The sequence below is a fragment of the Elaeis guineensis genome, chromosome 6 (assembly GCF_000442705.2).
Source record: "Elaeis guineensis isolate ETL-2024a chromosome 6, EG11, whole genome shotgun sequence".
Taxonomy (NCBI): domain Eukaryota; kingdom Viridiplantae; phylum Streptophyta; class Magnoliopsida; order Arecales; family Arecaceae; genus Elaeis; species Elaeis guineensis.
In genome coordinates, this window is record NC_025998.2 from 11,229,194 (window position 1) to 11,284,104 (window position 54,911).

The 54,911-nt window shown below is 34.9% G+C and overlaps 3 protein-coding genes across 5 annotated transcripts; 1 reads left to right on the top strand and 2 right to left on the bottom strand.

The window, feature by feature from the left end:
* Positions 1-2,035: 2,035 nt before the first annotated feature.
* LOC105047268 (3-deoxy-manno-octulosonate cytidylyltransferase, mitochondrial) lies at positions 2,036-9,548 on the bottom strand. Its single transcript, XM_010926125.4, has 8 exons — positions 9,134-9,548; positions 8,350-8,395; positions 7,469-7,555; positions 7,267-7,391; positions 4,673-4,812; positions 4,519-4,570; positions 4,246-4,356; positions 2,036-2,370 (listed from the first exon to the last, which is right to left on the bottom strand). The coding sequence occupies exons 1-8, from the start codon at positions 9,371-9,373 to the stop codon at positions 2,278-2,280; spliced, it is 894 nt and encodes a 297-aa protein (XP_010924427.1). The 5' UTR covers positions 9,374-9,548; the 3' UTR covers positions 2,036-2,277.
* A 16,500-nt stretch (positions 9,549-26,048) lies between these two features.
* On the top strand, positions 26,049-31,678 carry LOC105047267 (uncharacterized). Its single transcript, XM_010926123.4, has 3 exons — positions 26,049-26,348; positions 27,012-27,287; positions 30,303-31,678. Exons 1-3 carry the CDS (start codon positions 26,208-26,210, stop codon positions 31,437-31,439), a joined length of 1,554 nt encoding a protein of 517 aa, XP_010924425.1. The 5' UTR covers positions 26,049-26,207; the 3' UTR covers positions 31,440-31,678.
* A 939-nt stretch (positions 31,679-32,617) lies between these two features.
* On the bottom strand, positions 32,618-50,724 carry LOC105047266 (uncharacterized). Of its 3 annotated transcripts, none has more exons than XM_073259168.1 (14): positions 50,062-50,724; positions 46,411-46,523; positions 46,248-46,304; positions 44,350-44,445; positions 44,102-44,172; positions 41,071-41,113; positions 39,687-39,767; positions 39,519-39,578; positions 38,945-39,004; positions 37,938-38,003; positions 35,242-35,339; positions 34,759-34,807; positions 34,620-34,664; positions 32,618-33,355 (listed from the first exon to the last, which is right to left on the bottom strand). In XM_073259168.1, the coding sequence occupies exons 1-14, from the start codon at positions 50,372-50,374 to the stop codon at positions 32,879-32,881; spliced, it is 1,629 nt and encodes a 542-aa protein (XP_073115269.1). In that variant the 5' UTR covers positions 50,375-50,724; the 3' UTR covers positions 32,618-32,878. The 3 variants fall into 3 exon arrangements, with proteins under 3 accessions (XP_073115269.1, XP_073115270.1, XP_019706880.1); XM_073259169.1 differs by having other exon boundaries at positions 46,244-46,304; positions 50,062-50,336; XM_019851321.3 differs by lacking the exon at positions 37,938-38,003 and having other exon boundaries at positions 50,062-50,722.
* Between the last annotated feature and the right edge of the window lie 4,187 nt (positions 50,725-54,911).

Below are 54,911 nucleotides of genomic sequence, written 5' to 3' on the forward strand. Positions count from 1 at the left end.
TTCAGTAGAAGAGATTGATGTCCAGTCTTTAATTAGAGTGGTGGCCCATTTTGCAAGCTCTGTACAGACTAATGCTTCAAACCTAAAGATGTGACAGTTGCGCTCCTTCCATATTTTTGTATTCATCTTCTAATTTTTAAAATTTATGTATCCATTGCTAAAGTATATTTTCTTTAGAATTTAGATGTATAATGTATTAGTCTTCCTGTTTGCCTTCTTTAATCTGATTTCTATATCCTTGTTTGTCTTTTAAGAGAGAAATATAAAATTTAAATATTTTTAAATTATATTTATTATTATATTCACATGGTATAAGGGGATTAGTGTATACATGGTGAGCTGATTAATTATGAAATTATCAAATCAGCACTTGTAGGTCCAATATTTTTTTTTTTAATGCATAAAAGACCATAAGATATCAAGTATTTGTCCTTGGAGATGAGATGCCAACTAAATATGCTAATAATTGCTGGCATACATAAATAAATTACCAAATATAAAAATGGAATGGCATGGAAAAGTGAAAGCTTTTCTTTTGCCTAATTTTATTCCTTCGATAAAAACTCCTTTAACTTGGTAATAGTTTCTATATTTTAATCCATCCAGAGACGAAATTAGCTCCAAACAGAAAACACAAAATGTAGATCTTAGCTATGTGCAGTGTGATTGGAGATTGGTCCGAGGTAAATGCCCAAACAAAACGTAGATACGTAGCATTCACAACACACCTCCTCTATAAGAGCGCATAACATCAACCTATACGGAAGAAAAGTCTCCATCCATATATTAAGCATACTACATAATTAAAATGGTACGGCTTTCTGGCCCCTAAATCCTGTCTTCTAAATCTATCTTTATTACCATCATCTTGTCACAATCATCGTTGCTTACTTAAAGATCACTATAATTTCTTCGCTCAATGCCTAGCTAGTTTGAAACAAAAAGAACAAAACAAAAAGGTAGTTGAAAGTGTAAAATTTGATCTTCTGTTTCATTGAAACAATTCAGTCTTCCTATGTAGAAGAAGTTATGGTTGTTCCTAGTTATTAAATATTCAAGAAGAAATAATCGGAGGAAAAAAAAAAGCTTAAGATAGTGTGGAACAAATCTCTTCTATTTTTCCATGCTTGTAAAATTAATTTGTCCTCATAGCTGAGCCTATGAGGTACCTTTGCATCCAATAAGGCATGGAGGGGCCAATGGCACCCGTATGCTTGTAAGCTTGTGGTGGATTTCCCTAGTTACTTGCACCTATTTCTAGCTTTAACCAGTGTAGAGGAAAAAATTGAGGAATAATAATCAGTCGTAGTAGTTAAGAACACTTCCAAGGAAAAGAAGCTAAAGATTGATCATTAATTAGAACAAAATAAAGCTTCAAATCATTGGAATGGTATTGAATGATTGGTTGTTCTTGACTGAAATTGGCAACAACAGATAGATATAGCCACCAAAATTATCGAAGTTTATGGGAGTCACAGAAAAACAGGGCTTTGCAGTGGAAATGGATATAAGCTTCACGGGGCCTGCATGCTTGCTCGAGGACCGTATGCAAATCACTTTGCTTTCCAAGTTGCAATGCGGGTGACCTTAGTTGCAATGGTGATGAACTTAACCAAGCATGGAGTCCAATTATTTCGCGACATTGGATCCAAAATAATGCTGCAATAAGAACATCTAAGGAGCTATAAAATCTAATCACATTAGACAGAGCTTCAAATCATTGAAATGTAGTTGACTAATAGTAGGTTGGTTGATCATTAACACAAAAAAGGTCCCACAGATAGCAACAGCTATCAGAAGTATTATCAATTATCGAAGGAGCACAAAAGAGATTACCGGGTAGGTGATAGCTGCTAATTTCTGGACCAGTTAACCAGTTAACATGAGAATGCGTTTGGAAAAGATACTTATTGCAGAAACCACCAGGGCTTTTTTAGATCCCCTGGCGCTCTCTTGGTCCTCTATATAATTCCAACATCTCCAATGACACCATTTCCTTAATGAGCTCATAACATTTGCAGCATTTCGCACAAGCTAAGAGGGAAATCACCAATTTTTTATTGCCTTGGAATTGTTGTTGAAATGCCAATCACGGTAAATATGACCATATACTAAAAGCTAAATAAACAACATCTGCTGAGAATAAAATACAGGGAACTGAGGGAAGCTGAAAACTAAATGAAAAATGATGTCAATCCACTTTGGAAAATGCTGCAAATAAGGCTTTATTTCTGATGTATGCATCATATTTTTTTTTCTCCATACATGATTTCTCTTCTATGAAATGTTTCTCTCTCGCATGAGTGCTTCTATTTTTTCAACATCTTCAGGGGTGTCTACACCATGGGCATCATGGTCAACCTTGATTACCTGCAACAAAGCAAGATGACATAGGAGAGTACGTTATTTACTAAAAGTGAGGCATGAGAAGACCCATCATGTATAATGACAGCAAAACCGCTTGTTTTTGATGACCTGATCCTCATGCACCACCCCCAAAGACTTGTGGATAGCCAGGGGAGTTTAAACAATGAAACTTTTGTTTATAATATTCAACAGAAAACTGGATACAACACTATATGTCATTGAACTAGCAAAAAATTTGTCTTATTGTGGAGATCAAGTGCCAAGGATAGAAATTTCACATTTGATGCACATTTTGGCTAGCTCTAAATCATTTCTGGAGAAACCATTCCATTGGTTGACAGGCCAGCTCTGGCAGTTTAGGTGGCTCGTATCAGTATTGAACTGTTTCTCAATTTATCTTTTTGGTTGTAGATATTATCTGACTCAAAATTTTGGAGGAAAGTGGACTTGAGGAACAGTGTACGTGTGGGTGGTGAAGTGGGAGGAAGGGAGGGAGGGGAGAGGTGTTTTTATAAAACAGGTAATTAGACTAAGATGACTTGCTTCGAGTATGGGCAATATACATGTCAACACAAGGAGGTGGTTCCAGTACAGAAATTAACGTCAGAAAGTTCCTAGCTCACATTTGTTGCAAGTATGTTGCAAGTGGGTGGTACATGAATGTGATCTCTTGCATTGCTACGATGGTATAGCATTTATGGAAGAGCAAGTGTAATGGTATATTTTTGGAACATAGGAAGCATACCATACAGCTGATATGTTTTGACCTGAGTACAAGGGTTTCCGGAGGCTACAGGTAACTTCAGATGAAGACTCAGCTATGATACAACAAGTAATTAGGGGGTCATGGTCCAGTGTCCACCACAGCAGGCTACAAACCACAAATGGATGGCACCAGGAGTTCTGAAACTATATGCCAGATAACAATGATGACAACAAAAATTATAATAATAAACTCTCAAGTAGTGTTAAAGACCATATTTCACTTCAGATTAATTAGCAGAGTCTTGTTGTTAAATGTGAATTGTGTTGCTCGTTTGAAATACTAGATGTTGAGACTTGAGAGCATTTGTCATTCCACTCCATTATGCCAAACTCCCTGAGACACAAACCTAATTGCTACTAACATGATCTTGTCAAAATACCTAATCAAATCACATCCTCATTATGTATTTTCCTGGTGTTCATTATTTTGAAGTATAAAATTATAATATGCTTTTCATTTTCAAAAAATTAATAAACAATAAAAATGTCATCATAAAATACCATGACGAGGGAAAAAAAAAAACATCCCACAGAAAATCCCATCTTGCTCTTTTGTGGTTTTCTGGTTCATTGTTGGCATATTTCTGAGTCATTTTGATTATGTAGCTTCAAGCAGCTCTGAAGTGCTGAGCTGATTCTGAGATACATCACATCTTGCACCCAGTTGACAAGACAATGATAACAGAGATTTAACACCTTGATATGACACATGCATGAGTAAGTTTCACTAGAACTTGTTAGAATGTATATGATGAAATAATAATAAAATAAAAGAATGTCAAAAAATTTTTTTAGAAAAAAAGGCAATCTAGAACATAATACCATTTTCGGCCAAGTGGAACAAGATTTGAAACCTTAGCAGGCCTACGTCTTGCATGTTAAGTATTGTTAAAACTTGATAGAGGACTGTTATGCTTAATTAACACAAAATAAGGGCCCAAAGAAGTCAATATGGAACTTATATGTCAAATTGATGCTAGCAACAAGTCCATACGGTATTCACAAACAGGGCTTACAGGAAACACACTCATCTCAATGATATCAAAGAGAAGAAATGCCCTTTGCCTACATTATTCCTAAAAGGAAATATCAATCTGGATATCTTAGAATTACCTTCATCTTGTATCCATTTTCAAGAACTTTAAGTTGTTCAAGGTCTTCCTCTAGCTGCAGGGGAGTGGGTGGAAGCTGCGGATAGATCCTTAAAAACTTTGAATCAAAGCTCTGGCAAGACACAGGAACACTAATATTAGCAAACACTGCAAGACATCAATATGTACTTGATATTGACATACAATAGAATAAATGCTAACTATAAACACTATCAGATAAAAACATCCTGATGCAAATTTGATAGCATACAAATATCCTGAGTAGAACACAAACCTGAATGCCCAAATGAAGTAGATAGGGAAATTGTGGGTTGACTTTTCCTGACCTGAAATTTGTGCAGACAAATTAAAAATAGAAATGATGAATCAGGATATACCCATGATATCTCATGACAGAACATGTAAAATGAAATACATGAATAACTCACTTGTTAAATGGGATCAAACCCCTTGAGAAGTAAATTGCATATCCATGATTATCCACCACACACTTTACTCTGTTCGGGTCAAGTCCATCTTCAGGTTTCAAGGACGTGACAGCAGTACTGAAAACTGCATCAGGAGCTCCCTGCTTACCACAACGTACTTCAGTTAAATGATGAATAGAAACTTATAAAATTAAAAAAAAAAAAAAAAACAATGTGGAGTAACGCATATTATTCCTAAACTAAAATAGATAGAACTTCTATCCGCATGATGGTGCAGCAGCCAATGAATCCTTACTGCTTATCATTTAATTGAGACTTGGAAAAGAGTAGGTACAGATTTTGACCATATGAAATTAGCTCAACAGTCTTTTAACTAAACACACCTAACTGCAAGTATAGGTTGATTCATCTATATTAAGATGCTTCCTTAAACTGGATAACATAAAGTTTAAAATCTAGTAAGTCGTAACACTAATGGTGGGCTGTAATATGCTTTTCAGATAGTCAAAAAGTATACGCCATGGTTCAGCAAGAACTAATTACCGTGATTGCAAGGACGGTTAACCACTTAATCAAGAGGACAGATAACAAACTCTCAGATTTCTTACAACCAGGAAGATTACTCAAAAATAAGCAGCTTTCCTGTAACAGAAAAACATACACACAAAAAAAATTTGCCACCCAGAACATGCAGCAATTATCATAAATAACAACTTTGTTCTATACCCAGAATGATGATAACTCATACCATCACAATTGTCATATCTGGCACAATTCTTAGTTGGGCTAAGATATATAAATTATGTCATTTACCAACCTTTTATTTTCCAATTGCCAATTACCAGTCCTTTTCCCCTTTTTTTGATCTTTCTTCTTTTCCTTTTCCTTTTTTTTTAAAAAAAAAAAGCATAACTTTTAGTTTCTTTTTCACTAGAAACAATAAGACTAAAGATGCCTGTCCAAGCCCAGATGGAAATATAAGATGGCAAAACCCTACTTCTTAGAAGTGTTAATGCATAATGAGATTGAGAAAGATCAAAAGTGCAGAAGGCAAGAAAAAAACCCTACACAAGATTCTTAAAATAAACTTTTCTCAGTTCAAGAGAAACCAAATGTAGCCTTAACTTAATTAAACAACTAAAAACAATGAAATATATACAAGGAAGAAACAAAACTTGTAACGACCCAAGACCTCACCCAAAAAGCTAGTCGGAAGGTATTATTTGAATTCATTGGGGCCTATATAAATACCCAAGATCTTTCTAGTGAATAATCGATGTGGGACTAAATACATATCTGTACACATTCTCACATATTCCCTCTATTTAAGCCCTGGCATGCTCGTCAAGCTAAGAGTCCAGATCTATATATCCATTCATAAACACTATGATTGGCCCATAGTTAGCCCCAATAAACTCATACTACAGTATCCCTTAGTCCACATAGGTTATGAACAGAGTCCACTCCAATACCATTTGTAATAACTCAGGATCTCATCCAAAAAATCTAGCCGAAAGATATTATTTGGATTTCTTAATCCTGTATATGTACCCAAATTTTTCCCAACGCATAACCGATGTGGGACTTAATACATGTTTGCACGGATCCTTATAAAACCTAATAAAAGATCATCGAGTATCTGCTCACAGCCATGGCAGCTAGAAACAATGATTGAGAACTCAAGTTAAATTCCATCAAATTTATGATTTCATATCATGTCTTTTGTTTCAAATAAGAAATTATCAAAGACTCAAGCTGTAATTTATATCAGCACATGCATGAGAGAGAGAAAGAGACCTAAAACAGGAACAGCAAAAGAGGGAGCCCCAAGTGCAGAAGGTAGCAACCAGATCATATAAACAAAATGAAACAGCACACTAAATCCTATAAGTAAACAAGAAGTAAAGTTGATCCACAGAAAATTTGGCAACCATGATAATGAGGACATTATGAAGGTACCTAAAGTTTACTAAACTCAAATTTCATTTTAAAAAACAGAATATGGATAAATCCAAGTTCACTTAAATGAAAGGGAGGAAAAGAAAGACATTATCCATCGCTTAACTATGTATGGGTATTTTATGCAGTTGGTTTAAAGATCGAACGCAAATGTTGCTTACTTTTATTTCCAACCTATTTTCAAGGTTGGTTTCAGGGTTGGATTCCAGAAAATTTTGGAAAGGTTCAATAGCTCTTCTACACTAGGATTTCTAAAATCATGATACCATGCATTCGTGTTGTTTTTACAAGAAAAATTGGATGCTTTACTCAATTCCTAGGATTCTTTCTAAATTCCAAGGTTCGGAAAAAACTATATGAGAATAATAACTTTGGGTTAAACATGTTTTCTTCATCATGAGAGCTGTTAACATTATATAGATTATAGAGGCAATGTGTCCTGTCCTTATGTGTTTTTGTGAAATAGGTAAATCCGATAAATGTTGTTGAAAGTTGGCCAGCATAGGAAGCACAGGAGAAGTTGATACAACTCCTCTATTCTGCAATGTAATGGCTCATAAAAATTCAGAAATATCTAATACAAGCTATATATAAGTAAAGACAAGAAACTCAACAAGCAATGTGCAAGTAACAACCTGCAAAGCTCTAACAACACCATCTATTATGTCCGGTTCAATAAGAGGCTCATCTCCTTGGATATTGACAACAACATCATAATTTTTTCCAAGCTTCTGAAGTGCTTCGTTACAACGTTCAGTCCCTGCAGATGAAACAAAGCACATGATAATATATAAGTAGGTTTAGGCACTTGGAAAAATAGAGAAAACAAGAAGGTACCATTTTTGCATGATTCTGATGTCATTATCACATCAGCTCCAAATTCTCTACAACATTCTGCAATCTTTTCACTGTCTGTTGCCACAACTAGTGCCAAAGAAGGGAGATCCACTTAGTGTAAAATGAACAAGGTAAAGCATCAAAGTGAGAGAGATGTTCAGATACTGCATTACCATGACAGCCACCACAAGACTCTGAAATAGAACACCATGTCCTTGCAGAAATTGTTGTTTTGCATAGCCCAATAGAGCCAGCCAAGCTCATTAATTATAGCCGAGGCTTTTTCCTAGTTATGTATGCCATGATTAGCATGCGATGACACAAAATATAAATTTTATCTCCTTTAATTGATTACTTACTGACTCTGTACACAAAATTTCAATGCCTTAAATCCTCATCCTTCCAATCTCCAGTTATTTTATCTATGAGGGCAAGTTTCAATGCTGCTATGTCCATAATCCCAAGTTTCACATGAGTTTCTTTATATGTCTCAAGACAGATGTAGGATAATTTAAAACAGCATGCAGTTAACAATTTAGACTTCATATAACAATCATTTTCGTCAAAGGAATAGCAACTTCTATGATCAAATTTTTTTTCAGCTCTTCCATTTTGTTATCAACAAAGTTTTGTTTCCTTTTAATCAAACTATAATGCCGTTTACTATTAAATAATAATATTAACCTGCTGAGCCTATGATCTCAGTATGTTGATTAAAAATATGAACTTTGTTATCATCTATAAGTTGGTCCATCCAGCAGCTTAATCTAGTTTTCTAGAAAGGTCCTCAAGAGATAAAAATTGCACCACACAGAGCATAATCCTATTATTGGCATCATACGAACTGAAAACAGAAAATGCAAATAAATAATCACACGTACCAACATGGTCCAAAGTAGAAGCCAACTTTGCTCTCTCCCATGTTCTCTATAAAGTCATTATGAAGAGTCAGTGGAACAGAACAGTCACACAACATTCAGTAGAAGCCATCAGAAAATACAAATGAAGGTGAAGGCTCAAATTATATATCACCAACAAGGCACTACAGTATTATTGTAATTGTGGAATCTCCAACAACTCCACGAATCATGATAGAACTATGCAATGACACACAGATCTGTCAATCATATAAATAAGTGGAATGTAATCATTCCAAAACCCTCATGTTCATGTTACTGTACCTAATCAATAAAATAACAATTCTGAATAATAAACATAAGTCATTTACAACATTTATTCATTCATTTTTATATCAGATTATTAGATAAAAGGAGATATATTTTCCCATTTTAGCTTTTTTCTCTACACAATTAGTTTGTGTCTAGAAAAGCATTAACTGTGTGTGCAGTAAACCAATCATAATTATTCACATCAGTGTAACGAAACGTCAGCAAAGATGAAGGCATACGAAGCTCGCACCATAACCTCAAATTCCAAAAAAAAACACACACACACACACAACAAAATCTTTCCAGCTAAGATGCTTGTAGCTCTATTTCCCTATTTAGGGTAAGCAAGCTCACGCCCTTTTTCCTTTTTCACACAGTAAAATTAAAACAGCAAGCATTCAACAACCCAAAAAAAAAAAAAAAAAACTCTGTAATCTTAAAAAGGACGAGAATTTTAACCAAAACACTGTATGAAACCCTAGATTGGACCTCAAACCTGGATCATGGGTTTCCCGAGGATCCGGACCAGGGGTTTCCCCTCGAAGCGCGAGGAGGCAAACCGGGCTGGGATGATCCCCACCACCCGGCTCCGATCCTTCCTGAACCACTTGAAGTACACCGCGGCGTGGGCGCCAACCGCTGCCACCACTGCCGCTCCGACGACCAGCGCGTGGACAACCCAGGCCCTGCCGCTCGTCGCCGACGAGGACTCCGACGAGGGAGAGCAAATCGCCATCGATCCCTTCACTGTACTGAGAAGACTCGAATTTTGACAGACAGGGAAGTCGGAATTGGTGAGAAGAAATAGCAGAAGAGATTGGTGGAGAAAATCTCCACGGATCCAACATCACGTGCAGGCTGGACGTCGGTTTCCCAGCGGCGGCATTCCATTATTGACGTCTCCTGCTAAGAAAATGATATTTTTTTTCTTCCCGTCTGTGAAGCCGTGGAATATGAATAATTGAGCCAGAATAAATTAGCGGGGATTCTCCTCATTTTGGAGTGGAATGCTTGGTGATTGAATTAAATTTCTTTTATCCAAGAGACTCCGTCGATCGCGTCAGATAAGATACAGGTCAGATTGTACATAAAATAAATTAAAAATCTAGATCCAAATCTAATCATTTTATTAGATACGTAATCTAAATCGATTCTATAATGGACTGCATCAAGTTGAACGAGTTGAGCGATTAAGCCATTGTCCCCCCTACTTTTATTTGTCCATCCATCTGTTTTGTAGAATGCGCTACATCTGCTTGTTCGTTACTATTTTAGGGTGCATGAACGATGAATTATGTATAAAACTAGATCTTTCTAGTTGAGACCCAAAATAGAGGATTTGAGCTCATGTGAATTTATTGCTCATTTTTGCGTTGATGTGGTGAATTTTGATTGCACTTTGGATGCCAAGATGTTGGACTCAACAATCAAACTAAAGTTTTCTCTGAGACTAATCTGTGGGGCCAAATTTTATGTGCCGGGTCAAGATTGAAGGGGTGAGAATTGGGCACTAGTGTGCGGTCATCAGAAATAAAGACTAGTTTACATAGTTTATGTGTGGCGTGTTTGAATTTAGTTATGCAAATAGAAAGATTTATTTTGATTTGCATCAAGCAGCAAAACCAGCTCAATGCCACCATAGCTACCACTTGAGCTATGTATTCCCTCGTTTGATTGGTCGATAGAAGAAGCACCTGAAAAGGATCGTGGGCCTACAATTTTTCTGTGTCTGGATGCTTAAAATATATCCTTCCAAATTCATGGGATGCTGATGATATATTTAAACTTTATCCTCTGTTGGTAAAATTTTATTGGAGCTAGCAAACTTCCACTATTGTATTTGAATCCTCGAAGGATGGATAACATTAGGTAATCAAGCTAACCAACCAAACACCACTTAAAAATAATAAAAAATTTTATTTAGATAACGAGTGAAAAAAAATTGATACTTAACATCTTGATTTGGAGTTTGGAGAAGAAAAAAAAGTAAAAAAAATATATTAGTAAAAAAAAAGAAAAAAAAAAGAAAGTATATTTTTTATTCTTGGTTGAGAGTTTAAAGAAAGAAAAAAATAATTTTTTTTTATTGGTTGGAAGCAAAGAAGAAATGAAAAAAAAAAAATATTACAACCTTCTTTTACCATTATACCTTTGAAAAGAATCCCATAAACCTATTAAAGGTATCAAGAAAAGATCTTATCTTTTAATTTTTTCTATCTTTTCTTTTATTTTCGTTGATTTTTCCGTCCATAGGAGTCTCAATCGGATGGGAGACTTAGATAGGAAGCTTGAAATAAGCATTAGGATTGAAATTTAATATTAATTTTATTTTTTATTATTAAAAAATAAGATGGAAATTATAAAAGATTCATTAACTTTCAATTCCTTTCTTTCCAAATCTGTTTGATTTAAAGGAGAAAAAAATTATAAATTTAAGAGAATTTGTATTCTCTTTATTTCTCTTCTTTCCTTTCTTCTCTTTTATAAAAAAATCACAATCAAGAGAAAATGTTAACTTTTTCTTCCATTTTTTTTTCTTCTCTCTTATTATTCTCTCTCAACCAAGATGTTAGAGTTAAGATCATTTTTGATGTAACTACACTTTATCCGTCTATGGTAACATCAGACTTCATTTAGCTCATATATGATCTAGAAAATGGCATTTAATCTATTTGGGCTCAATACCACACTGCTATGTTGCCCATCTATGTAAAGTAATAATTTCTTCATTGATTCAAGTGTTTATTTTTTATATAATTTTCATATTTTTTTTTCTCTCCAAATCAATAAGTCAAAGCTTTTTCCATCCAATCAAAGCCTCTTTCCACCAAACCGAAGGAAAAAAACAAGCAACAAAATGATAAATAGATATGTTGCAATTTTTTTGATGTTAGATTTTATGAGATGATTTTTTTTAAAATTTTTCAAGAATAAATATTTAGAGATTGAGATTCCAAAAAAAAAAAATATCAATTGTGAAGAGGAACATTAGATTATTAATATTAAAAATCATAATATTGATATTTTGGAATATAGATAGCACAATTCTTTTCTTCTTTTCCAGATTTTTTAAAATACAATATAATAATACAATTTTTTTATAAAAAAATAAATTAAATTATTAATTTTTTGCAAAGATAGATCATTCATACAAATCTTGTGTGAATACATCTAAAAAGGTCAGAAAGTAAAATATCTCTAAATTCTCCAGGGGCCACCCCCAAGGTAGTCCACAACAGATCCCTCCACAACATAGGCTGCCACCTAATCTGCTATAGTATTTACCTCTTTGAAGACATATCTGACTATGGGTACAGGACATACGGAGAGCAAAATGGATATATCCTGCAAAAGAGGGTGGTTAGCCGCTCCCTGTATACGCTCCTGAATCCAGGGCACCACAACAACTGAGTTGCCCTCAATAGCTATATGGTCCACTCCGAATGTCCTTCATATATATACAACTGCTATCCAGGCTATACGAAGCTTTACTCCAGGAACTATTGGCCCAAATAGGTAATGGACCCCCATCGCTACTAGATTGGAGTCAGGCCCTCAAATGACAAAGCCAGTGCCACCACTCTGTCCCTAATGCTCTCATCAAAATTAACCTTCAGGCATCCTAGAGGTGGGGGCTCTCAAACGATGGACACCCGTCGATCACTACATGAAAGTTCCAGATCTCCGAAGGCCTAGAGGTTACATCAATCAACTCATGCACCAAGATCAGGGCTCTTTCGAAGATGAACCTTGCCAAACACCTTCTGGACTCGAAAACTATACTATTCCTGACTAACCAGATATGCAGGATGATATAGGAAGCTCGAATAGCAGCCTCTCTAGATGTATCACTACCAGCCCTCTACCTCAAAAAATCAATAAAGGTCCCAATCGAATCCTTTGCTCGAACAATCCAGTGATGCAGACCCATCAAAAACCAAACCCGTCTAGCTGAAGGGCATAAAAAAAGTGTGTGCCCCACCGTCTCCTCCTCCACTTCATAGTTGGGATAGATAATTTGAATATCCATATGTCTCTCTCTCTCTCTCTCAGAATAATCCTAGTTGGAAGCCTTCCCTAGATGACCTTCTAAAGGAAGAGGCTCACTCTTGGATGCACCCCCAGCCTCCAAATCTATCTACCATCTAGATGCCTAGTGGCCTCCGATTGGTACAGTCGGTAAAGATCAACAATGATAGATCTCACTATATTGGAGGATCTCCACACTCTAATATCTAGATATTAGTGAAAAAGAATTACCAAGGACATCGCACGCCCACCCAATAGCTCTCCAAAGAGGTGAGCCACCATAGCTGGGTTCCAGCCTGTACCGTCAATGTTGAGAAGATCACGTATCCTCATCGAGTCAGTCCTAACAAAGGTCGGCCATTGGGTCAAAGGCATATCCAAAATTTAGAAGCCATGGAGAATACTAATAGAGCGACTATCTCCAATCATCCATTTCATCTTGGAAATGACATTAGGGGCCCGTGCACAAATCTCCCTTCATAAAGTAGAGGCTCTCCGACTGGCCTGGATCTCACCGTCAATTAGCTAAGAATCATACCTAGCCCTCATCATAGTGCTTCACATGTTAGGAAATGCCATTACATGGCGATCTGTTATGCATGCAAAGATTTTAAAAATTTTAAACACACAGTGGAAGAAAATTTTAAAAATTTTTCAATATCATTTTAGAACAACCATACAATATAACGACCCTTGTTATGCCAGGACAACTTTATATTAGAACGATATTAAAATAAATCTCTAATTAGATCTAATCTAATCAAACATGCATATAGAGATCATACCTCAACATAACCCAGGTATTATCATATGTACAAGATCAAGATATAAGCAAAAATAAAAATTTAATTTTTTGATGATCTGTGGATATTTTCATGATCTGTTGAAGCCGTGATCTGATGATCTATGGATGTCTTCAAGATCCTTTGAAAGCTGCACATGTGTCCGGCCTCTACAGGTATCCATACAAAACTGATCTGATCAGGAGATCTCGATCTCATCAGGGTGCTAGCTCCCTAAGCTTGCAAAGATCGCTCTTTGGATTATCAAATCTTTGATCTCTTTTGATTTTTTTTTAAGAAAATCAAAGATATCCATAGGAGAATCAAAAAATCAGATCTAATCTGATTTTTTTTTTCGTTCTCTTCTTAAAAAAAAGAAGAAGATCTTGAAAAGAAGAAGAACAAGAGATCCAATCTTTTTTCTTTTCTTTTTCCATCCAACTCTTGGACTGACCATGGAGAAAAAATCATATCCAACTCTTAAACATCTATGGAGGAGAAGATATTTCCAACTCTTAGATATCTATGGAGAAGAAGGAAGAGAGAAAACTATGTCCAACTCTTGGACAAAGAGGGTGAGAGAGAAAGAGACCTTAACAATCAATCTTTGGTTGTAAGAAAGAAAGGATGAGGCTGCCAACTATCTTAGTGCCAATCCCCTTGTGCCACCCCCTTTCTCTCTATTTTTCTCATGCCATAAAGCTCCTTTTTCACCGTGTCATCTCCTAAGAAGGCGGCCCATGTTATCCCTTACAAATAGGGATTATTTAGTTAGGATTTGTTAGGAGTCCTATCTATAGAAGGACTCCTCTTATTGCCTTCTAACATCTTTGTGCACCATCTCCTTTTGCACCTCAATTTTTTATGCTCAAACCTGATGGGGCATCCCATATGAGGTGCAGATAAAGAGAGAGAGTCCCAGTCTAGTGGGACTCTGATTTTCTAACTTAATTTTAATCCGATTTGAATCTAGTTTGAGTCCAACTCAATTAGAAATTAAGTCCAAATCCTATTTGGACTAGAAAACTCAAATTAAATCAAATCCAATCTGATCCAATCTGATTTAATTCAATCTATATTTGATCAAATCAAATAATTAACAATATTTATAAATTAGTCCTCCTATAACTTACTAACTCTTAGCAAGTTCTTCATATAACTTTTACATGTTAGTCCAATCATCAATTAAATTGATAATTGAATCTTATTGTGATTTGAAATCATTATTCGATATTTCGATCAGTTAGGATCTCTTTTATGTATGATCCTCTATATTTTATTCTGTCTGGTAGTGAGATATATTTTAATCTCTATTAAAATATCATTGAAACTTCTTTCAATGGATTGGAATAATTCTAACTCTATCCATTAAGGATCATCGATCATCAAGACAATGCTCGACGTGTCTCACGATCTACCAATAACATCTAGCAGTATGTAGTGACAATCCAGCAGAATAAAAATAATAAATTTTTAGGTGTAGTTATCATGTAATTTAGTTCTTTTATCATGAGTCTCGACAAGATGAAAGTTACGAAAAATTCGTCAAACTCTATCATCTGTCATATGCAAAATTGGATCGACTCGAGTTCGTTTGTAAATTTTTATGAAAATTTTTTTTCAGTATTTACATTTACTTTAGCCAAAGACTTTCTAAACTCAGTCTCGTGAATCACATAGATTTTTTTTTCTACTAAAATCGATATATCCCATCTAGATGCACATCTTATTTCTACAATGAACCCACTGCAGCCAACATATACCTCAAGACTTCGTATGACAAGAAGATCACTGCAGCCAACATATACCTCAAGTCTTCGTATGACAAGAAGATCGAGTTATGATGTATCAAACTACACCAATCTCATTGTGAACAGCCAAGGCATCGCAGGTCAAAGAATCATTCACACTACTACAGCATTGAGAAAGTCACTAATGAGTGAGTAGACATCCAAGTAATTTTTTTTGTTGGTCATGCTCAGCATCTTTATTCTCTAACAAGTGCCCGTACTATCATTCAGTATCCCCACACTGTAGCTTGAGACTCGTTTATCCATAAGAAATAATTCATGCACTAATCTATTTGGATTGATCACCGTCTCTATAACGATTCTACGGTCGAAAGTAGTTTATGAATTAACCATCAATGATACATATCTCAAATTCTAAACTCTTGAGAATATATGTCATCATCTTATTAATTCATTGGGCGATTCATGGACACATACACTATATGAATGGTGATTAACTATCCTAAATAATTAGGTCAAGTACGAAATTATATCTTAAAAAGAATTAATGTGTCAGTCTGATTGGCTTTTAAGGCATATATCCAATAATTTTTCACTTACACTAAAGTCAATTGCCATAGACTTAAGCCCTATCTTCTCAAGATGTACTTTGATCCTCTACTGGTAAGATGGTTTATATATGAGTCCGCCATATTTTTATAGGGTCTACTCTGATTCTCGAAGTCTGACTTCTAAAAACAGTCGCGAATAATTATTGCTCTTATATACTAAAAATTCTGGTAAGATCTAGGCTCTTTAGCGAAAGCAATAGTGCCTCTGTTATCGCAATATAGTATTGTGCCATCTGATAACATCACACGAGTTCTGTAACTAATCATTTTTAACCATAAGGCTTTCCTAGCTTCCTCGTAAGCAATGACAAGCATGACTTCTGAAATTTGTAATAATCGATTATTTGAAACTCTTTCAATTTATCAAATCTACATTGCATAAGGAAATACTTTTTCTGATGCAGACTCTCTACTATCAATATTAGACATAAAATATGATTCATTGTATTCTTTTATCTTCAACTTTGATTCTCCTCAAAGACCATTTACATATCTCAAGTGCTTCTCAAGTACTTAAAAATATTTTCACAGCTATGCAATAATCTCAATCTGCATTTAATCGATATTTGCTTGTGATACGCACAGTAAAGATATATCAGGTCATATACATAGTATACTTAAGGTTCCCACTAGCTGAAGTATAAAAGATCTAGCTCATATACTGTATCTCAATAGATGTGTCCCACACATTTTCTCAGAGAAATTAATCCTATGTACAAGGGGTAGAAACTCTTTTAAGATTTTTTATGCTAAACCCCTTCAGCACTTCTTCTATGTATATTTTCTATGAAACTAGCATCTTAATAGATCTATCTCATCGACTTATATCGGATATTTTTCAAAGTTCTATTATGGAGAATTTTTTTAGATAACTATATTCTAACCATAGTCAGTATGGAAACAGCATTCCCGATTCGAAGGATGAAATCCACCATACAATATGAGGAATATAACATCACTGCTACTGACCCCTTTTAGAAACACATGTTTCCTCCTTTTCTTGATGAGATCAAACTATTTGATCGCATTAACTATCCCTCTTTCGAGATGCTTGCTTTAAAGGTCTCAACCTTTACAGCTCTTCCTTTTGTAGATCTATTTGAATCTAATAGGTAATATACCTATTGGTGAATCTACTAAGGATCAGATTTGGTTAGAATACATCAAGTCAACTTTTAACTTCATTGCATTCAAGCACTTCTCAAAATTAATGTCTAACATTGACTCGTAGTAGTTTTAGGATCATCTTCATATTTTTTTATCTCTCATAAGAAATATTTCTTCTACATTCTCTGTTAGAATATCTAAATATCTTTCAGTAGGATGAGAGATATTACTTGACCTATGAGCTGGAGGAGGTAGTACATGTACTAACTCAATTATAAATAAGTTCTTATAGGTTCTATGATTTGTTGCTATTCAGAGATTTTTCTTTGAGCTCAATTTTCTTTCTACTATCTCCATCTTGGATAAACTATTTCTCCAAAAATATAGCATGTCAGGTCACAATCATATTGTGATCTTTTGGAAAGTAAAAGTAGTATTCTCCAAACTCTTTAGAATATCTGAGAAACGAGCTCTCATAAATCTAAACTCTAACTTGTCTGCCTATTGTCGTTTGACATAGGTCAGACATTCTTATAATGCCACATCTCATACAGTGTAATAGGAATAAACTTGGAGGGAACTATTCAGTAGTAATGCTTATTCCTAAAGATATAAGGGAAGATCAATGATGTTCATAATAGATTAGACTATATCAAATAGGATCCTATTCTTCCTTTTCGGCACTCCTTTTATTGAGGTGCACCAAGAAGAGTCCATTGTAAAACTATACCATTTTTCTTGATAAATTAGAAACTCTCATGAAGGTATACATTTTTTCGATCTTATCGAAGAATCTTAAGGGTTTTCTAGTTTATTTCTTTACCTCATATCTGAATTCTTTAAATTTTTCAAATACCTTAAATTTGTCTCACATATGTACCTATATCATGAAAAATTATCGATAAAAGTATCGAAGTAAAGATAACCATCCCTGACTTGCACATCAAATATGCTACACACATCAGTGTATACCAGATCAAGTATCTCAGTGGTCCTCATCCTGTGTCTCACAAGGGATATTTTGGCCATTTATCCCTGAAGGTAGAATTTACAAATCAAAAATGACTCGAGAGTCGATGAGCTTAAAAGCTCATACTATTTCTTTTTATTTTTTCTGTCCCCTCCAATATGACTAAACCTAAGGTTCCACATATACTTCGGATTCATCTCATTTCTGGATCTCTCAAACCCTACGATACTCACTATTTGCTTCGATACTGATATCGAGCAGACCCAACATACCTTCTGAAAGTATGTTCCTTTTCTTTTCTTTAGACTTTTCAGGTATATAGGACAATTCATTCTTTGGCTTTCTCTCAATCTTATGTTTCTTCACAGACTTCTTCTTCTTCCAAGTAGACCTTCTCTTAGAAGTAGAAGCCCGCTCCATAGCGAAAACTCTGTCTCTTGAACTCTTTAAAATCTCTTCGGTAGTCACCAACATATTCAATATTTTAACCAAGTGTAATCGATTTAATTCATATGACAGTTTACTATGCACTATCTATATGAATCGATAAGGGATTGCAGGATCAAATTCATTCGAAATTCTTTGTACTTGATCGAGCTTCTGAAGCTCATCCAAATCTTCAATTATTGTCAAACAATGACCATGAACTGATTATCTTTTAGTCAATGATCAGACGGTTTGGTAACATAAAGATATTCTGGACATGATATAAGCTTAACCCTTCGGAACCTAAAACTATTTTAGATTTTTGAGTCAGTTTTTATAACTTATTTGGCTAGTCAATTGGATTCTACTATGTGAGCTAAAGAATTTGAAGTTGATATTTTATTCTATCACAGAGTAGAGATTTTAGTTAGATTTTCATACTTGATTTTAATATTTATTCTAAAATATTTTAAAATAAATATACCTTCCATTATTTTTTCGAATCTCATACACTCCTTAGAGAAATGAAAACCTTTCATGACTAGAGTTTCAAGTAGGTACTGCGGTCCCACCAATTGACATACCACCTCATCTAATAGTTATTGAAGATGTGTCAATCAATGAGTAGACAACTTTTATCCTATGCTTCTCAAGCAAATTGCAGTGGTCACCAGTCTTTAATTCTTGAAGCCTCACCTAACAGTTATTGACCTCATTTTTTAGTTAAGTTGACCATTTACCATCGGATGTAAAACCATCATTGAGTCCTACATCTAACAGTTATTGGATCCAACCTCATCTTTACCTCGGAGCATCTCATAATATAGAGTGGTTGCATCTTCCTTAATACAATTGAATCACTGTATCCAGCCGAAAAAAATCAACATTCAGAAGAACCCGCACTTCTACAATGGTGGAAGACCACTCGACTTAATATTTTATGAGAAGATTTAATTTAGATCTTCTTGGATTTTAATTGTTTCGTTATATCGTATGTAAATCTACAATTACATTGGATCTACTAGTGAGATCGTGTCTTGACTCATTAAGACCAGACTCATGATGCAATACAATCACGGTGAACTCAACATGAAGCATCTCAAATCAAAATTTGATCAATCAAATTAATCAGATAAGTGATGATCGATCGGAGGCTCTCCGTTGCTAATGCAATGGTCCTAATTAAGTAACTATCTTTCAAAGCACTTATCTTACACACCAATAGGTCAACCTATTCCAAATTAAATTTGACTTTTGGTTCCTCACCACAAATTGAGATTGCAACCATCTAAAATATATTCATGATACAACCCTACTTTTAGGATTTGCAGTGATTTATGGAGATCACTATATGTATCTATGAAAAATACATGCGTAACTATCACATAGTCCTTATATTCATACTAATTTTTTATGATGTTTTATGTATCAATCTCTTTTCATCCTAGGACAACCATACTACATAACGACCCTCGTTATATCGGGGCAACCTTATATCAGGATAATCTAAGACTAATTTATAAAATCTATGTTCAATCAAATTACTCTAATTTGAAAACATCCATATCATCAAAGGTCATATCAAGATGAATCTCTATTTATTAACATCATCTCATACATGAACATATAATAAAGATAAATTTAGATCTAACAGGATTCACATCATATAAAAATTAGATATCGAATTTATGGATGCATGAACATAAAAAATCAAATTTTTAGATTTTAAAATAATTTTTAGATTTTGAAATCAATGTATGAACATAAAACAATCTAAATTTCAGATCTAAAAATAGATTTTCAGATCACGAACTCCATCACATAAATTTCAATCATTCAGATTTTCAGATCTAAAAATAAATTTTTAGATCTAGAACTCCATCTTCAATCCATAATCATTCATAATTTCATATTTGAAAATAATTTTCAGATCTGAAAGCTAATCTTAATCTTACAATATGAGATGGCTCTGATACCACTGTTAAAAAATACCATCACATGGCAATCCGGTGTGCATGCGAAGATTTCAAAAATTTTAAATACGTGATGGAAGAAAATTTCAAAAATTTTTCAATATCGTTCTAAGCCAACCATACAATATAACGACCCTCATTATACTAAGATAATCTTATATCAAAATGATGTTAAAATAAATCTATAATTAGGTCTAATCTAATCAAGCATGCATATAGAGATCATATCTCAATATAACGCAGACATCATCATATGTACAAGATCAAGTTATAAGTAAAAATAAAAATCTAATATTTACCTTTGCACGAATAGATCTTCACCACGATCTGATGATCTATGGATATCTTTATGGTCTATTGAGATTATGATATGATGATCTATAGATATCTTCAAGATTTTTTTGAAGCTGTACATATGTTTGGCCTCTACAGATATCCATATGAGGTTGATCTGATTAGGAGATTCTGATCTCACCGAAGTACCAGCTTCCTTACAGAGATCGCTTTTTGGATTATCAAATCTTTGATCTCTTTTGATTTTTTTCTCAAAAAAATTAAAGAAATCTTTAGGAGGATCAAGAAATCAGATCTAATCTGATTTCTTTATCCTTTTTCTTCTTAAGAAAAAGAAGAAGATCTTTGAAAGAAGAAGAATAAGAGATCCAATCTTTTTTCTTCTCTTTTTTCGTCCAACTCTTAGACTAATCATGAAGAAAAAATCATGTCCAACTCTTGGATACACTACAATAATTTATACATTTAGCCATAAAAAAAATTTATTGCTAAAAAATAAATTTCACACATAAAATATTTTGTGATGAAAAAAATTTTGGTGCTAGGTTCATAGCTAATGCCCCATCATTAAAAGTCATTAATGATGAAAATAGTAATTCATCACAAGATATTAAATATTTTATGATAAAATAAATTTTATCTCGAATATATATAAAATTTTTGATAAAATAATTCATCATAAGTAAGCAAACAATGTTGCCTAAACACCTATTTTATTGCAAAAAATCAGTTCTAAAGGTCGCGTGCATTATCTTTTGCTACAAAACTATTTTTTTCATAATAAAAGTATTTTCGTTATAAAATATTTTGGTGATAAAATTTTTTGTATTATAAAATGATGGCTATTAGCAATAATATTATTTCATCACTAAAAATCAGGTATTGGAGATAAAAATATTTTTATTATAAATTAAGATTAAAAATAATAAAATATTTAATCAAATTTATTTTTATAATCAGTATCCTATCGGATTCAAATGGACATCATTCTCTAATCTAATCGGATTCACATATCCTAAGACAAAATTATTTTATAGTGAATAACTATATATATATATATATATATATATATATATATATATCCTAAGATGAAATTATTTTATAGTGAATAACTATATATATATATATAGAGAGAGAGAGATATATATATATATATACATACATATACATATACATATACATATACAAAGATTTGAACCTAAGGCCTCTTAGTTTATAACCTACTACTTAACCATTATGAAAATATTAGCTTATAATTTAAAAAAAAATACTTTATTATACTTATTTAAATATGTTTGCATTATAAGATATACTTAATTCAAATATATTATGATATTTTATATTTTATAATTAATTACTTTTATAAAAAGTTCAATCATCTTTTTTTTGATAAAAATAAAATATAAAACTATATATATTATCAATAAATATATATTTAATGATGAAGCACTATCATCGCTAAATTATATAAATAATTTGTAACAAAAATTATTCCATTACAAAAGCTATATAATGATATATAGGTGATAAAATCTATTTCATCATTAAATAGTTAGTATTTTACAATAAAACTATATATGTTGTCAATAAAAATATATTTAACTATAAAATATTATCATTACTAAAAATTAATTAGATAATTAGTAACAAAAAATTTATGTTGTAAATTTATATATTAAAAATATATGATGAAATACTTTTTTTACTAAATAATCATATTATATGATAAAATTATATACATTATCAATAAATAAATATTCACTGATGAAATATCATCATCATCAAAAAAATAATGATCTATTCGTGATGAAATATAATTTTGATGTCAAATATAAGAAGTATTAGTGATGAATTAAATTTATTTAGAAAAAATTAGTACTATTTGTTAATTTTATATGTCTATAAATATATATTTGGAAATGATTCTAAATCTTCATCTAAATTAATAATCAATTCATAATAAAAATATATCATCACTAAAATTTATGATATTTGTGACCATAATTTTTCATTGTGAAAATATAATAAATGGTTGCCAAAAGTTTTCCACCAAAAAGTTCTAGTAGAAAGATTTGGTGCCATAAATTTATGACAAAAAATAGTAATAAAATATAATTTTATTGTCAAAAATATTATTTAAATGATATTTCATGATGAACCTTTTATTTTGTTACCTTATGATGATTATTAGCAATAAATTATGATTCGTAGCAAATTATTTTATCGTTGATTAACTAGTTTCTTGCAATGGCATCTATGGAGGAGAAGACATGTCCAATTCTTAGACATCTATGAAGGAGAAAGAAGAAAGAAAACCACATCCAACTCTTAGACAAAGAGGAAGAGAGAGGAAAAGACTTTAACAACCAACCTTTGGTTGTAAGAAAGAAAGGATAAGGCCGCCAACTACCTTAGCGCCAATCCCCTTATGCCGCCCCCTTGTTCTCTATTTTTCTCACATCATAAAACTCCTTTTTCACCATGTAATCTCTTAAGGAGGTGCACCATCTTATCCCTTTTAAATAGGGATTAGTTAGTTAGGGTTTGTTGGGAGTCCTATCTATAGGACTCTTTTTATTGCCGCCTAACATCTTTGTGCGCCATCTCCATTTGTACCATAATTTTTCATGCTAAAATCTTGTGGGGCATCTTATATAAGGTGTGGATAAGGAGAGAGAGAATCCTAATCTGGTGGAACTCTGATTTTTTAATTTAATTTCAATCCAATTCAAATCCGATTCGAATCTAGTTTGAATTAAATTCAATTAAAAATTAAGTTCAAATCCTATTTGGACTAGAAAACTCAAATTAAACCAAATTCAATCAGATCCAATTAGATTTAATTCAGTCTATATTTGATTAAATCAAATAATTAGTAATATTTATAAATTAATCTTTCTATAACTTATTAACTCTTAGTAAGTTCTTTATGTAACTTTTACATGTTAGTCCAAGTATCAATCAAATTGATAATTGAACTAATTATAATTTAAAATTATTATTCGACATCCTGATCAATCGGGATCTCTTTTATATATGATCCCATATATCTAATCTGTCTGATAGTGAGATATATTTTGATCTCCATCAAAATATAATTGAAACTCCTTTCAATGGATTAAAATAATTTTAATTCTATCTATCAAAGATCATTGATCATCAAGACGATGCTCGATGAGTCTCATGATCCATCAGTGATACATAGCAGTATGTAATGATAATCCAACAGAATGGAAGTAATGAACTTCTAGGTATAGTTATCGTATAATTCAATTTTTCTATCATGAGTTCTTACAAGACGAAGGCTATCAAAAACTCGTCAAACCTCATCTTCTATCATATACAAGATTGGCTCGACTCGAGTTCATTTATGAATTTTTATGAAACTTCTTTTCAATATTCACACTTATATTGGTCAAAGACTTTCTGAACTAAGTCTCGCGAATTGCATAGTATTTTTTCTTTTTTGCTAAAATCGATATATCTCATTTAGATACACATCCTATTCCTATAATGAACCTATTACAGCCAACATACATCTCAAAACTTCGTATGACTAGAAAATCGAATTATGGTATAGTCAAACTACAGTAACCTCACTGTAAACAGCTGAGACACCATAAGTCAAAGAATTATTCACACTACTACAGCATCAAAAAAGTCACTGATGAATGAATAGACATCCAAGTAACTTCTTGTATTGGTTACGCTCAATACCTTTATTCCTTAACAAGCACCTATACTCTCATTCAGTGTTCCTATATTGTAGACTTGAGATTCGTCTATTTATAAGAAAATGATCCATGCACCAATCTATCTGGATCGATCATTGTCTCTATGATGATCCTACGATCGGGAGTAATTTATGAATTAACCATCAATGACGCATACATCAAATTTTCAATTCTTGAGAATATATGTCATCATTTTATTAATTCATTGGATGATTCATGGATACATATACTACATGAATGATAATTAATTATCTTAAATAATTAAGTCAAGTATGAAATTATATCCTAGAAAGAATTAATGTGTTAGTCCGATTGGCTTCTAGGACATACATTCAACACCATATGGATTTCAGATAAAGAAGAAATCTGGCAGCATACCGAGCGAACAAAATTTTTCATCTTATGATAAAGGACTGGATTCCCAAACCACTCTCTTGTGTGGTTGGCACACCACAACCCAAGCCACAAGATGCACACCCCCACCTCCACCAGGCCACGATCTCCATAAAAAGCTTTGAAATAGTTGCTCAATCCTTAGCACTATAATCTTGGACAAGATGGCATTCGAAAGAAGATAAATAGGCATAGAGCTGAGCACTAACTTGACCAAGGTAACCTTACCCATCATCGATAGGGTTTAAGCTTGCCAGCCCTCCAATCGCTTTCGAATGGCGTGCTCTGCCCCCTCGGCTTCAGTCCTCTTTAATCTGCATCCAGAGATTGGCACTCTCAGGTATTGTAGTATCCTGTAGTGCTCAACAACCTCGAATCTCTCCATAATCGAGTGGCGGAGTTGCATCGATATCTTCAGACTAAAGTACACTGCTGAATTGAGAAGATTCACCTTCTATCTTGAGGCACCACAATAGTTTTCTAAGATCAATCTGAACCTGATGGCACTCCAAACTGTGGCCTGGCCCACCAGCAAACAGTCGTTTGCAAAAAGAAAATGTGATATCAGCTGGACCTCTGGGGCTGGCACATAGAAGGCTATCACCAACCTTAGGGACACATCACGAAGAGCTCTGAAAAAAATATCAATGCAAATAATAAAAAAATTAAAAAGATAGAAGATAATCTTGTCGCCCCACTATAGAACAGAAGAATTTCGAAGGCATCCCGTTGACCAAAATGATAAATATAAGCTTTGAATGTATGCCATAATTCAATCAATCCATCAAGAATGAAATTCAAAGCATAACAATACTTTCTCAGGAAATCGTTGACTCATTTAATCATAGGCCTTCTATGTATCAAGCTCGGTCACCATAATTGCAAGGAGTATTGAAGTAATGGATTTTGGTGGTGAGTGGTGGTGACTCACTGTATTGATATCCGCATTATTAAAATGGTCATCATCTTTGTAAGCTAAGTCTCTAGATAGCTAATAGACTAGTAGTGGTTCTAGATGGGCATTGGCCAATGGCCTAAGGCGTTATTTAAAACCTCGACCGCAAATGGTACGCGAGGAGTTGCAGTGCAGATATAAAAAGTTTTGATATTCTCGCCTTATCCCCACCGACCAACACGTGTCTCGCATAGGTTATTTCTGTACAACTCTTTCTCTCAGCCACAACCTCCGATAATATATGCCCCATCCCATCGAAGTCTTTGTCATGACCTTCTATTTTGTCTTATTCACGGGTCTCACCCAAGTAAGTCTCTCTGAAGGAACATCTTAACTGCACTAGTCTTTATTTAAAGCATGGAGACTACTTTCAAGTCTCCACCGCCATCGCAGTCACGTTTATTTATAATAATACAAAATTCAGCGGCGAAAGGACGACCGAAAGCTACCGTTTCTCCTCTCCTTTTTGCGCCAAGAAAAGGGAGAGGGGCGAGAGCCGGAAAAAAATTCTAAAACCCTAACCCTCGCTCTCGATCTCTGAGGTTATGGCTTCTAGTGGATCTTCTGGGAGAGCTGGCTTGGGCTCCCGATCGTTCGATTTCGGCACCGATGATGTTCTCCGCTCTTATGACGACTACGCCGCCCAAGATAACTCCAATGGGAAGCGATCGGATCCGCCGAGGAAGGTATCTACCTTTCCCTCTCTTCTCTTCTACAATAGTTAGGGATAGGTTGATTCGTGTTTCTTTTATCCAATTGTTCTTTGTTTGTAACTAATTGCTTCTGACTTCCGATTGTTGAGTCCTCTGGCGTCGGATTGGGATTGGAATGGAAGGTCTGGATCTTTATTGGAGATCGGCGATGGATATTGTGTTAATTTGATGATCGTTTTTCTGCCGTCTAAATATTTTATTGGATGCATAGGAAAAGAATCGTCTTGGGTTTTGATGAGGAGATATGTTGTGGATTTCGTCGAATCAGTGTTCCTCCCGTTTATGCTGGCTTCCAACCCAATAGCTTGTGAAATTGTTTATATGGGTTTATTTTCTTGATGAGAAGTATCTTTCTGTCATTTTTTTTTTTGATTATTAAACTTGTTTAATTTGGATTCAGTTTCGAAATACCAAATAGGTTCGCTCTCTAATTTCCGTAAAGATCCTATCACGTGCCAGGTCTGTGATGTTTGCAATTCAGAAATCAAATGGTCAACTTTGTTTAAAATAAATGGGGTTCGTTGGGTTCGTTTAATATATAAATTTATTATTGAGATAAAGATCTGCTTAATGGACACCAGATTACATTAAGTCATATAATTTTTCGATTCACTGGTCTGGTGTATCATTAAGCAGGATTTCCATGAGAGCAGAAGGGGAAGACCATTGGTTAATATCTACGAGCAAGAGGATTATTCCAAAGAGGAGATGATATCTGCTGTTGAGAAGTGCATGAAAAAATATGCTGATAATCTACTCCAGTTTCTTGAGGGAATCAGTGGACGGCTGTCACAGCTGGAGTTATATTGCTACAAGATTGAGCGTTCATTAGGTGAATTTCGATCAGATGTTATTCGTGATCAGAATGAGGCAGAAATGAAGTTCAAGTCTCTTGAGAAGCATCTCCAAGAAGTAAGTTTACATTTGATCTGAAAATTATTGTTCTCCTGCATGTCAGATAGTTCTTTTCCTGCAATGTATCATTCCTGATCTATATATTTGGCACGTACCAGCTAGGAAGAGTCATTTACCCTGTGAAAGGGTCAGTTTATGAGGCAAATACAATATTCCCTTATATGACCATTGTTCTTTTCTATATTTGTTTTTGCTCACTTACTTAAGACTAGAGAACATTTAGAAGATTTGCTAAGATTTGCTAAATGATACTCGGTAATGGTTGGGTTGACCTTTATCATCATTTTGTCTAGCGTATTGGACAGCTTGTCCATATGTTAGCTGGACCAATAAAAATGGTCTCAAAATTTGTTGGATTCATTCTGATGCTGAGCCTTTGTTGCTTAACTAGAAGCTCTAGTAGTCTTCCAATGTATAGATTACCAATCATATCTACCACTATAGCAGTCATAAGAAGTCCAGCTGAGATTCATTCAGTGCTTCTTCCTGCCTAAGTTCATAAATTATTTAAAGTAAATATATATTTTTGCTATGTCATCAGAACCTGATATAACCACAATTTTATATGACCTGCATCCATTAAAAGCTTGAATATTTTGTTGTCTTCATAAGAAAATTAAATTGTTCATAATTTATGTTCAGTAAGGGTGCAACTAAAAGCGTTGCTTTTAAATTACATGAGTTTCTTTTTTTTTTTTTTTAATGTATGCCATAGCACTGTTTATCAGCTTAGTTGCTATACTAACTATTGCCTGTATGATTTTTGTCGAAGCACTCACCCAAATACATGCCAACATACCCCTAGCACGATATGAAGACAACCAGCATCAGCTGGATTGCTGCAGAATGTATCAACGGGCACTTGGTTACATGAAGGGGGTTGAGATCAGGAATCATTTTGAGTACAGGTGTGGGAAACACAGGTCTTTTTTGACAAAGAGAAAAAATAAATATGGAAATACTTAGGAAATGGGTGCAGGCACTAGTTTTTGGATACCCACACCCTAAGTGGAGTTTCCTGTCACTAACGACTGGCATGGATTGGTGGTGCCGGTACCTCAAACCTTGATTTAATTTCTAATTACAATATTTTCTACATTAGATGCCAATAATTTTCTTGATATAAAAATTTCTTTTTTCTTGAGACTATTTTGTGGCTTTATGACTCACGATGCTTCATACATGTGTGCTTTTCACTACCCGCAAGGCCTCATGTTTACATTTTGCAGTTAACCTATGGACAAACGTATAGTTTGAGGCCACAGTGTGAAAGAAAGCTCACTTATCCATGTACATGCTTTCCAATTTAATTTGGCAGTTAAGGAGGCAGAACATTTACCAACTTAAGCTTCTAGATGAGATAATTGAAGAGGTGTGAATCTAGAAGTATTTCTTTCCATGGTTTTCCAGAGTGGTGAAATTTGCTGACCATGAGGAGAAAAGTGCAATCATTTTTCAAATTATGTTGATTTCATATATAAGAAATAGAGAAATTATGACTTATGTCATAAACTTGAAGCCGGGTGGACTGGTGGAGAGTTTCTATGGTTGTTGTTTGGTCATTGCATGCTTGTTGAGATGCATGGGAAAATTTCAAGGAGATTGAGGCAAAATGTGTTGTAATTAGTGTTTGGGGAAAAGAGGGTCAAGCACATCCAATATCTGTTCATAGATGAGAATATTGAAGTAGATGTGTCGTTAAATCAAGTGGGATACTTAGAATCATATTCACTTCAGGAATTGCAAGAGTTGCACCCTTGATAAAGTGGTGCAAAACCAGTTGTGGTGGTATGAACATGTATCAGATGTATGGTCATGTGATTGTAGTGACTAGAATCTGTCTTGAAAGGAAGAAAAAGAGGAATTTCTATGACTAATTAGATCACAACTACGAGAAAAGATTTGAAATTATTTTTTAGACAATAGGAAGGTGTATTTAAGGGTGTGCAAAAAACCGGCCGTAATGCGAACCTGACTTGAACTGGACTTTTCAATTCGATTTACATCAGTTTTTTTTTTTTTAAGAAAACTCAGTTTAGTGTCAGTTTGAGAACATCTTAAATCGAAAAAATTTGATTCGGTTTTGATTTAAGTTCTGAGAAAACCAATTCAAGCTATCCCACCCTGATCCAACCTATATGTATGTATATATAACAAAAAAATATATCCAAACCGACCCATATATATATATATATATATATATATATATATATATATATATATTTCCTTTTTATATTTTCTGTCAGATATATAATAAAGTTTTACGTTTAAATTTAGCACAGTCCACTTAGTCTACATAAATGAAAGTTATGTTTAGATTTAGCCTAGCCCATTTAGCCCAGCTCATTGAACACTAACCCAATAAACCGAACCGAACCAGATTTCTTAGGTCAGTTTTAAGCAATTTTTATAGATGGTTGGTTTGATTTCAGTTTCGGTTTCTGCATGGGTTGTGTCGGATATCTCTCCAAACCAACCCAACCCATGCACACGCCTAGCTGTAATTGGAATGGGTTTTTAGGAATGATCAAGCTGATAGTCTTGAACACTTGGCATGAGACATGATTGGGGTCCATTTAGATCCGAAATAGGGTTGCTATTTTGCAGACTAATAATTTAGATCCGATTATGCTCCTAACCTAGATCGCTATGATACGTTAGTCACTCTTTACAGTTATGGATAGATTTTCTTTCCCTTCATTGTTATGCAATTAGTTGGTTTAGATTCCTATCAAGTTCAGTAAGTTTGGATATGCTGTCTGTTTTACTTTGGGAAGGTGCAACTCCCTTCCTCTTCCTTTTGACGTTCTGACAAAAAAATAAATAAATAAAGTATCCTATTTGCTTGTCTAGTTCATTCGAAGCTGGATCTGCAAGCTCCTTTCAAGATCAATGACAACCGCCTTTTTTTTGAAGGAGACAACTATTTTTTCTTCAATTTTTTGATTGTTTTCTGCATGATATTTTAGATGGATACCGATTAGTTGTCTAAACTTTTTGTGCATGACATAGGTCCAAAGGTCTGTACAAATTCTAAGGGACAAACAAGAACTTGCCGAAGCTCAGAAAGAACTGACCAAACTGCAACTTGGACAAAAAGAATCTACACAGAAGAATGAAGAGGTGGTTTTTCCGTCACCCTCTGAGACCAAACAGCACGATGACAAGCCAGATGTGGTGAACCAACAGTTGGCTCTTGCTCTGCCTCACCAAACTGTCACTCAAGCATCTGTATTGCTTCCCATGCATCAGCCAGCACCTGTGCAGCAAGGTCGCTATATATTGAACCAATCAAGCACATACTACCCGCAGCGTCATCCTTTGCATCAAGATCAACAAAGCCAACCATTACAACCTGAGATACAATATGTGCAGCAGAGACCTCAAATTCAGGATTTTCCAGTCCAGGCCCCACAGCAGCAGTCTCAAGTAGTAAGTCAGACTCAGCAGCCACACCCTCAATATCAGCAGCAATGGCCTCAGCAGCCGCCTCATCAGTTTTCACAACAGGTGGTGCAACCACAAAAACCTGTTTCTCAGGCTCAGATTGGACCTCAAGCTCCACCATCCTCTTATCCTCCTAGCCCGCCACAGACTACCAATCCTGTTCCTGAATCATACCCTGGCAGCATGGCTATGCAAGTTCCTTACACCACAATTTCTCAGCCTGTTGGGAATCGTCCTGAAGCTGTGCCATTTGGTTATGGAGGACCAGGCAGCATGGTGTCGCAACCACTCCCTCAACATGGTTCACAACGCCAGCCGCAACCTCCAACTAGTCAGAGCTCTTTTGGACGACCCCTGAATAAGGGTGCTTATGTGGGCCCTGCACCTTACACACCACCATTGAATGCTCAGAGTTACAACACAATGTACAGCTACCCTCCAAGCAATGTTTCACCTGCCCAGAATCCCCAACTGCCTCCTAGCAATGTTGTCAGGGTCCATCATCCTGGCTTACAGCTGATGCACACTCAGCCATATGGAGAAATGATCGAGAAAGCTGTTAGTATGGGATATGCAAGGGATCATGCTGCTAGTGTGATCCAGAGGATGGAGGAGAGTGGTCAGCCTATCGACTTCAATTCCCTGCTTGATAGGCTCAATGGTCAAGCTGGGGGAGCATCCTCACGACCATGGTCAGGCTGACACTGTGTTTCATGCAGAAATGGAGCCATAATCCTAAAGGAGGTTCCTTTTTTAATGATTCCTCCTAGTTATCAGATGTTTGAAAATAATCTCTTGACAGCATGATGGTTGTAAATTCAAGTGGTGGCTGTTCGTATGAGTGTCCTCTTCATACCTGTGGTTGCATGAATTTGGTCGGTGTTGACAGAATCACAATATAAATTCATGGTGAATGCATTGGTGAGAGGTATTACACAAAATTAGAACTTAGCCTTCATCATTTGTTGAGCATGGTAGCAGTTGATATGAAGGGCTATCAGCATGGATATCTGTGTTTTATAGTTTCCTTGAACCATTTAAATTGGGTCGTATGGGATGCCTTCCATTTCCTTCCCCCATAAATAACTACTGAAGTCAGTATTCCATTCCATCTACTTTTGTTGTTGTGATAGCGTTGTTATGCAAGCTTATGGCTGCTTATCAGTCGGACATTTCGTGTCAACTAGGTGGGACCACTAGGTGATGCAGTTTTATGGCATTTTGCATCTAGACATACAGATATGCTAAAGAATGAAGGGTTCATGATTCATTTTTTTGCAATAAACCGGCATGCGAATTGCGAGGCACTATAAAATTTTAGATGGGCGAATCAATTGGCACCCAGGTATGGCCCTCGACAACTTGCTTGAAGAACCCAGTGAAGCTCGAGAGCCTCATTTTTCTCTTTTTAATCACATTGAAGAGCCAGCTACACCATAGAAAGTAAATGATAAAAAGCATCTTCAGGAATGTAAACATTTCCACTCGTACCAAAAACAAATTTGGAACCAAAATCAGAGAATCTGATATTACCATCATTATTGATTTCCTCTACCTGCCAAAGAAGGGGTGAGCTGATGTTATCGCAGCCTATTCCCTAGTCCACGATTTCTCCCAACCGCATCAACCAAGGTCATAGCATAATCACATTGTGATAGGAAAAATATCCTAATTCCTTCATCACCAAATACAAAGTATTATCATTTTACATGCTCATATGTTTTTGCAAATAAAGGAAAATAAAATAATTTAATAAAACGACACGGTTTGCCCTATACTTCCTAATAGTCCACATCAATTTCCTCAGCTGGCCGAAAAAGTAGCAAGCTCATGTTGTTGGAGCCAATTATCTCCCACAGGTCAATCAATGGTGTTTCTCGTTGTGACAAAGTATCATTTTAAATGCTTGTCCGTTTTTACAAATAAACGAAAATAAAACAATTTGATAAAACAACAAAACTTGATCCATGAAGCTACATGGTGATGGCCAAAAAAACCATGCTACAAAATGTCGATGCCACTTCCCACAAGCAGCACCAACAGATGGCTCTTCGAGCGGTATAGCACAAGCAAACATCACCTGGTATTGTCTGACTTTGTCATCCATATTATCACTTTCACAACCAAGTCTTATCAGTAGCTCAATATATGACTTTACCATGGTGGCTTTTGGTAGATTCATCCTTATCTCGAGATCCTTTCCACCGCTTCCTCACACCCCTTTCCCTCCTAACACCATTTTCTTCTTGCATACCCTCAAAAATTCCCAACTTTTCAGTTTTGCTGAATCTTTGTTTTGTTTTTGAGGCCCGCCTCTTCCTACAAGAAGATATACCATCATCTTCAGCAAGCACTTTCCCCCTTGGCAGTGGTTCATCATCCACCAACTGCCAGTTATATATTGTATCACCCCCATTCTCAAATTGCTGGGTCAATGATTCACCTGCCCCTGGAAGCAAGTCACTAAAAGTAAGTTCTCCTTTATTTCCACCTTTCCGGTCCAGAAGCATCGGGTCGGGTCTAATTATGGTCCCTAAAATGCTCCTATATGGGCCCAAGCCTATGATGGCATTTGCATCTGTCAGTAAAGAGTAAGCCATCGCAAAGGCTGACCTCACCTGCAAAAGTGAAGACAAGAAAAATGAATCAACATGTTGGAAGGCAGAAAATCACATTCAAAGCTTGTTGCCATTGGCATTAGGTTCAAAACCAAACTAAGACTACACATGCCACTAAAGCACATGCAAACACAGATAAACATATAGGCGTGCACATGCGTGTGCACAGAGAGAGATACAACTGACAGGTCAACTCCAACAGCAGCTAGTTAAAACCCAAAAGTGGATTAAATTTGAAGACATCTGAACCATGAGATAAATTCCATAGTACAACGCTAAAAAGAATTAGGATCAATAAATTGTTTCTGGTGCACCATCCCAAATTTAGTTCTTAAAATCAGGCAAATAAGACAGAAAGTTCTCTTTGTAGACACTTACCGATTGGCATGCTTAAACCAGCATGAGATAGATAAGGTTATCAAGCCATGGTCTGAAGGTTCTTTTGAAACACAACTTGGGCAGCAGAATGACCTACACATGTATCAGCAGGCATGCACATGCATGCATGCGCACGGAAGCACACAGGAAAACATGCAGAGGGCACATGGCATACACATGCAGCTGCAGAAGCACAGAGATGTATGCCCATCCAGACATACATGCGTCCTTGGCCAAAACTTGATCAAAAGTTAGTTAATTCCATTTATGTGAAAAAGAGTAATTCGGGTTAAAAACAGAAAGTCCGGTTAGTGAAATCGACACAACCACCTAAATTACTAGGGGCACCTTTTCTTAGTTTACAGAAAACATCAGTGTATTGTTTAGGCTGCGATAAACACAATTCAGCATCAAGCATGGGTGTCAAACAATGACAGGCCAATGTACTTCCATAGTAAAAAAGCTAATGCAACACCAAGGGTCTCTTTCATAACCCCTAGGCAACGGGACCGGATGAAGTAAACACAATCAGCTGTCAAAAGTGTCACATGGATGACATCATCTCAAGCATTGGGCAGAAGGTAGAAAGTGTTCCAAATTATGTGATCTCCATTATAAGTCATAGACGCTCTGATTGAATTAGAGACAAAGTAATACATAAACCAGGGCAGGAAACTGAATTTCAACACTACAAACCAATGAACTTCAACCTGCTCAGTTGAAAGCAACACTGGTTTAAAAGCATGAACTTTGAGGTAGGCAGGTTCTTGAATCTTGGCATAGAACACAAGACAATACTTGTGATGCATCGAAATATTATGTGCTACATTTGCAGACAAGAAACAACAACCATAAGATGAAATGATTGAATATAAGAACAGATTACCTTAAAGTAGTTATAAGAGTTCCTCCCAATATCATTGTCTGGAGCCTAGTTCATTGACAATGTCATCCAAAACAAGTTCGACATTTAATAGTGGGCTTTTGGAGATCGAATAAAACAAACATTTACGCAAATAGCACACCTGGGGATCCTCGATGGATAGAAGATATGGTCGTTCTGTGTTCATAAATCTACAAACAGCATGAATGAAAAAAGTATGATCAAGCATTTTTTTCTTATAATAACACAATCAATACAACAAGAAAGAAAATTAAATTGATTGATGTAAAGAAATCTGTACAAGGATTCAAGTCCCAGCGGACGTCTGCCAAGATGCCAGGACAAGATACCATCCCAAGTATCAGGATAAGACCATCCCACTATCATCCTAGCATCCCATTCAGTGCATCTTGGCACATCCCCCATCCTAGGTGTCAGGATAGGGTAGGAAGGGAGCATATCCCATTCCACTAAGAAATTGGATGGCCTCGTCCCACTGGATTTAAATCATTGCCCTTCTACATAAATTTGCATAGGTTTCCCATTCCACTAAGAAGTTGGATGGCCTCGTCCCATTGGATTTGAATCATTACCCTTCTACATAAATTTGCATAGTTCATCATACCGTTTATCACTCTTCAAGAAAAATGTGCCTGCTGAATTGCAAGAAACACCAACATCCCAAATGTTTAATTTGCGGCCATAAAAATCAAAGAAGTTCACCTGTTATGGCAAAACCAACATGATAATGAGAAACATGATGTATTTAATAGTAATAATTTATACAAAACCATAATGTTCAATGTTGCATTCTTATCTACAGTCAACCAAAAAATACATGCAGAGGCTATCAGGAGTTACAATGAGGAGATTCTACCCAAACAATTACCAGCAAACATTATGTTATATTTGTAGCCCGACCTCAATGATCTACAAACAACTCTGGCAGGTTTTGCCAAATATGTATTCACAACAATAGATTGGAACGTTCAAATAACAACAGCAGGCATCACACTGTTGACTTCTACAGATGTTAGCAACATGGAAGTCATTCATAAAAATCAAGCTATATTTTTGGCTGTTCTTTTCCTTTGTTTCTGTTGGGGGCGGGGGTTGGAGTGGGCAGTGGAGTGGATAAAAAAGAGTTTTCTAAATCATGTGTAACTCAAGGGAGGGAAGATGTCTTTTCCTTAACTTGTAGAAAGGCAAAAGAAAAAAAGGATGCTAATAACAAGATACTGAAGCATAAACCCAAGTACTATTGCTTGGGTCGCATTATTGATATATATTAGAATAGATAACACTGGCATAGCAAGGGAATCAATATTCATCATAAAATCCAGGGAATTGCATGTATTTAGAATGTGTATGCATATGTAGAATCCATGCACATATTTAGAATTTGCATCTATGCAGGAGGGGAAGGAAGACTTAGCAAGGAACACTAAAGAAGTTAACCATGAAAAAAAGAGGGGTGAAGTCGAAATAGAAGCCACTGTGTAAAACATTATACATTCTAATAGACAAGTAGAAAAAAAATCAAACATAGTACACAGAATCAGTCAAGATACTAATCAAAAAATAATAATATCACATCAAGTTGCAGAAATGCTTCAAATTTTGACCTTTCTGATTTATCTCAGCCATCTCTATACAAGATATGCCATATAGAAGTCAGGTCTTCATTATTATTTATCATGCTATTACGTATGATGTCATTTTCTGCAAGGACAGGCATGCAGTCAGACAAAAAAATAACCTGACGCTATTGGAATAGACAAAATTATTTAACCTCTATTCTAGGTTACTTTGATCTATTCAACAATGATACTTGGAGGCTGGAGCATCCAAAAAACAGAATATTCTTAAAAATAACAAAATTAAAATTTTTTAGCAAATTTGAATATGCATACCACAATTTGGGGAAAAAGAATCCAAGACATGTTACTACAAAGCCCCAATGAAAGTTAACTATTAGCTTTAAAAATTTAACATAAAACAAAACAAAGCATGCATAAGCATATAAAAGGAAAAAACTACTGCAAAAAAAAAAACATAAATAAGGATATCAACTCAATTAATATGGATTCATATTCATATGATGTGACTATAGTTTTATGCTGGTCGTCAACCTACCAAACACTCCATCCCGGGCTTGGGATCAGCTATGCATAAAACATAGGCGGAGACTATATAAAAAAATAAGGATCTCTATTCAATAATGAATATATATATACACATATGCATAACAATTCATGTTCACGAGATGTGACTATAGTTTTATGTTAGCCACTGATGGATCAACCTACAGCAACTCTCCTTTATCCGGGCTTGGAAGCCGGCCATATACAAAACACAGGCAGAGACTTTCATAGAAAATAAGGATCACTATTCAATTGTTGATAACATACACACAAACAAACATACATAGATGCATACATACGGATTCATTTTCATAGAATGTGACTATAGTTTTATATTGGCCATTAACCTATTGCAACTCTTCTTTATCCAAGCTTCGGACTGGCTATGAAAAAAATATGTATAAGCAGAGACTATGTAAAAAATAAGGATATCTATCAATTAATTAATTAATACATACAAGGTAGATAGGCTTTGGCAACAGGATTTGAAGCCAGATCTGATCAGGTGAAATTAGAAGATGGGGATCCTACAATGAAGATCCGCACAGTTGAATATGAACTGCTACCTCTAAACTACCTATAAACCAAAAGTCACGCATTTTGAAGACTCCTTGCCTATGCATCAAGTGGTTATAAATGGACACAATATCGTGGTCATGAATGTTCTTATTCTATAAAGCAACTTATATTTTGAGAAAATGTATGACACAATACAGATCATGCTAAAATAACAAAGCATGAATTTAGTTATACATGAATTGTGAGTAGGTGTAAGCATGAGTATGAATGCACAAAAGCAGAAGGAGATCTTTAAAATAAAAAATTAAAGCATATCCAAAATGCAAGTTTCCAGGGAGATTCCAAAGCCAGTAAGTTACTGGAGGAATAAGTTTCATGCCACTGCAAGCATGAAGAAATGAATACAACAGGATATGACGATGAACATATTTTTTTTAACACATGTGACTATATTTTATCTGATAAAATTAATTTTTGCTCACAATAGATAGATAGATAGATAGATAGATACCATACTCCTCTTGATTGATGCACAAATGATGATGAAGGCTAAAGGCATTTTAGCAAATATTGTGGATGTGAATGTTTGTTGGTGTAGGCGTGAGTACGAGTGCACAAAAGCGGAAGCAGAACTTTAAAATAAAAAATTAAAGCATACCCAAAATGCAAGGTTCCAGGGAGATTCCAAAGCCAGGAAGTTACCACAGGTGTAAGTTTCATGCCACTGCAAGCATGAAGAAATGGATGCAACAGGAATATGACAATGAATAGATTTTTTTAACACATGTAACTATATTTTATATGATAAAATTAATTTTTGCTCAGAATAGATAGATAGATACCATACTCATCTTGATTGATGCACAAACGATGATGAAGGCTAAAGGCATTTTACCAAATATTGTATGTGAATGTTGTTTGCTTGCCAAACTCACCCTCTAACTCAATGACCCCAGAAGTTGTCAAGGTGTGTCCAGTATGTATTCAGAATATAGACCATTGACCAAATTCCCCCACTAAATCAATGATCCCAAAAGTACTCAAGCTGTGCCCAATACGTATTCAAAAAATGGGCCATTGTATCCAATATGATAGTTAGGTCCATAGAAAGATAGCTACTATACTCCCTCTCTTGATTGATGCACAAATGATGACGACAGCTGAAGGTGTTTTATCAAATATTGTGGATGTCGATGTTGTTTGCTTGACTGAACTCACCCTCTAACTCAGTGACCACAAAAAGGAATCGCTTGTGTCCAATATCTAATATAATAGATAAATGGTAAATAGATAGATAACATTTTTATCAAATATTGTGGATGTGGATGTTGCTTGCTTGACCAAATTCGCCCTCTAACTGAACGACCCCAAAAGTACTTGAGTTGTGCCCAATATGCATTCAGAACATGGGCCTTTGCATCTCATATGATAGACAGAGGATGGATGCATGGATGGATGACATATTAGGCAATATTCAAGGTATATTGGTCAATAATGTCAGATGCAGAGGCAGCAAATCTACTTTAGTAGCTGAGACTCATAAATAATAATGTCAGATGCTCTACCATCTCTACTCATGACTATAGTTTATTAAATGGAGCTTCCTTACAAACAATGAAAAATTATAAGAATAGATAACCAAATATCTAATAATAGATCACTTACCAAAAGAACTCCCAAGTTATGTTCCATAGGTTTCTGCATGTCTTGTCCTCTCCATTGCATCTGAAAACAAAATATCATTGCCTTAAGATGACCATTAACTTCAATAGGCAATTTGGAGAGTATAAATCCCAAATTGTGTGTTTGAGAGTGTTGGACAAATTTGATCATGATATGATGAATGGTTTCTATCAACTGTAATATGCAGAATCATGCAGCACAATACAGATCCAAGTCAAGACATTGCAACTTTACGTGCAAGAGTACACAATTCTGTCATTGAAAATGGACAATGGAAGACCATATGTTAATATGCTAGTGAACAGCTTGAATGAAAATGTTAAGTTTGATTCCTGATCCTAAAATTCAGGCTCAAGCATATTCCTGCTACAAGTTCCAGAATTTGCACACAAACTAAGACAGAAATCATTTTCAGATCATATTGCATGTCAGAATTGAATGAAAGTGACAAGAAACATAATAGAATTGACATGAAAGTAACAGGAAACTAACATACTAGAATTGAATGGAAGTGACCAGAAACTAACATACTAGCCCATTAGACTCAATGAGGTACCTGTAAATGTGCTATCAGCATTGCAAGAAGTGCATAAGAACCAATACCTCCTGAATACACCTGCAAATAGGTAAAAAAAGAAAACACTGTTGCATTGCTCATGATAGATTTGATAGATCCAAAATCCAAGTAAATAAAATTAGTCATCAATTGTGATGCAGAAAACACCTCATTCAGTTCTCTTTGCTGTAGAAAAACCTTCAGAATCAAACACAAGGGCCGTAAAGGAGGCATCTTCTTCAAAGCATCCTGGAAGAAAATTGCCACAGGCTCAGTAAGCAAGTTCAAATTGATCATGAGAACTATCACTTGAACCTTAAACATCCATAGAATTTTACAGCCATACTACAATAAACCAAATAAATACAACATAATCTTCATTCTTCAGCTACAGCATGTAGCATGCTACAACATACAACTACCATGGCATAGAGTAAATAATATTGTATCCTCCTAACAATAGGATAAATAGCATGATTTCAACTCCTCTTATCTTGTCATAATTCCCCTTCCTTGGTTAGAGGTCTGTAGTCCAGAAAGATTACATGATTTCAAGGAGATGTAGATGCTTAAAAGACCATAATTACCTAATTCCTTGATTCACTTGGTTCCGATTGTGCCTCATAATTCACAATTTGCTCTTCCTTAATGAAATGAATTCCATTGAGGTAGGATAAAAAATTTGTTATTTAGATCATATAATATCAATTTTTGTTTTATTCATTTGAAGTCTTTTTGATGAAATGTTTTGATTCATTGGGAATATACAGGATGTCATATGATTAACATCTTAGAAGGTAGTCATGAGGCAAGGACATGAAGATTTAATAAATTAAGTTTATCATTTTATGTATAATTTTGAATTGCTTATCTTTTTATTAGAGCAAAACATATTGCAAATCAATTTGATTCAAACCGATTTGCAGTCTGCCTGTGATTCTGTGAATTATGTACGGGAAAAACTCTCTAGTCCTTTTACCTAATTTTGATGGGAAATATTTGGACAGAAGTACTATTCCTATTAGTCCCAACTGACAATAAAGCAATAACTTCTCTATAATAGTTAGAGCATGATTTGGCTGGCTATCATCAAGAAATAGCAAACATATTTTTGTCCACATTTTCCAAAGTCCCATGCCTCTGATTAGCTCCCCGAAAATCATCATCAGATATGATCACATAAGTTAATTATATCAACAGCAGATAAGTAAGAAGTCATGTATGCCTCTTAACCATTAAACAAAAATGCAGCCAAATCTCTTACACTTTCCCTATTCCATTTGCTTTCTTCACAGGGTAACAGAATGTCAGCGAAACAAGATTTGCAGGCACCACACAGACATATAAATTCAATTAAGTGAATTTATTTATCATGATATACAAGAAAGTTATTTGTGGCCCAAGTTTCTTCAAGTGAATTTATTTATCATGATACACAAGAAACTTATTTCCCACCCAAGTTTTTTCAATGAAAAACACATGCATTCTTTAAGCACGAACTGATTAAGATATTTAAAAAATGATTCATAAAATACTAGTTTTCCAGGCATACCTTGATAAAATCAGCGGCTTTAGGTCCACCATCGACATCAAAACTGGAAGAAAAATAAGGACCAGGAATTATTAGTATGCCAAATTTTGAGGGAAGAAAACATTAAAAATGTCATACAGTCATAGGCATTCTATAGATGAACTATTTCAAGTTAACACAAACAACTGACCCGTGTGGGATTTATGATGTGCAAATTTCAGTTAATCATGTGGGTCAACAAATTGGATAGTTCACAGTGTATTTGATTAGCCATTACAATGGCATTAACCAAAAACATGATAGACTATCCAAAAGTAATGATCCAATACCATTGTGTGCTATTATAATATATGCAACAAAATTTAATCAGCTTGAATATCTTACAGCAACAGATCAACAGTAAGACATATTGATTGTTATGAAAAATCCTTTCATTTTGTGAACTTCGTGCATAGGTAAGAAGGTCCAGGATATTTAATTTTAGTTTTGAACATTTTGAACAAATGCAGATGATCATTACGCTGTGTATTTTTGACAATATATATTTGGGAACTAGAGTATCACTAAATCAGTTATGCGACAAATGAAGATCATCATTACAGTGCATATTTTTGACATATATATTTTGGAACTAGAGTACCACTAAATCAGTTATGCGCCCAGGATGTGTGTGCATGCATGCATGCATGTATGCATGCATGTCACCAACATCTGATGTCTAATTTTCAGCAACATTTTCTTTTAGAAATTATTATGGATCAAAATACAGACAATAAGAAGCATTCAAAAACAAATGATGTTAGTGTATGGTCACACTTTCACAACTCATTTACATGTCCATCAGTACTCAACAGGCTACATGGTCAGAAATCAATTTCATCCACTTCTTTAGTAAAATCATCATATGTTACACTCCCATCCTCAAAGCAAATCTCTTAGCTTCTTCTTCTTCCCTTTTTCTACTATTTTTCTCAGGTGGGGGTTGTGGTGGGGTGGGCTGGGGGGGAGGTGTTAAGGGAGGGAGATCCATCCAGTTTACAAATATCGAGGTCCAAAAACTTGGGGATACCCCACCGGAGACTTGAAAATAAAATTGCCGGTTGTTAGGTGGAGGGGCATGAAAAATAAGGTAACACCTTGTTCACCTAAAAAGCTCACATTGATGAGTACCGTACCATAATGAACACACTGATGATAAATTAGTGGTATTGAGTAATATGCCAACAGAAATGCAAAGAAGTAGGTTGGAGCACACTAAAACAATTTATTGATATTGCACATTCAGTAAAGTTAAAGAAAACCATAATCTAATTTCGGATAAAAGAATAAGATAAAAAATTATATGACCTTTTTGAGATGCATGACTGATCATGGTTACTTAAATTTCGGTTTATGTAATTATAACTAAATCATGAGTTCAGAAATTATGCTTAACGAAATTCATTAATCAATCTTCCATCAAACATCTGCATGCATGCTCAGATATATAATAGTTCAGTAAAACTCCTTTAGAGATTGTTTCTTTTGACAACCAAAATTTTAACTAAAAAATGCTTTTGACACCTAAAAGAATATTTTGAAATAATATGAGATGATAAAAGCATAGATCCATCAACCATCTGATGAAGGAATGATCAATTATAATAGTTTTGATAACATCACAACCCTTTTTAAAGTAATTAAACTACTGCAGCATAAAAGCATTCCCTTCCCATAAGATAATTGGTACATGACCAAAACAAATGAAGATCCCCTTTGCAATTGCCTTTTCCCCTTCTTTACTCCCACGTGCTCTCTTGCTGCTTCAAATTTTGTCAAAATGCAAGTGTAATTACAACAGCTCCTTCAAATATAAACAAGCCTAAATTGGCCAATATCATCTCAAACCAGCAGGTAAAGGCCTAGATCAGCACTTACCAACCTGCATTGGCTGGTTTGAAGATGAAAGATCTGTTTTCCCTGTGAAAGGACCTATGCTAATTCAAGAAACAAAAAAATCATTCTGGCTAGGACTGGTACAAGTATGACACGTATTATTCAGGTATTGGCCAGTATTTTATTCCACATGTATCAATCACTATTTCCTACAATAAACTCTAGTGGAAACATCATTTACATGATTCTTAAAAAAATAAAGTTAAAACAATAAAAATGACTGAGTTTATAGTCATTCAAATAGAAAGGAAAAAAATTATTTTATAAGTCCATGACGGATGCAACAAAACTATATCTTCCATATCATTTGTAAAAAATGGGTGGCTCAATGCATGAGACTCCCACCATTGTAAGGTCTGGAGGGGGCCAGATATACGCAGCACGACACCCACGTGTGGAGTGTCTGTTTCTATGCTCCAAACCCATGACCTCCAAGTCATAATGAAGCAATCTTACCATTGTACCAAGACTCACTCTCTTCCATCTCATCTGTACATTTAATATTTTTAGCATATTCAAAAAATTGTGTTGTGATTAAATAGGAACGTGCTTAATTCAATCATACGTTTACAGGCTAATGTTTGTGAAACGCATATTTTTTGTTGTACAAAGTATACTGGTTTTTGAAATCAGTTGTTCCCGAGCCAACCCCTTGTCCACCTGACCACTTAATAACTAAAGAGATAGTAAAAGCAGAACAACTAGAGTTTTCTTCATTGCTTAAAATCAGGTTGTTCTAAACCAAGGACTTATTTTCCTTCCCTTGATCTTAATACCACTAGCCAACCTGATAGAATTATCTGTCTTTTATTATTAAGAAAGTTGATGTTGCACAATTTAGAGTTTCCATCTTTCTATTGGTGAATCAAAATTTGTTGCTTCTCCACTCCTGCATTATGCCATCCACATTACAACAATGCTGCAAGCCTTACCGGGCATTGAGTAAAACAATTCCCATGCCCATTTAAGTTGTTCACTAACGTATGAACTATAACCAGATAGAACCAATAACAGGAATAAAAATATGACCAGTAAAATCAGAGAGAGAAAAAAGTAGCTGTGGCAGGAATCAAGATGCAAGTTCTTTATATGACAATATCTCAAGTGATAATTTGACCTGATGTCAAAATATATCCCACTTCGCTTTTCCACAAACTTCACAATGGGCACACGAGCCTTAGCTATAACCTGGGTGAAAAAAATAGAACCATATTCTTATGCCAGATAAAAAATGTTGATTCATACTGTTCTAAACAGACTACTACACATTAATGTTTCAGAGGAACACAAAGATGAATCATTGAAGTAGTCAATCAACTTTTGATCGCACAACTGATAATATGGATGCTGGTCAAACGTTGTTACCTGCATTTTTTTAACAATACTTCTCTGGGATAGTGCTCTAGCAAGAGCATAAAGACCCATTTGTGGAGTCTTCACCTTTGACTCCAAAATCACAACCTATAGCATACAACAGTTAAGATATGCTAGTCAAAAGCATTATCACATAACCGTTTGAAGTTATTATCCTAAACAATAAAATATGTATGCTTATGAAATTCGATGCATACAAAATATGAAGCTGATATAGATATGGCAAACCGCTGTCTTTATCAACATTTACTTCCATTATTGGTGTAAACTACTAGATAGTCAACCACGACATTAATACTGAAAGAGTAAAGTTGTTCAGCTAGATGGTAGACATTATTAAACCAAATTGACAAAATTACCAGAACAGTAGCATAGTAAATGTACTTAATCTTCCATATATAATAAGCACACTATACAGAAAAAAAAATTACTGATAAGCTCATTCATTTTGTGTGCCATTTTCCCATTAGGAAATTTTTGTGAACTTGATAGAATGATTTGAATCTCTCAGGTTTGGTATAACTTGATAATCTCAAACATTGTTGCTGAGTTTTAATAGAATACAGAAGTGTAGATTTGTCAGCAACCCAAAGAGAAATATTTTAAAAGTGGTTGCACAAAAAGAGAAAATTATGAGACTTTTTAAGGCATTGAGAAGAAAATGAGCTAGGTAAGTCCCTTTAAAAGAAGTCAAACGAAATTAATAACTTTTTGAATCTGTAACATCAGTAGCCAAGATATGCTAGTCTTAGTAAGACACCAATTTTGAACAAGATTCTTGGTATCAAATTCCTCAATTAGAATCAGGACAGATGAGGTGGTGCTAGTCATCTTGGTTGAAGACTCCTTAAACGTCTGATGAAGTGGAAGCATAAGCCCTAGCAACGATCCAGAAAAGGATGAAACATTTTTTTCTCATAGCAGTAGTGGAATCACTCCACACTGAAAATCATGCAAGAGGATGTGGAAACTAGAACTTATTTCCAAGGAAAATAACTGATGCTGGTTAAGCAGAAGAAAGTTCTTCTAGTCAATCATAGATATGCCTATAGTAAATCAAACTAACAAGGATTACTGCCACTGTTACTCCATTCTTAAAGCCATCCAGTTTGTTACTTCTCGCAGAAAGCAACTTTACCTTGTTCTAAGGAAATATCAAAAAGCTAGCATTAAAATGTTTAAAAGCACAACCAGCACATTCTTGAAACTTCCACTCCTTAAAGTTGATGCAGGAAACTTGTACCATGTTAGACATACAAGGGCGAAGAAGGTAACCCTACTCACAGTAAATATTTGAAGCATTTACAAGAAAATGAAAAATAGACAACACAAAACAACACAGGGCATTTTATGGTGTAGAAAGGCACTAAAGCTCTTAGAAGGAGAAAGCAACAATAGAGAAAAACTGGGGTTTCCAAGATTGTCATCATTGAAATAACTAGACTACAGGTAGAAATTTAAAAGTTGGCATAATCTTGAGGATCGTAGCCCATTGGGCAGCAGGACTTCAAATGGGCAACCATTTGAACTTTAAAACTGGAAGTATAGAAGGTCAGCTCAGTGAATTTTTTTTCCCCAGCTAACCTATCAAAGAAAGAAATGCTTCCACAATCTTCATCTGATTGAAACAAAGAAAGAAACAATCATGTAGCCCCAACATTTGAGGTGTCAAAGTTGCTTGCACACAATGTGATTTTAAAATGTCAAATAAAGTGTAGTGGCACACAAGTTAACAACATGATACACGATATCGGACATTGTTGCATGCAGCAGAACTAAAATGTGACATTTTTGTATAAATTTGCTTCAAGTTAAACAAAAGGAACAGAAATAGGTATAAAGAGATGAAGCATTCATTGCAATATTCTTTTAAGTTGCATAGTACTTGCATCGATATCACTTGTTGGTAGATATAGGCCTGTCCTAAATGATCCAAAAACTTCCACCTGCACAGCAATAAACAGTATCATGCGGAACACTTAGAGATTGTTTATGAACAAACACAGAAAAGGCCAACAAGTTACACCAACAGAGCAACAAAAACTGACATACTTTGCTGTGCGGCCAGATGTGTTTGATAATCTCAAAAACACATTGTACAGCAGCAGCACGTGAGGCTCGTTCTTCAGGAGTTGGTGAGACAAAATCACAAAAATCGAGTATCTCTGCATGGGCCAAAATATCTTCTAATAATATCCACAGTTACACTGACAGATTTTCCAACTCTATGTTGTAAAGGGAAGCACAGAGAAGGAATATAAACAATCACAAGGCAGGAAACCATCAAGAAATACTATATTACTCAAAGCATAACAAGGATATGTAGACACCTAATAGAAACTCTAATTCATAATATCTTTATCCATATAAAGAGACCCAGCTGTCAACCAACTTAAGTAGGCCTTTTTCAGCATTCCCAAGTGTCTTACAACCGAGACATAATGAAATCACAAAACTTTTATTGACATACTCCTCAACCAGTAATTACAGCTATCCATGAACATGATATGCCAAAAAAGGCCTACAAAGGTTATCAACAGTTGGGAAGATCCACACTGTTTGGGTGCATATGGAGATCCCTCAATCTGCCTAATAGGTGATGGGGACTGCCAAAGGCATCATATTTCACAAATATACCACAAAAGAAAGGTTGCTGCAGCTGTGATCTATCTCCTCAACTTTTGGTGGTTTGTGTTGCAGTTGTCTCCAATTATTTTCAGGTCAGGCCAGCAATTAACATTATATGTCCTCAGAATGGAATGCAACATCCTCTGCCATGTGCATCACACATATCCAATCCATTATATGAAAGAAAACAAGAAAAAAAGGAAGATGCGGAGATAAATTGAGGACGATAGCTTGATGCTTGCAACTAAAACACATGCAATCACATTATGCAATATTCTTTAAATAGACTAAGCCATGATCTGACCACAAGCCACATCTGTGTTGTCTTATAAGTGACATGAGCAACAAGCCCACGAAAAAGGAGAATGAGGATTTCAAGCTAGAGCATTTTGACATGTGAGATCCATAGCTTTAATAGACAGTGATCCATTTTAGAGACCAGGGTGAAAGCAGTTGGCATATGATAAGGTGGATCCCATCATGGAGGATGGATCATCTTGATACTTCATAGTTCATACTAATATTTAAGATGCCAACTGTGAATCATGTAATTACGAAATCCATGGTGGCCATCCATTAAAAAGAATATCCAGCCAAATACCATTGAATCAAGATCCATGGATCATTATTCTCAAACAGGAGTTAAGTAAAAAAAAATAGAAATTAAAAACATCAACAAATCCTTACCAAGAAAAATGCATGATCAGAATTTAAAATTCCAATAAAACCAAAAATTTCCATTTCAGAAGGGATCCTCTCTTCCAATTTCTTATGATATTCTAATGACTACAATCTATTCAAGTATCTTACTGTAGCTCTGAACTACCCATATCTTGTGACAACTAACTATTGCGAAATGACTCGCCGATCTGACATTTATACTTCGAACCACTTGAAGTTCCAAACTTAGAAAGGGCTCTTTCTCCGAATTTCTTCATCATATCCTCATGAATAACTATAAAATTTAATCAAATCCATTACTCACTTTTACGGACTTACCTTGCATCTAACATTCCAATCTCACATGTTATGGCTGAAACTGCCCACCCAAATCACGATCCTCACTATCTCTCCTCTTTTTCACCAACTCAAATCAAATGCTTAAAAGAAGAGAAAGGAAAAGATTGGGACTATATCTGCCTTTACAATCTTTTAAAATGTGGTTCATGTTGCTGTATATGCGGATGCAGTCACTTGACTGCACTGCATCACCTATGTGAGGTGACTATATGCAATCGTACCTATAACTATAAGGGCCAAAAACATGGTCTGCCTAGCCTTCCACAGCCACATATCTTGTGACTGCTCGTGCAGCCCGCTTAGCATTCCAAGCCACATGTTCAACCCACTCTTATAGAACCTATGAAGATGAAACATGTTCAAGCTGATGATTAGGTTAGATGTGGGTTTCAAGTAGGCATGATACAAGTATTGATATTATCAATATGTTAGTTATTAGGCATAAAGTACTAAATGGTAAGAACTAATTGTTAGTTACTATTACTATCAACATTGTTATTATTATCACTGTTGCTGCTTTCATTGTATTTAATGTACCTTGTTTATTTTCTGTAGTTAGAAAATAGTAACTGCATGTACTCCCATATATGTGGCCAGCATATCCCATATACATTGTGTGATCCCTTGACTTCTAGCAAAGGACAGCTGCCTTTTAAAATGCTTTTAATCAAACTCTCATCTTTTGCATCCTATTTTATGACATAATCTGATTATTGCAGAAGCAATCCATTTATGCATATGTTTTATATGTTTTCTTCTCTCGCTTTTAGAGGCCTTTTCTTGGGAAGTATTTTAGAGAACCATTTTGCCTTTTGTTTTTAATTGGTTTATATTTCTTATTCTCTAACTGGACATTGCCACAAAGGAGTTGGAGACCAATTTCAGTCAACCTAATAAGAACATTACTAATCGAGGTTTATGATTCACTTTTCTTCTATTTTGCTATTCCATGATTTTTTTTTTAGGCTTTTGTTATTATGTTATATCTTTATGTACATATTTGTGCCATATAACTTTACGTACATATTTGTGAAGGTTGTATTTTTCATATTATTTTGTTTCCTTTTGCATGGCTCATTCTAGTATATTGTGTCTAACTGATGCACCATCCACTTCAAAAAATAGAGTGGCACACGAGAATGGCTAGCAAATAAGGCTGTGACCTTTGTCTAGTGAAGATAGTAGTTATGTTAAATACCAAGAAAAGACGTGAACATGGTTGGATTTAAGAGGGGGATTTTCCATGGTTGCAAAATTAGGAGTGGATATGATAGCAAGTGCAGGTGTAGAATCATGGATATTGTAGAAACATTTTTTAGTAAAGAAGTGCTTCAAAAGCGGATGCGGGTTCAAGATTCTGAGAAGATTTTGAAGTGGATGCCTCATCCTAGGTATAAGATTCTGGCTATTAAGGGATTTTCACATGCTCCCATGTTTGTGCAATATAGGGATTCAAATATGTGAGAATTCGCATAGGCTTTTGTCAGATAAGGGAGATAGTATCACCATGCGGCAGGTTTTATTAAATAAAATTTGTTTCAGAAAGAGGAGTGGGACTTGAGAGTTGAAGCAATTCTGAAGGCAGCCTCTTTTACACGCATAAGCCAAGACTCCTCATAGTACGTGTTCTTGCAGTGTCTTGTTGATTTTTAATAATAATGAGAACAACAGCAACAAAATAATAAGTTGTCCTCATCATCTTTCTTGATTGTTTGTGAGTTATTTTGCCAAATTGACAATTCGAATCAATAAAGAGGGGAGCTTACCAATTATCTTGAACAAAGTATAATGAATTTTTTGTAAACCAAAAATTCCAAAGTCTAAGGGCGCCCTTTCTTGCTCTATATTCCATTTTTTTCCGAGGATCTTAAGGTTCTATAATGTAACTGTGTATTATAAAAACTATCCTGAATCTTATTACTCAAAAAATTTCACAGCACCATTGTAGACGAAAATCTAACCAACGAAACATACATTAAAAAGAAGTTGATCCACTTGAAATAATTCATTAGAAATCTGCACCAAGAACCTTTCTGTCTGGCATCCGACGCTTACCTTTGTGGAGCTGAAGCATGGGGCTCTTGAAACGACTGCCGGCGCGGAACCAGGCCTGCTCCAAAGCCCGGTTGCCCTCCGGGGCGTGGGAACCGGGCGTCCGCTGCGGCGCCGGGGACTCTTTCCGGCACGGGCCATCGGCGGCGACGTCGAGGGAAAAGTAGTCGGTGGCGGGGAAGTCGGCGAAGGAGTCCGCCGGCGAGGTGATCTGGTTGCGGAAGACGGCGTAGGACTCGGTGGTATCGGCGGGGTCGGGGTCGGCGGAGAAGAAGGGGTCGAGGGTTTCGTAGAGGAAGCCCGCGCTCCCTTCCATCGCTTCTCTCTTTCGAGACACCCGGTGACACGGGAAGAAAGGGAGAGGGCGGGGAGAAAAGCGCTGCTAGGGATTTGTGGGTTGTTGTTTCGATGGCGGAGATTTTCTTGATTTGATCCCGTGAGATGGATTCGACGGCGTAGGTTTAGCCGGATACCGTCCACGGAGCTGTCTTCTTGCGACCGGTCTGGACCTGGCTGGTCTACGACTCCGGGTGTGCCGGGCCTCTCGCCCTCTTTTGGGACCCTCCTTTGGGACCATCCTTTGCTCCGCTTGCGCTTTTTATGCTGCCTTAAAATATTTTTTTAGTCGTATCCAACGTTACTCAGGCTCCGTTTGGCATTCTCATGGCTTGACTTTTTATTTTCTGAAACAGAGTTTTTTAAAAAAAAAATCTGAAAAACTGAAATATATTGACATCACTATTGCTTTTTCTTAATTTTTTTTCAAAATTTAAAAAAATATGCGCGCCCAGCTGAGAAAGGTTGTGAATTAGAAATGTTTGGATTCAAACATGTAATATGTTCGCTATATGTTTTGATTAACTATAATTATCATAAGTAAAAAATAAAAAAATAACTATGGTAAAAAAGAAAAATAACTTCATCTAGTTCACAATACGTATATTTTCATATATACTTAAGAGTAGCAATTTATAATCCAACCTATCAACTTGACTCATAAATAGTTTTCTTTAAGCAGGTTTGAATTTAATATAAATGAATTTAGATCATAAACAGATTAACTTGTCTAGATCTACAAATTAGAAAGATTAGATTTAAATTTAATTTTTTGATCTATTTAATCTATTTAATAATTAAATCAGATCATAACTTTACCTATTTAACTTATTTAAAATCTATTTAACTTATTTTTGACTTATTTAACTTGACCCGCTTAACTTGTTTATCTTATTTAATCCTAATTTGATCTACTTAATAAATAAATTATGTAGATCGAATCAAATTATCTATTTGATAAATAGATCAAGTTCAAATTTAAATTTTTAATCTATTTAATAAATAATTTGAATTCGAGTTAACAAATTTTAATAGCCACTAGCTTGTGCAAATACATATCTAATCATATATATATATATATATATATATATATATGCACTTTTTTCAAGAGAAAAAAATATCTGCCATTTTCAATCCAAAATTAAAAATAAAATATTCAAATTGATATTTTACATCGTTCCATCACCTATACTAATAAAAATGCCTATAAACTAAAAGACTAAAAATCACATATTTTGATGATGTCTAACCTATACATCACGTGAATGCAAAAATAGATGATCTTGCATAATTTTAATTATATATTTTTGTATCCACTTGATGTAGAGATCAGCAAGTATCAAAATATATAATTGTTTGTTCTTAAATATATTTAACGGTGTACACCATAACCAACGATATATAGCTTCATTTTGGATGTCCTACTATTAATTTTGAAATAGACAGAAGTAAATATTCTCTCCTCTTAAAAAAGGTAAAATCCATGCTGTATATGTACATTGGGCAAAATGTTTGCATGTAATTTAAGATTTAGAATGAATTTATAGAGTGTCCTGATATTTTCCTTCTAATTCATAGAAATATGCACGCAAGTCTAGCAATTTTTGAACCAAACGAAGCACAACAGTGACGTTCCTTTTCAGATGTCACTTCAAATGACAAAGGAAACTAGTATTATTTTGCCACAAATTAATTCATGGGAGGAAACATGCTTGCGATCACTCCAAGTGTTCGACCTATCTACAAGACTTATGGTCATTGTCTGCAAAGGAGTCCTCACTGGCAAGAAGTCTGTCGTTTTGTCATGATACTGGATCATATAATTTAGCAAGAGTATACTTGGATTTGTGTTTCACATTTGCAACCAAATTTTGTAAATTCTCAGGCGTTAATAGACCTTACAAAACATGTAGCTCTGATGATCTATATCACATTTCAAGAGCATGAAAAGGATATAGGAAGCATCGAGTGATGTTAGTGTGGATGCATGGGATCCAACATGATCAAAAGAGGAAAAAAAGAGTGGGGAAAGAGGAGAGGCATGAGAAATCATTGTCATATGATTGTTAGCCTATTAGTTATAAAATTAGTAAATATAGTGTTTAATAAAATTTATTTTTTTTTAAAAAAATATTTTTAAATTTTATTTTTATGAAAGAAAATGAGATTCATCTTTATATAATTATCTAAATTCAAGTTCTTGGGAGTATACCCTTCGAGACTTAAAACAAAATCTCTCATTATTAGACGAAAGAGCGAGACCGATAGGACAATCCCTCCTCTCCCTAACTCCCCAATTACCAAAGTTTGTTAAAACCATCAATAACACTAACATGTCTATGAAAATTTCTCATGGTGGAAATTTTGAGTGTCTATAGTTTATAATGTCGGTGAGTATTGCTTGATGTCGATCATATAAGTATTTTATATATAAATAAATAAAAAATGCAAGTCTCATGCATTTTATATGATGAGGCTTTAAATTGGATTTGCTCTAAATAAAGTCAGATACTGTTATGTGAACATCCAAACCAAATTGAATAAATAATACAATTTTCACAAAATCTAATCAAGAAGCAAAAAACTTGAAAATAAAAATAAAATAAACATGAAGAAAAATAGATGGGACAACATTCATACCCTTAGCAACTATATTGTAAAAGCACACCCTAATTCTCTTCATTTTTGTTCTTTTTCACCTATGTCTGTTGCTCGTACGCCATCATTTTCTCCAATCATGGCTTCAAAACTCATCTATCATATAGTTTCGCCCTACTAACCACTCTAAGCTATGTTAATATCGCAAACAAATGTACATAAGTGCCATCATCAACAGATTGTTTATGACCACACGGATCCACAACAAAACAATTTGTATCCTTCCAAGTTTAGACTTATTATTTCTTGGTATTATTTTTCCAAAAAATATACTAACACTTGATTGAAACGTCTACTAAGCTACCAACTGCTGATCGATCACCAGTACATGCATATTTTATGCACAAAATAAGACAGTAGTGGTGATGCATTTGAGTAAGAGTTGATTTTTTTTTAAAGATTAGTCACACAAATATGCACATTATTGTGGGATAACAGCATTTTTAATCTAATATCGGTTGTAAGTCAAGAAGGAATATATCTTATATAGAATGAGATCTTATCTCTTCCATGAGATATTTTTTAAAGAACAGAATCATAGGCCGATGCAGATAATACCTGACACATACAGAAGCAGAGATCGATCTATCCGAACCACAAATCTTTAACCGCAACACACATCATATATGCACTCACATATATAGATAGACAAATATGATAACCTAAATTTGCTGGAGAAGAAGGTTGTAAAAAGTTAAACCAAAGCATGATGCAGATACACTTGATCATTGCTGTTTTATATCAAATTTGGTACCCAAAAAGGGAGCTGTGTTCAATAAGTGCTCACTTCTTATTCAAGAAGGTAGAACTTTGTATTAATATTTGCAAGTACAAACACATACCCAAACTAGATTGCATAAGGTTTTTTTTTTTCCCTCCCTTTCTCTGCGTATGCTTATGTGCATACTTGTAGAATAATAGTGGGATTGGGTCCCTGAGTCAAATGTAGAGCCCTTCCCGTACAAGCATTGACAAGATGGGTGGATTTGTTTAAGTTCAGCATTCATGGACTAGACAGAGTGTAGACAGAAACAATTTTTAGCTGCCTCAAAACTCAAACTAACAAACATTAAAGTTTTTCTGTGGTAGTAGCTGATATATCAACGTCAAGGCATTAAAAAAAAAGGTGTATGGCTGAATAGAATCAAAAGCGCTGACCCCAATGCTTTTTATGGTTTTCCATACTACTCTTGACATGGAGCAAAGCCTTTTTAGAACAATAGACATGAAAACTGGGATTGTTAGATCCAATCCATGCTAAGATCAATCTATACTTGAAATGTAGAACAATGGGTTAGGTGATGTTCTACCAAGAACCAAAATCCAGTTATTTGCTAGAATTTTGTTAGGATGCATCTGCCATGCAATAACCGAGCTTGACATAAGAGGACCCCTGCAATTAAATTGATGCTCCCCCGTTAAAATTGATCTGACTGTGAATGGTTGGATAGGGGGGCAAAAATCATCGAATCCAGATTTAGAGTCAAGATTTTTGATTGTATCTCAAGAAATCTGTACTGATTCAAACGGTAGCTAAGTTTCAAAATTAACAGTAGTAGTCTTGTTGTCAGTGTGGTTCCTTTCTGATGCTATTTCTATAGAGTTGTTAAGTTAGAGAAGAAGTAAAGGGAATATCTTAATTCCTCGATCACATATATTTATATGTGAATAGGGAGATCAAAATCATGAAATTCTAGTTTGAGTTTGAAAAGTAGAATTGTTTCCATGATTTTTCAAAACTTTTGAAACGCAAGCCAGAATTTGGGTTGGGTTTTTCATTAGGTTTAAAAGTAGCTCTTTTGGCAAAGAAACATTGTTACACTCAAGATAGACTTGAGTTGCAATAGGTTTGGATGAAT

What these genes read in the sequence shown, in the direction of transcription:
- LOC105047266 (XM_073259168.1), bottom strand. Translation starts at nt 50,374, where the DNA reads ATGGAAGGGAGCGCGGGCTTCCTCTACGAAACCCTCGACCCCTTCTTC. An exon ending in ACATCTGGCCGCACAGCAAA is followed by an intron (nt 46,305 to 46,410) that starts GTATGTCAGTTT and finishes ATTGCTGTGCAG; the next exon opens with GTGGAAGTTTTTGGATCATT. An exon ending in GGGATATATTTTGACATCAG is followed by an intron (nt 41,114 to 44,101) that starts GTCAAATTATCA and finishes TTTTTCTTCCAG; the next exon opens with TTTTGATGTCGATGGTGGAC.
- LOC105047267 (XM_010926123.4), top strand. Translation starts at nt 26,208, where the DNA reads ATGGCTTCTAGTGGATCTTCTGGGAGAGCTGGCTTGGGCTCCCGATCG. An exon ending in GATCGGATCCGCCGAGGAAG is followed by an intron (nt 26,349 to 27,011) that starts GTATCTACCTTT and finishes ATCATTAAGCAG; the next exon opens with GATTTCCATGAGAGCAGAAG. An exon ending in TTGAGAAGCATCTCCAAGAA is followed by an intron (nt 27,288 to 30,302) that starts GTAAGTTTACAT and finishes TGCATGACATAG; the next exon opens with GTCCAAAGGTCTGTACAAAT.
- LOC105047268 (XM_010926125.4), bottom strand. Translation starts at nt 9,373, where the DNA reads ATGGCGATTTGCTCTCCCTCGTCGGAGTCCTCGTCGGCGACGAGCGGC. An exon ending in ATCAGAATCATGCAAAAATG is followed by an intron (nt 7,392 to 7,468) that starts GTACCTTCTTGT and finishes TTTCATCTGCAG; the next exon opens with GGACTGAACGTTGTAACGAA. An exon ending in GTGTTGTTAGAGCTTTGCAG is followed by an intron (nt 4,813 to 7,266) that starts GTTGTTACTTGC and finishes TGTGGTAAGCAG; the next exon opens with GGAGCTCCTGATGCAGTTTT.